At 37.9% G+C, this 72,089-nt stretch overlaps 3 protein-coding genes across 3 annotated transcripts; 2 read left to right on the top strand and 1 right to left on the bottom strand.

Moving 5' to 3' along the window:
* Window positions 1–11,409: 11,409 nt before the first annotated feature.
* LOC139740777 (uncharacterized) lies at window positions 11,410–13,272 on the bottom strand. Its single transcript, XM_071651350.1, has 2 exons — window positions 12,652–13,272; window positions 11,410–12,462 (listed from the first exon to the last, which is right to left on the bottom strand). Exons 1-2 carry the CDS (start codon window positions 13,264–13,266, stop codon window positions 11,410–11,412), a joined length of 1,668 nt encoding a protein of 555 aa, XP_071507451.1. The 5' UTR covers window positions 13,267–13,272.
* Window positions 13,273–22,226: 8,954 nt separating this feature from the next.
* Window positions 22,227–30,796, top strand: LOC139740785 (membrane protein BRI3-like). The gene is made up of 3 exons (XM_071651359.1): window positions 22,227–22,387; window positions 29,093–29,286; window positions 30,104–30,796. The coding sequence occupies exons 1-3, from the start codon at window positions 22,236–22,238 to the stop codon at window positions 30,397–30,399; spliced, it is 642 nt and encodes a 213-aa protein (XP_071507460.1). The 5' UTR covers window positions 22,227–22,235; the 3' UTR covers window positions 30,400–30,796.
* Window positions 30,797–41,002: 10,206 nt separating this feature from the next.
* LOC139740784 (exocyst complex component 7-like) lies at window positions 41,003–70,643 on the top strand. The gene is made up of 22 exons (XM_071651358.1): window positions 41,003–41,211; window positions 42,814–42,879; window positions 44,130–44,229; window positions 44,602–44,686; window positions 46,322–46,427; window positions 47,850–47,967; window positions 49,811–49,849; window positions 50,691–50,878; window positions 52,268–52,332; window positions 53,039–53,073; window positions 53,549–53,661; window positions 55,519–55,623; window positions 57,525–57,644; window positions 58,484–58,582; window positions 58,953–59,012; window positions 59,841–59,910; window positions 61,184–61,249; window positions 61,804–61,924; window positions 62,749–62,844; window positions 65,958–66,078; window positions 69,184–69,317; window positions 70,322–70,643. Exons 1-22 carry the CDS (start codon window positions 41,161–41,163, stop codon window positions 70,416–70,418), a joined length of 2,055 nt encoding a protein of 684 aa, XP_071507459.1. The 5' UTR covers window positions 41,003–41,160; the 3' UTR covers window positions 70,419–70,643.
* Window positions 70,644–72,089: the final 1,446 nt, after the last annotated feature.

Here is a 72,089-nt window from a genome sequence, read left to right as displayed (position 1 = left end):
TATATTGCTACACTTATTTAATAACTAACTGTGAAAAATAATAAGAGTGATCTTCATTGTCATAATCATACGAGTGATCTCACATCCACGACAATGGTCACTTTTACATTTGCAAAAAGAGTTGAAAATAACCATTTTCCTCTAAAATTATGCTCTACCAAACATACAAAAAAAAGACATTGAAAAGTGTCAAAATAGATGTAATGGGGTCAAACGATGGTTGATAAAACAACAACTCTTAATTACTATGTACAATACACAAACAGCAGGATACTGCACCCCCCAAAAAAGAAAAACTCTGTAATATACTTTTAAAGATTAACCATTTGCCTTTGATATGTACCCATTCAAGCACGATTCATTAAATAATTCTCATCTTTGTACTGACGTTAGTCAATACGTGCAGACATACAATTGCCATTTTATTTTCGCTCATTTTTTTTGTTTTCGTTACAAAAGTTATCCCATATCCTGTTTTGTGTGTCTGTATAATGGTAATAGCAACTCATTAATGAAAACATCTTTAACACAATGTATGAAAACATCTAAAAATCTGTAATACAACTTCCATTTTATGAAATCATTTAAAAAATGATTTTTAAATGTACCTTAAAGATTACGACAATTAAACTCCACACCGTCATACAATTTACCGTTTGGAAATAATGATCTAAAGATGCAGGCTACCACCTATCAGAATACAAAATAAATCAATTTATGAGTAAAATAAGGGCAAATGGGCAAGTAATAATAATAATAATAAGCAGAAGTGAAGTGAAAAAGTCGATCCCGATCAACACGATTAAGAAGCACGATTAGAAGAGATTCGCTGCGTTTGGATACGATCCTAGACGATCTGATGCGATGATCACGATCAAAAAATAATCGTGTTAATCGTAGAAAATTTTTGAAACGTCCAAAATTTTCCTACGATTAACGCGATTGTCACGATTGACCTTAAGATCTGATACAATCTGATAAGACCGTCACGCTTGCTGCACGATTAAGACCACGATTTCAACCGTGGCGCCAATCGTGATAGTGGGAACCCCGCTTTACTGAAGGTACGGATGACTGGTTACTCACTATCGACAGGGGTCGGAGCAATCTTCATTGATTCAAAACGGGCTTTTGATACGGTGGACCCGTTCATTATGTTAGAAAAGCTGAAGCAAATGGGTTAAACTGACGCCCGTCTTACTTGGTTCCACAGCTACTTAACAAATCGTGAAGTGGCAACATTATTTAATTCTATCATGTCTGCATTTTCAGATATACACCACAGCGTTCCCAGGGCTCCACCCTGGGCATGGGGCCTTTATTGTTCGTGATATATATCAATGATATATAAGTTAGACAAGTAGAGAATTGTTCAGATGTGAGTTTCTTCACTTTGTCTCCCTCTACAAATTAAATTTGTTAAGATCACAACTGCTGATCTGTAAATTAACAAACATGTCGGGAAAAAAAGGAACCAGTGGGACTCGAACCTGTCATCTACTGCTTTCCGGGCAGCGACTACCACCAGGCTGTCCCTGGTTGCCGCCAGTGGCACGATGAACATGGAACAAAATTACCCAAGCTCCGAAATTCCGACATTGTTATATGTTAAGTATAGTCCAAGGTGGACAGGGCATATTAGATGAAAAAAAGATATTATTCAGAGGAGTAAAGGTTCAGATGCAAGTTTCTTCACTTTGACTCCCTCTACAAATCAAATATGTTAAGATCGCAACTGCTGATCTGTAGATTAAACAAACATGTCGGGAAAAAAAGGAACCAGTGGGACAAAGGAATCTTCATCCCCTCTGGACAATATCTATCTTTCATTTAGAGAATATATTGTTGTATACAGTTATACCCGGACGACACGGTTTTGTATTTTTCACGTAGTGATCCATCCGAAATTGAGAAAATGATAAACCGTGATCTCAAACATGTGTATGATTGGATGTGTTTAAACAAACTGAATTTAAACCGCCAAAAGACAAAAGAGTTTTCTCATTGGCTCCAGTAGTATACTAGCAAGGCGTTCTACTCTCCGAATACATTGTGCGGACAGGTGATTAAGCATTAAGAGACTGTTAAATATTTTGGTGTCACCCTTGATCAACGACTGAAATGGTATGTTCATATGAATGAACTATGTGCAGCAAGATTAGTAAATTGGTCAGTTATGTCGGCTTCGTCATTTTCGTAATGAAACCTGCCTTATAGTGTACAACTTTTTAATTCTTCCAAGTTTAGTTTACGCAGATTTGATTTAAGATTCGTCAAATACGAAATACTCTATGAAATTACAAAAGTCACAAAATAGGGCAGGCAGGATTATTCTTGGAATCAGTCTTTACAAACATCTATCGAATCATGAAATTCGTCAAAGGTTGGAGTGGATGTCTTTGAAGACAAGACGTAAAAGGCATATGTATTCCATGGTTTTTAAGTGTCTATATGATTTAAGTGCTCCTTACCTTAAAGATTCGTTTATATTTGTTCAGCATAATTACGCCCTTCGTTCGAATGGAAATCTTTCATTGCCAAAGCCCAAGACCGAATACTGTAGAAGAATGTTTATGTACAAAGGAACTTACAGCTACAACGATTTACCGCTGGAATATATGTCCTCTTTAACAAGGTGATAAATTATTTTATTCCCATGTTCTTATGATTCAACGATGTATACACCTATATTATTTTCATCAATGATTGAACAATCCTAAGACCTTTTTTTAAAATCATTTTACGTCAGTTTTGGTAGATCGGTGTGGGGGCGGGGGAGGGGGACGGGAAAGGGCGTAGTGTTTTTTTTTTTTTTATTCATTTCATTGCATGTACATGTACTTTTCTTTTCAATGATTACAGTTGTATATTGTTTCCTGAAATTGAGTTATTTTTATGTATACTATTGCTGTTTATATGGTTTTCCTGGACTCCTCGGTAGAACAGCAGTGTCTTGTAGGCACAGCTGAGCAGGGCAATCCAGCCGTGCAGTTAACACGTATGATTATCATTTGTGTATTTTTATGTTGATTTTATGCAGAAAATAAAATACAATTATCCTTATTATTCAATTACCACCACCACCACCACCACCATCACTATGCCCACCCATGCATCCTTTCGAAAAACACACGGATATATATAACTTGCCATTCGCCATCGCAAATTCCACGGCGTGTTGATGAGGGCGTAGAACCATGGAGGTTTAAGAGATGGAGTTCCAACTGGTTGTAATTATTCAAACAGTTGTCACTTTTCTATCGATGTACAAAAGAATTCCACAGGTGCATTTGTGCCTTTGGTGACGGGGTTTGATGCCGCCGTCTTGCTGAGCAATCTGAAGATTCATTTTGAACGTTAACTTAATGTTGGCTATATTTTGCTTGTTTATCTATTAAATGAAACGAAATATCACTTAATGATAAAGCACATTAAACATATTAATGTCAATCCCTTCCAGAAATATGTGCAAAAGTGCAAATCAGAGCTATATCATGTGAAAGTGTTTAAAACTGTACCCTCCTGGAAAGCCGGTTTTATCACTTTTCCACTTAATTCCGCCCAATAAAACTGATATGGAATAATCTTCAAGTATAATTCTTTATTAATAGATATATCAGATTAGTGGCCGGGCACAGCCAGTCGAGTAATTTGCATTTTCATTTCATCATTTTTTGCGCAATTTCTATTCGCGCATCCCCGTGTCTTTACCTTTTATTGTATCACCTATCTTTTATAAGTAGGGATGGCGAAAAGTAATTACCATCACAAAGACATATCTTCCTTAGAAAGTGGCTGATGATTATGCAATGAGACATGAGTCAACTGTCTTCCTATCTGCGCGGCAGATCCAGCTCGCCGCATATGCTTCAAATACTTTCGAGTATCGAGCATCGAACGTGACTTCAAAGGAAATATGACAGTTGTGACTCCATTTTCTTGAACCTCCTTGTATTGGTAGAACGTGCACCTCCTCGTATGTACCGCTGCATGAATTTTGGACAAATCCCGTATTTTGACCAAATCCCTAATGACCTCTCGACCTAAACCATATGCGATGAGATTAAATCTGACATGAATCTCCCTCACAGTCACAAGGGGTAAAGGATCAACAATGTGAGAGCTTTGCTTGAAAAGAAATCCGTTTTTATTCATTTTGAACGTGTATCGAAATAAGGTACAATCAAACATGAAATCACTGCTCATATTCAACATTAAACACACTAAGTTGTGAATTACCTGTTCACTATAGCGCAGCCACATTTCACGTCATGCTACACGGAACAAGATCCTTAATCTCTCATGATTCATCATTAAATTGTTTGAGAAACTGAAAGCGAACCATGAGAAGAAAGAGACATAACTACTACAAGAATAACGTTTAATCTCCGATATCATTCCAAGCCAGGCATTCAAAGGTTATCATTGTAATGATACATAAATTTTCACTCTGAGTGAGTAAGCCTTGTGAATATGCTTTACTGCAGAATGAAGTACGCTGCATAAAAGAAAATTGAACAGCTGGGAATTTTGACTAGAAATGGAAGCGTCTACATGACGGGAAATGAGCATACAGTAAATTGCAGTGATCACGACTGATTTATAGTGCTCACACCTGTAAGTATTATTGAATGTCCCTGACCGCGTCACAAAATTGTACCAAAGATACTGAAATAAATGAAGAACAAAATGATTAAATGTCAGAAATGCAGTTTGGAAAAAAAAAAACCACAACTGAATAGCTGCAGATGTTGAGTACGAATTCCTCTACAAACTGCATTTTGGTTGGAAGCTTTTCTCATGGAATTTGAAGGGACTATAATTAAGTTGATTGGGTGCATGTACAGAAAATATGTGATTTTTTGAGTAAAAAGAACTCGTAGTCTGGCTTTGCGAACCCTTGGACAGAGTTTGAGCTGAAGAACCCCCCCCCCCCCCTAGGAAATTTGATGGATGAAAGGGTATATCTCACTTTTTCAGGTAACGGAAGATGAAATACCTCATTTCTCCCAACTATTTTACAGAATTTTTTGAATTTTGAATTTTAACACACGCCTCTTGTATGGGGACCCGTGTGAGCCCTGTACAGAAGTTCCATTGGCTTTAGGGCTCACACCCGTAAATACTAGGGAATGCCCCAGGCCCCTTCACAAATTCGTACCAAAGATACCAAAATAAATGAAGAAAAAAATTGATTAAAAATCAATGATGTAGTTTGGCAAAAAACTGAATAGCTGTAGATATTGAGTATGAATTCCTCTACAAATTGCATTTTGGTTGGAAGATGAAAGCTTTTCTGGTGGAATTTGAGGGGACTATATTTCATTGGGTACGTGTATGGAAAATGGGTGATTTTTTGAGTGATAAGAACTCGTAGTCTGGCTTTGCGGACCCCTGGACAGAATTTGAACTGAATTATCCACCCTGGGAATTTGATGGATGAAAGGGTATATCTAACTTATCCAGGTTAGTGAAGCTGAAACACCTCATTTCTCCCAGCTGTTTTACAGAATTGTTTGAAATTTGATTTTTAACACACATCCCTATGGGGAAATATTTATGGGTGTGAGCCCTATAGAGGATGCATGCAATGCACACAAGTCTATGGGAAGTATTCATCCCATACAAACTCTGCTGGTTTATGTTGATCTATTGTGTCATATCTCCTCCTCCCTCCCCCCTTCCCCTTCCTACCCCCCCCCCCCTCTCTCCTCTACCCCCCCCCCCCAACTCTGTTTGGCTACAATTTGTTTTCTTATTATGTTGTTGTGGTATAGATAGATCTTTGTACATAGCAGGCATCAGTATCACACAACTTTGTATGACTGTGTTATTTTAATGTATTTCTTTGTTTGGCTACCACTGAAACAGGTCAAACTTCATAAAGTTAATCTGTTTGACAAAACAGAGTCTTTTCAAGTATTTTGTAGGCAAATGTGATGATGACACCCCCATAATCAAAGATTACTGCCTGCCTCTAGGTATTCATCTTATGAAGAACTGATCCACACTACATTTTTATTTTTTTTAAAAAAACCTCAAAGGGCATGAGTTTCAAAAATGTCCCTTTGAGAAGCTTTATGACCCTTGAATGTGTAATTTCCCATATGATGTAGGTGCAAATCTCATCAAAAACACATTTATGATGTTTAAAAGTCAAATGAGAAATATGACCTCCACTATAGAGGATGCATGCAATGCACACAAGTCTATGGGAAGTATTCATCCCATACAAACTCTGCTGGTTGATGTTGATCTATTGTGTCATATCTCCTCCTCCCTCCCCCCTTCCCCTTCCTACCCCCCCCCCCCACCTCTCTCCTCTACCCCCCCCCCCCAACTCTGTTTGGCTACAATTTGTTTTCTTATTATGTTGTTGTGGTATAGATAGATCTTTGTACATAGCAGGCATCAGTATCACACAACTTTGTATGACTGTGTTATTTTAATGTATTTCTTTGTTTGGCTACCACTGAAACAGGTCAAACTTCATAAAGTTAATCTGTTTGACAAAACAGAGTCTTTTCAAGTATTTTGTAGGCAAATGTGATGATGACACCCCCATAATCAAAGATTACTGCCTGCCTCTAGGTATTCATCTTATGAAGAACTGATCCACACTACATTTTTATTTTTTTTTAAAAACCTCAAAGGGCATGAGTTTCAAAAATGTCCCTTTGAGAAGCTTTATGACCCTTGAATGTGTAATTTCCCATATGATGTAGGTGCAAATCTCATCAAAAACACATTTATGATGTTTAAAAGTCAAGTGAGAAATATGACCTCCACTATAGGGCTCACACCCGTAAATACTAGGGAATGCCCCAGGCCCCTTCACAAATTCGTACCAAAGATACCAAAATAAATGAAGAAAAAAATTGATTAAAAATCAATGATGTAGTTTGGCAAAAAACTGAATAGCTGTAGATATTGAGTATGAATTCCTCTACAAATTGCATTTTGGTTGGAAGATGAAAGCTTTTCTGGTGGAATTTGAGGGGACTATATTTCATTGGGTACGTGTATGGAAAATGGGTGATTTTTTGAGTGATAAGAACTCGTAGTCTGGCTTTGCGGACCCCTGGACAGAATTTGAACTGAATTATCCACCCTGGGAATTTGATGGATGAAAGGGTATATCTAACTTATCCAGGTTAGTGAAGCTGAAACACCTCATTTCTCCCAGCTGTTTTACAGAATTGTTTGAAATTTGATTTTTAACACACATCCCTATGGGGAAATATTTATGGGTGTGAGCCCTATAATCCTTTTAAAAAATCACTCGTCCGATTGATGGCGCTCTTCAGCTAAACTCGCGCTATGTAGGCTGGGGAGATTTTGCATTTTTAGCACTGAAATTCAATGATCTTGGGGAAATATTTTGGAAAATTTTCAGCAGGTAGAAAAAGGTAGAAAAAGCTAATATTCAAAGACATGACTTAAATGTGTGTAAGTTTAAGTTTGAAACCACTTACACTCCGATAACCCTCATACTAAGGAGGTTTTTTTTTACTTGCACCATTAAGTTTATCTTCTTGCACCCAGTGGCGTATCTAGGGGGGGGGGGCAAGGGGGGCACGTGCCCCGGGCGCCACTTTTTGGGGGCGCCGAAAACGAAAAAAAGAAAAAAAAAAGAAAAAAAAAACGAAGAAGAAAAAGAAAAAAGAAGGGAAAAAAAAGAAGAAGAAGAAGAAGAAAAAAAAACTCGCCTGGACCGGGAAGGAGGGAGAACGGGGGTGGGGGGGGGGGGGGGGGGGGGGGGGGGAGAAAACCAAATCAAACAAGATGAAAACAAAAAATGACAATGTTTATTGTGTTCGCACAGGAATTCCATGTTTTGTAAGCTGAAATTTTGGCTCGCTCGTTGCGCTCGCTCGCCAAAATTCATATAAAGAGAAAAAAGAAGATAAGAACAAAACGTAATGATGACGCGGACAAAATGACAATGTATATTGTGTTCACACATGCCATCGTTAGAAGGCAAAATGTTACACGGAGCAGCGGCTGCAATTTTATTTCTTTCGTTCTTAAGCGATCGCCTATTGGATCAAACGAGGGCGCCAAAGGTGTCGAACATAAGGGGGGGGGGCGCAAAAAACCAAATCAAACAAGATAAGAACAAAACGCGGAAATATACAAATTTCGGCTCACTCGTGCGTACTAATTTAGAGTATTTTTTTTTCAAGTCCTCAGTTTGTTGGTATAAATCGTTATCTATAAGGCCGTCACCATTAATTTTCTTGATTAGAATTGTAAGATTTAACAAGCAAAAAAATGACAAGAATTCCATGTTTTGTAAGCTGAAATACAAAAATTTTCGGCTCGCTCGCTGCGCTCGCTCGTCAAAATTTATCACAAAAAAAACTAAGAACAAAACGTGATGATGACGCGGAAATATACAAAAATTTTCGGCTCGCTCGCTGCGCTCGCTTCGCCAAAATCTATCTACATTTATTACATTCAAATCACCCTCATCTATAAGGCCGTCACTATATCTTTATTAGAATTGTAAGATTTAATAAGCAAAAAATGACAACAATTCCATGTTTTGTAAGCTGATATACAGAAATTTTCGGCTCGCTCGCTAAAATTTCTCCAAAAAAAAAAAGAGATAAGAACAAAACGTGATGATGGCGCGGAAATATACAAATTTCAGCTCACACGCGCGTACTAATTTGGAGTATTTTTTTCAAGTCCTCAGTTTGTTGGTATAAATCGTTATCTATAAGGCCGTTACCATTAATTTTCTTGATTAGAATTGTAAGATTTAATAAGCAAAAAATGACAAGAATTCCATGTTTTGTAACCTGAAATACAAAAATTTTCGGCTCGCTCGCTGCGCTCGCTCGCCAAAATTTATCACACAAAAAAAGATAAGAACAAAACGTGATGATGACGCGGAAATATACAAAAGTTTTCGGCTCGCTCGCTGCGCTCGCTCGCCAAAATTTATCTAAATTTATTACATTTAAATCACCCTCAAAAGACCCCTTTTAAGTGCTTGAAAAAGCATATCATGTAGACTTTTTTAAAGTCCCTACCGGGATGGGCTTGGGGTTGAACACTTTTTCAGAAATTAGGGGCGCAATTTTCGCGCTTGCCCCGGGCGCCGTTTTCCCTAGATACGCCACTGCTTGCACCAGATGTTATGTTTGTTCCTGTAGTCACACCTATAGCACCCAGTACGACAATACTCTTTGAGAGTGATGTACTTATTGGAAGAAGAAGAAGAAGAAGAAGAAGAAGAAATGTGGTATCTGCGATCCGCGTGTGTGCCTTCATTTTGTTCTGTAAGTCCATGGGAAGTGGACAAAGGTGAGGGTGGGGAGCTTTTGCACTTTTTAAACTGAAATGCAATGATTTAGTGATAGTGCACACTTTTTTTTTGGGGGGGGGGGGAGAAGCTTCGAATATTGTCACTCGAAAAGTAAGAAAAAATGAACATTCAAGACAACGTGAATGGCTAATGTAATATTTTTTGTCACATCGTTTTCCGCGCTTGCGTCTTCCATAATTACAGTGCATGTGAATAACTAAATCTACCAAAATGAAAAGATGAGGGAGGGTGTGGGAGGGTTCCCCTCAAACACGATTGAGTTTGCATTTTTTGAACTGAAAATCAACGATCTGGTGCACACTTTGGGAAAATATTCGGAAAATGTTAAATCAAAAAGAAGAAAACATGAATGTTCAAGGACATTGCGAGTGGTTACATTGTGGTCTCTATCTCTCCTTTTCGACGGAGTATATCTTATTAAAAATTTTTAGGATAGAAAATAACGATCTGGCGCACTCTTTTGGTGAAAATTTTGAGAAAGTTTTCGATCAAAAAGAAAAATAGATATTTATTGATATTGTAACCGAACGGTTCAGTGTTGTACAACGCTGACGCTCCCTTAAATGACAAAGGTACTCGTTTACTATATGGTATTTTAAAGAAGTACAATGCAAGTAATAATACAGATAGCAATGATAACAATAACAGTAAGATTTTTTTATTATAATCCATCCGCGTTGTTTACGCTTCTTGATAAATATTTAAAGACACCGTCCCATTAGAGGCAGAAGAAAATTGTTTAGGTGGATCAGAAATATGGAATTAAAGACGAAATGACGATGATGAAGATGACTATGAGGATAATAATAACTACCATAATAATGGTAATGATAATAACAACAATAACAAAATCAATTATAGTAGTAGTAGTAGTAGTAATAATGATAATAATAATGATAATAATCCCGAAACGTAGGGGGGGGGGGATGATTATACATGTCACCCCCACCTTGTGAGATGGGGCATGCATCCCCCCGTCTACGCCCCTGTGTAGGGGGAACCCGTAAAAAAAAAATCAAATTTTTGTGGGGTATATAAAGGTCCGAAACTGTCGGCACACAACAGAGAAATAAAAGGGAATGAAAGGGAGAAATACAGGAAAGAGAAAAACTTAAACTCAAGACAGCTTATCAACTCTCCTTAAAAACGTTTCTCCCATGATTACTGAAAAAAATTGCATTGTTCGCATTTCCGTCGCGTGTGCTTCGTCTACGTAAATGGCTGTACTTTACCAATAGTACACATACACGACATTCGCACATAACATCGTGAGAACTTTGCACAAACTGCGCAGAATGGTTTTCGGCTTCATTGTCTGAACACATTCGGAGAAAACCTATCCAAATTTTGGACTTTGCTATTTTTCGACATTCGCGTCCTTTGCATATCGTGGCTCCGTGAAATTCCGTATCAAATATTTCAAAATTTGGAGGTTGTATACCTTCGCGTATGCATGTATACAGTATATGCATATGAAGTCCAAGACCATACATGCATAAACTTCATTGATATAGTATGCAATTCAGTTATATAGCCCATTATGCTGCGTTCACATAGAAGTAATGGTATTCGGTATTCGCTATTCGCTATTCGCTATTCGCTATTCGGGCACCCAGTACACCATCACCCGCACCGTCAACTCACCATCCCATGCAGTGAGGATTTCTTCCTCCTACATCCCAGCAAATCTTATTAACAATTTCTAAACTGCATCAGAATGTCAGTCTACATGCTTATTTTTGCTAAAGGGCAAATCCAGACCAACATTGTCATTATTTCATAAACGAGAGACGTATACGCTGCAAGAAAATCGAACAAGTTCGATTCCCACTTTGCTATGCTATTCTATGCTATTCGGTACTTTCGAATAGTGCCCTCTTATGTGAACCGGTGTGAGGAAATCCTATCGTTCGATTCAAGCTATTCGCGTGCCTTCGAAAATGAGCCCCGAATACCCGAATAGTATACTTCTATGTGAACGCAGCCTAAGATAATCTATCTTCCCCAGCTTGCAATATGCAGCACTTGTCGATCTCGATTACATGTCACATCATATGTAATGTTAAAAATGATTATACATGTAATATCGCATCAAATAAGTAGAGTCGATCTGTAGTGCAGAAAGCTATCTCACCACTATCAAACTCTTGGAGATAGTACCAATTTCTTCCCTCTGATTTTTGTATTTTGAAATCAGAGACGATATTGTGCACATGCTCCAAATCTGTCGTATATTGATCGATACTGACGAGACCCTCCTCATATTTCACCCAGGCTACAATGACCGAATCATCTCGACAAATAGCTGGGTAGGCAAGCATTCTCTTTTTCACATGCAAAACATTCTTCTTCCCTTTACAATAAAGGCACACGACAGCTGATGAGTGTCGCAGTAGTAGTTTCCCCATGGTGCGAAAGGAAAATATTTGCACAGGTGTAAGTCCATCACACATTACATCCCTGACTGCCTTACCACCATTTGGTGCAAACACCTGGATCTTTTTTAGATTCCTGTAACTCACATAGATATTATCATCTTCATCCACAGTGAGATCACCGTACCCTCCTTGATCAAAACTCGCCGTCTCGAACGTGACGTCGAGCTTCTCCCACTGGGGAGTGTAGAGTGACATGATATAATTTGCATCACGTACAACACTTCGGCCATCAGACAGGAATCCGAAATGACGGATGCCGACATCCTTCAGCACTGTCTGTTGTAACTTGCCATCAGCGGAATAAAAATGCATTCCATCTTTAGACGATCCCACCGCCATCTTACCGTCTGGTGCACGAGTGACACAGTTCATGCTATCTTTGCAAGGGAGCTCTACGTCAGCTATCACATCCCACTTCATGCCTTTCAACTCTCCAAGAAAAAGTTCATTGACCTTCACGTGTTTACTGAATGAAATCTTCTGAGCTCGTTCTGTCACAGCTCTTGGTGATTTGTGGTCAGGATCATCTCGTCCTAGAAAGCTCTTCAATTTCTCAGACAGCGTGTCGTGCACAAACAAAGCGTCTTTCTCTAACGGTACCTTCATACCGTTAGTTACCAGATCTTCCATCGCGTTCATTTGACGAATTGTTCGCCGACTCTCCTCCTCCATGGCTTCTAACTCGTTCTCGAATTGTGTAGACCACCGTTTCACTTGACATTTCAGTGCCTCTTTCCTGGCTAACAATAGTCGCACGTATTCCTCGTATGTCTTTTCGATTTCATCGTTGAGCTTTCTCAGTATATCTGTTATTTCGTTATGTTGTGTCTCTATGAACTCGATATAGTTTTCAATGGTTGTTTTCTTTGTCTTTGCTCTTTCTTTCAACTCCTTGATATTTTTCATCAACTTCTCCTCATGGATGGCTGCTTCTTCCAGCTTGTGTCCCTCTTGCAAATGCTCCAGCATCCCGCACTTACAGCAGATGTACTCCCGACATCCGGTACAGAAACACTCCTCGTCATCATTAGGGTGTTTCTTACACTTTCGTCGCCTCTTGAGCGGAACCTTTCCCGAGAGCACCTCGCTCATGGCTTCTATTGAGTGGGTGGAGAACGGATTCCAGGTAGAGTGACTTTTCTCACACGAGTCACACATGTATTTCCCACAATCCTGACAGTAGGACACAGCTGGTGGTTTTTCGTCCATCTCACAGACTGTGCATGTTGGATTCTTGGTTTGCACCTCGTCCACGAGAGAACTCAGGGGTACGTTTGTTTGTAACTTGCTCGCATCTCCACTGGGTAGAGGAGTTCCGTTTCTGCATACAGGGCATGTTAGAGTTTGTTGGTCGGGCTGAGTTTGAAAGATACGTTGCAGACAGTCTTTGCAGAAGGTGTGTGAGCATGCCAGCAATTTAGGTTGGTTGAAGAGTGTCAGACAAATAGGACACTCCAGATTCTGGCTGCTGATTTGATGAAACGTTGCCATGGTTGTTGTCTGCCTAACAGCAAAAAGAACACATAGAGGTAAACACATCAGCAAGCGCTAACCAAAATATAACATCAGTATTGATAGACAAGGGAAAGTTAATGGGAGGCATGTCGAAAGAATTCTGCATTTGTAAAATCGAACAAAATTATGTAAAATAAGTTTGTGAGAATACCGTTTATCATGTATACCAAGCATGCTTTATTTCTGGCTTCAATATGGCTGATTTATGCCGGCTCATTTCAAGTGGATCCCACAACGTATCAGGATACCACACCCAGTTATCTGTCATACGATGGTACAACTTTAGACTAAATGCAATACTAAGTATTACTTTTTGAAACCTGAAAGAAGCATTAGTCAAACAACACATGGAAGCATCGCAATACATTCACAAAAAAAGAAGTTATGAGGTATTCTGAGCAGCTAATTGAGTTATGACTAATTAAATCATGACCCTAGCTGTGTATATAGCGAGAATTTCCTCCAGCGGTCAGTTGTGATCTAAGCAGTTACTGTGGACTTAATCTCATAACTATAGGTTTATGCACATGCCATATGAATTTGGCATTGAGAGAAACGAGACTACGAATATGCGTTTCTAACGTATTATTTCTTTCATTTCGCTCAGATTCTCGTTGATATATCTTTTTACATGTGGCAACCCGCAGACACTATGATCGAGTTACAAACATTCTACAAGCATGAATAGACACCTCTCTCTCTCTCTCTCTCTCTCTCTCTCTCTCGCGTTTCAGTCTAAGTTGTGAAAAGAAAGTGATTTAGCGGGCCGCACTATTAACACGATAAAAAGAAAAGGAAAAGGAAGTCCTAAAGAGGTCTGACTTGTGCCAAGTTCTACTCATGTCTCCTAAATCGCTAATCTCCTATCTTTTTGCGTAGATTTGTGTAAATAAGATCGTTAGACATTGATTAATTTCCAACGGAGACAATGACTAATATCTATCAAATACCATATTCATGAAAAGGTCTACGCCAGCTTTTCTGTTTGGCGAACTATTGAATATATTACAAATTTTAAAATAGGTTGTGGAATTGAACATGTTAAACAGAACAGAAAATGACAACAGAAATGTTACGCAAACAAACAAGGAAGAATCCATTCTAAGCATATTTAGTTATCATGAATGTAAAACTATACACGTCACGCACAAGCAACATGGGTGTGTGATTATCGTTTCGCATGCTTACCAAGTATGCTGTAGGGCCTACTTCCGGGTTCAGTATTGCTGATTTGCGTCTGGCTCCGAAGTTCATCTAAGTACGAGATCACAACCTGTAATCTTTTCAGACAGTAGGACGGTGCGAACACGACTTCAACTGAATGTGGTCTTACTTTTTAAAGACATGGACAAAGTGTTATAAGGAGTCAGCGAAACGAAAGGCAGATTATTTATACAAAGCACTTCCAAAACGGTCTGGAGATTCGAGCAGCTATCAAAGGAGTGTCGCTGCTCATCATGACCTTTTCACTGTGACCCTGTACACTAATTATAGCAGCGGGTTTTCCCCCACTGTGTGTCTATCTGAAAATCACGTTTTCGTTACGTTTGTAACGGTCATTATATGTACAAGGAGTACAACAACGATCAGGACATGCATAACAGGAGGAAACTGAGACAAACGCATTAAGAAAACTATTTTCGTTTAACTGTTGTCAGAGTGTTAGTGTAATATGGCGTCCTAGTCCTATACACCGTTCATGACATCAGTGTTGGACTTTACCTTTCATTGAGTAATTATAGCAACCTGAGTTACACAAGTTATGTGCTTTCTCTCAGCTTGCGTGAAAATTATGTCTTGGAAGATCTGCGCAAATTACAAGTCTCTGACAGAAAATAAGCAAGAATCGAAGAGAAAGTGATTCTGTGAGAAGGAAAACATTTGAAACTTCACTGACCAAGCGATGAGTTACATCATGAAATAGCGTTTAGAATACCCAACGAGTTTTCCATCTAATAAGAATAAATGTATGAAGTGATTAATCCCAAATAAATTCTTTCCTGTGATTGTGACAGGAGGCTCCTTTGACACCTGTAAGTCTGAAGGGTGCTACCTCTGTCAAATAATCAAATTGTCTATTGAATTTTATCCACTTTTATCAACACACAATGAACTGAAAAACTGCAAATCATTGCAGCAGTTCAGAAACAACTGTAGACGCACACTGCTCCGTACATAGCAACACAGTTTTGTATATTCTGCCAGTGCTTTACTCTTTACTCTTTTCCTTCTTCATGGCAGCCCGTTTTGATTGTATATACCATTTGTGTTCTATATATTTTGCACCCGTATCTTTAAAGTTGTGAAAGTCTTGTATTTACTTTGGGACCTTTTCCCATCAAGCCTGATAGGCTTTAATAGGTCTCCTACAATGAATAATGAGTACTTTGTTACTGTAGGTCCGAGTCAAGCTTCAAAAATTGATCATACACAAACAGATTTCTCGCAGAATTTAGGCACGTCAAACGATAATTCATTATTTTTCAAACCAACAGATTTTAGTGAGATCCTTGATATTGTGCATTCTTTAAAATCAAGTTATACAAGTGGTCATGATGAAATGAGCACGTCTCTTTTAAAACAAATTGTTGGGAGTATATTGACACCTTTAGTACACATTTGTAATTTGTCGCTCTCAACTGGTATATTTCCGAACGCATGTAAAATTGCAAAAGTTATTCCAATATACAAAAAAGATGACTCCTCTCTTGTCTCGAATTATAAATACCGTCCCATCTCTATTTTGCCTAGTCTTTCTAAAGTCATGGAAAGGCTTGTTTATAACAGACTGTATGAATTTTTTATACAGATACTGGTCCAAGACCAATATGGTTTCAGGAAATTTCATTCTACAGATATGGCACTAGCCCAATTGTACGACAGAGTGTCGACTGCCTTAGCTGGACAAAAACATGTCATCGGTGTGTTCATGGACCTAAGCAAGGCATTAGACACTCTTGACCACACTATCCTTTTACGCAAATTACATTGTTATGGAGTTCGTGGCATTCCACTGGAATGGTTGAAGATTACTTATCAAAAAGAAAGCAGCACGTAAACTATGAATCGGTAAACTCTGAAGTTTTACCTATATACATTGCGGCGTCCCACAAGGATCCATATTGGGACCGCTACTATTTCTAGTGTATATAAGTGATATTACAAATTCATCTAAGTTACTGCAAAATAATCTGTTTGCCGATGACACCAATGTATTTTGTTCCGGCAATTCTGATTTTCAGTCGCTTCTAAGAACTCTTAATATACTGAATTGCCGAAATCATCTACATGGTTTAAGAACAATAGATTATCACTCAACTTAAAAAAGACAAATTTCATTCATTTTCATAATAAGAAGCATAAAAATGAAATTCCCATTTAAATATTATGGTGGATGATATATTATTGGAACAAAAAGAAAGTGTCAAATTTCTTGGAATATACATAAATGAAAATATGAAATGGAACGCTCATGTGCAATACATATCTGATAAAGTGTCTCGTAACGTTGGTATACTCAATAAGCTTAAAGAAAATAATTTGTTGCCATGGCAACAGCTGAAGACGTCATTTCGAAAAATGGACACAGGTGGATTCCTGTTCAGCATCCCCAAAATAGAGGAAAGAGCACACACAAAAAATTGAACTCTACAGAAATTGATCATTTGCCTTTTTCATTCTTTCTTTCCTTGTTAATGAAATACTTCTTCTTTCTATAAAAGAAGGTTTTAATCATGTTGTTGCCATAGCAACGATAATAATGTGGGATGAGCATTGTGAAAAAAGGCTGATGATCATTATAGTAGGACCCTAACTGGTAATTAATATGCTACTCAATCTTTTCATGTTTTCATGCTTTTTAATGAAAAAATTTCGTTATTTTCTTTTTAAAATAGCTGTTACCGTGGCAACAGTCATTGCTATGAGGTAGCTGTGACATTCGGAAATTGTGATTTTTAATCTAATCGAAGAAATGTGTTTATATTGACATCTGTTAGAAATTACAGGATGTGTTTTGTTTAATGAAGAATACATGATCTTTTAAAGAAAATAACTTGTTGCCATGGCAACGGCTAAAGATGTCATTTGGAAATATGGCAACAGGTGGATTCGTGTTCGGCACTCCCAAAACAGGGGAAATAGCACAAAAAATCTAACTCTATACAGAAAGTTACTATCTACCGATTTATTTCATTCTTGCTTTCCTTTTAATTGAAATGCTTATTTTTCTTTGAAAGGCAGCTTTTGCCATGTTGCTATAGCAACGAAAATGAAGTAAAATGAACATAGTGGGGAAAAAAAGCTGACGATCATACTAATTTGTAATTAATATTTTACTCGATCTTGTCATATTTTCTTGCTTTTTCATGGAAATATCATATTTTCTTTAAAATAGTTGTTGCCATGGCAACCGTCATTGCTATGAGGTAACCATGACATAAGAATTGTGATTTTTAATTTGATTAAAGAGATATGTTTATATTGACTTATCTTGGTGTTTAAAGCAAGTTTTTATGATGTCTAATGAAGAATAGATGTTCTTTTATAGAGAATAATTCGTTGCCAACGGCTGAAGACGCCATTTAGAAAAATGGCAACAGGTGGATTCGTGTTCAGCACCCCCAAAATAGGGGAAAATAGGGGAAAAACATCAAAATCTGCAGAAATTTTAAGAACACCCCAATATTATGACAACTCGCCGTCTACTATAACGCATTATGACGTAAAAGTATATACGCGCAAGACATGTGTGCGCGTAGCAACTGGTACCCCTCTCTGATCCCTTGAGTACAGCGTAGTGTTTGTTGTCAGTGCTTGACTATTGTTGTCCGATATGCGCATCAGTGAGCATTTTCAGGATAATTTTGCACCAAATATGGCCGAATTCGACCACTCATTGGAGAGAGCTGTCAAGATTATCCTCAGAAGGAAGTCTGGGCAAGCTCTTGACCAAGAATTGCTTGTGGACGAGATCAGGTGATGAAAACTTAGCCCTAGAAAATGTCTATGAAGCTAAATATAAATTTGTGTTAATATGAGATTTGCAGCTACAGGTGCAACAATTACGAGCATTCATCTTGAAGAAAAACGTGGTAGATAGTTCTCGGTGTGCAATCCTGTGTCCATCATTCCATATTTGGGTGGTCATATTTCTATCTAATATTTGAAGACGCCCGGGAGTAATGATCAAGGCAAGATTGATCACACAATGCTGTGCTGACGTGAGGTACTTGTATACAAAACAGCAGGTCGAACAATTGCATGATTTTATGGCGCTATAGATTTTTCAGTTGCAACGGGAAGGTGATGGGAAGGTTCTTTTCTTCATATCCCTGGTTGTAGTCCAACTGTAGCCCAATTGTAGCCCAATTATTTGACTGATCATTAACCCAACATTATTCTCTTCTTTAAAGTTACCTATGATATTAGATATTAATGGGTTCTTCTCAGCGATATTACAAACACAGTGGAATCATTGTTCACTAATTTTTAAGAATGAGTTCAAGAATGAAACATGACATTTTTATCTTTATTTTTTTTAACGCAGACGACACTTTCCGTCTCTGATCCGTCTGATTCCCACCCTGGAATCCAGCGGCCGTCTGTCCAAAGCAGAAAAGAAGCGATTCCTGACCCAAGTAAGTATATTGGGCTTTCGGGAAAATACTTGCATGAAAGTTAAGTGGAAACAAAATTTGTGATATTCAGCTCTTCGCTGAAAATTTTTTATACTTGCATCTTTGCTGCACAACACGTCCGCCACTTCCGACTTAAAAAGAAGTCTCTAATACATACATCACGTATAATAATCTGAACGGCGGCACATAATAATCATTGTTATGTTCCATTCCGTTTAATTTTTTGGATCTTTTTGGAAGTCATCTATTGGTGTGAGCATCAAATAAAATTGACAAAGTAGTCTCAATGATTAACACTTTGTGTGCTTGAGTGCTTATTGGCACAGAAAACCCCATAGCATTGTACACACTGTCCAATGTCCCTGGAACCGAATGGGTTACTATAGGGGTGACTCTCTCAGATATAATTGGCATATCTATTATCTTTTTGAAAATATGCTTTGATATATATTTTAATGATTTTATTAAACACCTTCTTTTTTCTCACTATTTCAATTAATATAACTACATTATTAAACTGTATGAAATCATATACTGATACTGACATGTGACACCAATGTGTACCTCACACATTAGTGAATTAGACTAAGTACCTGTGTTAATATATTATGACAATCATGTATATTCATGTTTGCTGGCAGAAATTGACCAACTTGGATGTCCAGTCATCCGATGACTTCTCCCGCTCCAAATCTGCTAATGGCCGTTTCTTGTGGACATTACAAATGCCGAAGGAACGGCCATCTAGCCACAATGACAACGGGTTCGCTGCGTCCCTGGATGCTTTCCTCTTCGAAGCCCGACTGGAGTCTAGCGTCGCGTCGAAGAGAAAGCAAAAACGTCGGCTGGAAGATGATCTCGCTGAGATCGAGAGCAAACTTCAGAAATGTGCGGTCGACGAGGGCGCTGTAGATCTACAGGAAAATCCTCCATGCCTACCGGAGAATGCCAGACGTCACGCCTCGCCAAGAAAACGAAAGACGCTGCAGAATAAGCGCTCGTCGTCCGACAGAGGACATCAGCGAGGCGAATCTTCAGTCGATTATCAAGTAGTTCGGCTGCCGAACGTTTCGGAGGAAATCGTTTCGGCAGTTGCGGTCGAGGTTGGACCAAGGACCATTGCCTCGTCATTTTCGACACAATCGTCATCCCGTAGATATGGGAAGAGAGGATCAATTTATTCTCTGCAAGGAGAGGGTGAGGATGAATCTCAACGATCGTCTGATGTCGAATCCACAAACCACCCTGATTCAAACTCTGAAGATGACGACTTTTCATGTAGGCCAAGGTTTGTCCATCGCAGCCGAGATATTCGTCTCAACAAACGTCGTCATCAGCGAGAGATGGAGAATGGCGACATTCACGACGGACACAGGATTGCTGCATCGAGAAAACTCTTCAAGTGCCGTCGATCCTTCATCCGAAGACCCAAGCGAAGTCTTTGGTATGATCAACAAAGAGCAGTTCGACAACAAAAGCCAAAGGAGCCTGAAGTAGTGTTCTTCACAGGATGGCGCGATGTGTTGGGATGTGATGATGACGTCAAGGAAGAATCGTCCAATCACATATCCCCCTCTGACGAAGAACTCCTCTCATCACAAGGCTCTTCTGGTGATGATGGGGACTGCAACGTTGGCTACCAGCACAGTTTATCACCCGAAGAGGAGAACGCCCTCTGTGGTGATTTGCTGGTCATGTCTATTCACGACCGACAATGGGCTACCAGTAATCCAAATCAGGCATAGACCCTGAAACTAAGCCTCTTTGGTAGACTTTACAGATATAACGGTGGAATGTTAGATTATATAGGTGCATGTCACAGAGCAAAAGAAGGATATGACCAAAGAGGTTTATTCTATTGCTGTTCAATGGTGAAGAAAGACACAGCTTAGTTCGAAAAGAATTCAAGGAGTCCCCGATGCCTTCACACAGTCTTACCTTCTGGCCTATATGGCGAGGGCAAGCTAATCAACTTTTTCCCCTATTGTCTCTGTGAGACTCTCACTTCGGTGTTGATTTACAATCGGCAAATGACAAAGTCCACTTCAGCTCATGTAATAATGACAAACTGTAGATTTAGTCTTCTCTCTCTCTCTGAGGTATCAATAAAACGTTATAAATACAATTTGAGCAGGAGACTTATTTGACAACATTTTAGAACGTGTGATGATTAATGTTTTTCTGTGAAATATATCCGTGATCTCTGTTGTTTTGTAAAAAAAGGGTTCATAGAACGAATCGTCATTTTCCCCCAAATCTTGCTAGCAATTGCTTTAACTTTCAGGTATAACCACATTATCATTGTTTCAAAATGTTTCAATAAATTCTACCTTTGGAAAAAGTCCGAGCGGGGAGGATGTGGGAGGGGTGTTATTCCCTCTTCACGCGAGGATAGGTGAAATATTTGGACAATATGATCATCTATCAAAAGAGCAAGAAAATTCCTCACATCTTGGGAATTATGGGCAAGGCGGGGCATAAAGATATAGCTCATGCCCCCCCCCCCCAAAAAAAAAAAAACAACAACAACACAACAACAATACTCAAACACAACAACAACAACAACACAAACAAACAAACAAAACAAAAACAAAAACATAGGGATGAGAGAACTTTTTGCATTCATAGAATTGAAATGACGTGGGAATTGGATCCATACTTTTGATGAATATTCGGAAATTAATATTTCGTCGATATCTTAATTAAGGTTTATCATATCATTATCATTACCTCTATTGCTAAGGCAAGTTTCGAACAGATACCTTCTCTTTGTATACGAACAGACAATGCACCACTGTGCTCCAAAAAGTTACATATAAGGTTACTATCATTGCCCGGGTGGTTGGAATCAGCAGCAGAACTGGCATGCAGCAACAATACTACAACTTTTGTACTTTGATTGCTCCACTATGCTTAGTATCTCGTCAATGATGTCATGGTTCGGGATTTGGGATTGCCTAGTCTGATTTCCATATCGTCTGTTACTAGTAATTTCCTTCCCAGAATATTAATACTGTCCAACGACAAAAGAAGGAGCAGGTTTAGCTGGATGGTCCACTGACCTAAGTGGTCCAGGCAGCGACTTCATCGTGGGTGGACGGCGATTTCGTCACCGCGGAGGGCGCATTTCGTAAAAGGAATACAGTTGGCAAGGGTCTGGAAAGCAGAATAGGATCGGCATAGTGCTAGTGCGCTCCGGTTACTAAACTGTATGTACGATCCGTACGAATTTATCTCGTGACCGACCGTGTCGTGCCAACTGCAAAGCCAGGCCAAGGACCAAGGTGACCGGATGCGATAAAGCGTATGATACACATTCAAATGCGCGAATGTCAGCTTTTCATGGTTGTTCCAGTGACATTATGTTCCGATTCACAGACTGCTGACTTTTCTTCTGCACTTCTCAGCTACTATATTAAATTAATTTTGTCTGTCACATCCGTATCGGAGATTTACAGGTGAGTCTTTGCTCGATGCAGTGCTGGACTGCAGCGTGAAGCTTCAGCCTGCGCCTCAGTCTTCGGGTGGGTGTTCCGCTGGCAAGCCGCTGAGCATAGGCGAGGTCGGTCGTGCTAGCGCTACTCCGCTAGTGAGACTTGATTTAAAGTTACAGTTACTTAGAGGAATATCCGCAAAAGAAACAAGCGAAACATTTTAATCGGCTTGTAGAATCACGGTTAACTGTAATGATACACCAGCAAAAGTGCCAGAAATCAAGTAAATTTATTCTAACAAGTATTGTCATTTACCTCAGCCAGCCAGGTGTCAATTCTCAGACAATAAGTTAACATGTTAAAAGTTAGAACTTAGAAGTGAACATGATTCATGAAGCCCCACCCATAATCTTGATCTTGATCTTGATATCGTTGATGTACAAACGCCTGGTGTGGCTATCCCATACATGTAGGTAGCAATATATGCTTGAGTCGGAGGCATATCTTATTCAAACTTGATATTTTCAAGAAGGTCTTTAAATTTTTGGATTGTAGAAGCCAGTTCTCTTACATTATCTGGGAGGTTGTTCCACTGGGGGATTGTCCTTGGTTTGGGTATAGAGAGTGCCGGTAGCAGCTCTTATTTGCTCTTATATGGTCGTACACAAATTTCTTGGAGGAGTGCCTTGTGGTTGGTTTTCTCTTAGTCGAATTGGAGCTTTGTAAATGTTTAATATTGCTGGGGATTAATCCTTTGGTCTCTTTATAGATGACGAGAAGGCGAGATTTGATTCTACGTCTCTCGAGGCTTTCCCATTCCAGTCGCTTCATCATATTTGTTACACTAGCTGATCTGTCATAATTGTTGCATGCAAATCTTGCAGCTCTTTTTTGGATCTTTTCAATGGCTTGTTTGTTGTTTTGTTGACTTGGGTCCCAAACTGCGTGACAGTATTCCAAGAGTGGACGTACCAGGGTGATGTAAGCTATGGCTTTTGTTTGTATGTCGCAGCTAAACAAATTCCTTCTCAGCAGACCAAGCTGACGGTTGGCTTTGTTGATTACTTGGTTGATATGCATGGTCCAAGACAGATCCGATGGCGATGTCAACTCAACTCCAAGGTATGGGTGATGATCGACACTACTTAGTGTGTTGTTTCCCATGGAGTAACTAAAGTGAGGGGGTCTTGAATAAATGATGGGTCCTACTTTAAGTCTATTTAGGGCTAACCTCTCTCTCGGGGTGCTCGTTCACACAGTTATGCTGTGTTATACCGGGGCGCTCCTTTGCACAGTTATATTGTGCTTTGTGCTGGGGCTGGTCGCAGTTAATCTATTGAGGGCTTGACCAAAAGATCAGTCTGTATCTGGTCGTCGGGGATATGTTCCATGGAGACTACGTCTAGCTTCACGGATCCAGAGGAGAGCGATAACGTCAAAAAAATAAAAGACTCCTCCAGACAGACGGATCTTTCCGTCCAATCTAGGACCTACTCTAAAGACGGTACAGCTGTAGCTTCGGGTAGTTGGACCACTTTGAGACACATGACTATTCACAGCCCTGTTGCTGTACTACCAGGGCTAATTTTTAGGCACAGACTATACATTGAGATGACCATGTGATGATTTACTGATGTGGTGGTCGTGAAGTAGCCTACATTGTTTTTTACTGCCTAGTTGGGGCCAAATTTTGTCTGGTTAATCAGGTGCACTGTTGTAGAGCAGGGATAACATCCTAATAGGAAACAGAATGACAAGGCCTGCTTAAATAGTTTTACCCTTTTTTACTACTCAGACTGGGCCTAATGAAGTGCCATCTACAGTGCACTCTGTACAGGGTTATTGGCTATCAAGCGCTTATAATTATACTCGGAGAGTCTTATGCTATACGGTATACTTGGGTGTGAACAGACCCACTACAATAAGTGGAGTGTAATCAACATTTGGTGAGGGCTTTGACTATACGGTAAGTACCTCACCAGTGGCAGATCTACATGTAGGCAGGGGCACACCAGGCCCACGCCCCCTTTATTGTTAAAATAGAAAAAAAAAAAAGGGAGTGAGGGTGTGTGAGCCCCCCTTTAATTTTGTAAAGGTGCCCTCCCCTCTTCATGGAATTCCTGGATATGCCCCTGCTCACAAGGTGTTCTTAGAGTATAATCCCAATATTGCAATTTGTCTGGCTTTTTGGACTGACAGTTGAAAGGTCTTACCATGATCTTTCACCTTTGAATTGTCGGCCAGAACAGTGCTTTGCCTGAAAATAATTGATATAGTCAAAATAATCAAACAGTTATCTGTAATGATATGTAATCACATAGAGCTATGATATGTTTAGCAGAGCCTTCTTTATTAACCAATGCCATGCCACAACCATTTGCTGAAATGGAAATTACGTCAACATGAAATCATGTAGCCTCACCATAAAATGTATGCCATGTGAAACTCTTGGTGACACTTTTGTACAGTGACAGGGCTGTGTTTTTGAAGGTTTGACAAATATCATGGCTCTAATGCATTAAAAAAAAAAAAACTTTTTGTGTGTGTTGTATCGAATAGCGCCCTCATAGGAAAAGTCCGAGGAAGAGATCATTTGGAGTTTGAGTTGTTTTATCTTGATATACGTATAGGAAAATATGACAGTGGTCGATGTGAAATGATATGAAATTGCAGAGGGAAATTATGATTTTAATGTATTTTATATACATTTTTTGTGTGTTGGGGTTGGTGGTGCCATCTATGGATGACCTTGAGAGGATTAAAGTGTAGGGTTATTTAGATTTTGAGTTGTTTTTAATATGTATAATTTATAGAGATGATTGCATTAATAATAATGTTTAAATAGTGAGGTTTGGAAGGGTTGAAATAGTTGGATGTTTTTAAGGTCAACATGGTCAAGGGAAGACATTTGTAAGAGTGATATGATATAATGTGAAGTTTTTTGTTTACTTTTTTTTTTAGTTTTATGATACGATTCTGTATTCGCTTGTCTGGTCATCTGTCATATTTTGTGCCATCTCAATCGGCTTTTTTCCTCTTTCATTAACCGTGGGAAACACATTGCTTTCCCTTATCTTTTGTTTATTTATTTAGTTTTTTAAATTTTTTTTTACGTTTTGAATGTTATTGAAATTTGTATAAGTCAACCGGCAATAATTTTTAGGTTCCCCCCCTCAATTTTATATCAAAATTCCGTCTCCCTTTTTCCACTATTTGAATGTCTTTCCCTTTCCTATCCTCCTTTGTTTTTTTTTAATGATTTACGGACTTGGTATGATAACTTGTTTCCGCTTGATGTTGTGTCGATATCATATTCTTTACTTCTAGTTCTCATGCTTTTGGGCATTGAAATTATTTACCTACCTCTACATTTTTACTGACTTGCCCGCTCTTCTCCATCTTGCCATATTTGTTTCTCTATACACGTACATATCTCCTTACCTGTTGTGCAATACTCTCAGCTATCCCATTTTTTGATGCTCAGGTCTGATGTGTATAATATCTTCTTGTTTTTTTTGACGTGTGCTCATACTATCGGTGTCATTTTAATTTCATTTTTATGTGTCTGATATAAAGCAACATTATCAGCTTTCGAGCTGCTGGATTATTATTATTATTATTTTTTTAATTTTGCACAATAAACCACATTGAATTGAAAAAAAAAAGTGTTACTAATCACCGTGTTTCAAATGTGTAGCACATGACAGATACCTACAGGCAATAGTTAGGGAGAAAGTTAGATCCTGAAGTAAGGCAATCTTCCAGCATTCCAGTTTAGCTTTCTAGTATATTGTTCAGTTTCTGTTGTGGTCATGTGACATTACTTCCACCGACTGTACAATGGCCTGAATACTTACTCTTTATGTAGTTGTGAGTGTTTGTGGTGTACTGATACAAAATGGGGAGTGTAGTAAAGAGCTATTCTCATAATTCAATTCAATTCAATTCAATTCAATTCACTTTATTGATAACCATACAGATAGAAATATATACAGTGTAAAGTGTGTCAGGGAGTTCACAAAGAAAGCCAAAGGCTTGAGACAAGGTGATTTCCATGCCAGAATTCTTACAGTGACCCTTGTCTTAATCCACACATCTCCATGACATGCCTTCATACCAAATTCAGTTTCTTAGGTACAGTAGTAGTTTGTTAGCAACCATGCTGAGCACCTCAGTAGGTAGACAAATCTAACGGTAGAATATTGAGGTGTATTCAATGCAATCAGCCTTCTCCATACTGATGATGATTTTGCTAAAGGTTGCCTAAAATCTGGTGAGCACAGTGTGACGCAACTAATTCTTAGACAATCTTCTTGTGTGCCACTGATGTTGTGATGAAATATTATATGATAATGATACTGGCTGGTGCAGAGATGCCAAGTTCCAAAAATTTTTATGCGCGAGATTTTCATTACTTGACGTCCTCAGCGTGAGCGCATGCGCGCGAACGAGGGAGCGAAGCAACAGAGCAGGGGACCAGGAGCACAGTATGGAGCCTTTTCAATTTTTAGCTCTTAATGGTGCGATCTGGTGCATACTTAAGTGACTATTTTTTACTTATTTTGAAAGACAAAAGGGATATACCTTCAATTGCAACTATCACATTAATCCTTGGCTTTGACCTATGCTCCCGGTGCATGAGAAATATGAGTGCCATGCGTGAGATCGTGAGACGGACCCTAAATGTGTGGGTCTCATGCAGAATGCATGAGACTTGGTAGCTCTTGGCTGGTGGTTTAGTGAGGATGTCTCTTTCCTGTATTGGAGAAGAAGATAAGCTAAACAGCAGTGATATAAAGTGAAAACAAATCTTTCGGTAGAGGGCTAGATTTGTATTTTTGGAAGACCTATAATTCACAGTGTAGATGCTATGTTCTAATTGCCAGACAGTGTCTGTCTGCACAATCAGGGTATGAAATAATTTTCATGTTGAATTTATATACACATGTATTCTTCTTCTGTATTCAAGGGCCAACGTCCACTAGCGTTGCTATTTGTTGGACCCTTTTACCAAATTTGTAAATATGTTTGTACTTTCATATTCATATTTTTGATAAGTTTGATTCTATACTGTCATGTCTTGTATTCCTATTAATTGTATTATTATTGTATGCTCAATGATTGTATTTATCTGTGATTGTAAACTTGAACTTAAATTTGGTAATAAATCATTCATTCATTCATTCATTCAAATTTAAACCAGTGCTAAAAGCTTTCATCAAATACAGCTGTACTTGTACTTAGTCTATGTACAGTCTGTACAGTGAATTATAATAATAATAATAATTCACAACATTTATATGGCGCGTTATTAAATAAAATGTCTCTAAGCGCTAAATAAATGTCATGTGTGATAATCATAATGTTTATCATGTAGGCCTACCGATTTAGCACTACATTAAATCACCGTACTTATTCTCCACTTTCCTGTGCTGTTACTTTATTCTAATCTTCCTCAATATTTGAATATGATATGAAAGTTCTGGCTCCAGTGTTTGTTGTTGTGTGTTTTTTTTTTTGCATGCTTGTTTTTTATTAAGAAATCATATACATTGCATATATGTAAATTTGTTAGTAAACAAGAGCCCAATGACTAGAAATGTCATAATCTACGTTGGTAGATCCCACAAATTGAAATGATGCAGATATTTACAATGTCACACATATACGTATACAGTTGAACCTCTATTATCCGGCCTCCCTTTATCCGGATCTCTCTATTATCCGGACGCAATCTCGCCGTGATTTTTTTTAAATAATTACGTGAAGAAAGGGGGATTCCCAACTCCTTGAGAACTCCAACCCAAACACACATGAATTACATATTACTTCCAATACGATTAACATACATTGCATCAAATTTCCTTCCAAATTGCTTACCTTAACCCTCAGACATTTCAACATCCCGAACCATCCCCAAATGTAACAATGAAAAGGTTGCAGTATACACATTACTACATGTGGTACTACAATGGGCTACATCAGTACATGTGTATGTATATGTACATGTATAAAGCATTGAGTCTCCCGTATCCGGCCAAATCCCTTATCCGGATGAGCCCTGGTCCCGACTTGTCCGGATACGAGAGGTTCAACTGTACATATAATTGTAATTGGCCATTCTTCTGGCATTTAAAGGTCATATGATCTAAGAGAGGAACTGTATACTGTATTTATAAAAATGCTATGTTGCTTCCAATGGATATTGCAGGAACACTTGCTTTACAATGGTGATTCAATATCACTAATGTACATGTATGTACATGCACATATACAAAGCACTGTGCATCATACTAGATGCAATGTACACATTTGTAAATCAAAATGCTACACATGTACTGTAGAGGACAATCACAGTTTTCAAGACCAGTGGAATTTTTCATGGACAAAGGAAGCAAAGTCAACATTCTCTTTGTAATGAATTGCTGTGATGTATTATGCTGGGAAGAGATTATTCATGCAGAAAGGGAGGAGATGAGCTGCAACAGAGTTTATCAATGTTGCTCTCTATATCTATTAGATCCCAACTGCTGATTTACAGGTTTGTTTTTTTTTTTTTCAAAAGACATGTTTGGAAAAATGTAGATCAGCAGTTGTGATCTTGAAAAGAGAGGATGACATTTGATAAAATCTGTTACAGCACACATATACTGTGAGAAAACGACATGGGTGCTAAATCAATGTACGATCACGCTCACATACAATGTACATGTGTCATTCCTCCAACAGGTTTACAGGACTGTTCAAAGTGCTGAATGGGGGTTTCGCATTAAACCTGAGTAGACAGTTACCAGGTAATCAGACAACCAAGATGTCTTCTTCATCAGTACCAACTTTGAACGCAGGAACAGTGGGGAAACCACCACCCTACGCCCCGTTAAAGGATGAGCCTCCTCCGTCGTATGGCTCAATAGCTGTGGATTGTGAGTAGTCTGTCATGCTCATTATGAGTTCAATATATGAAAAAAAAAAAATCATTTTATTGATCAATGTGTCTGTGCAGATCTTCCCACCAGCAGAGCTGGCTAGAAATTTAGTCATAGGGAAACCTTGTTATAACAACACTGCTCGGGACCACTGAAATTTCTCCCTTACATCGGGGCCCCATTTCATAAAAGTTGATATGATAGCAACTCTTGCTAGAATGGCAACTTCCCATAGCAACATCCAATCAGGAAGCTGGGTTCTTGTCATTACCATGACAATTGTCATTCCAGCAAGAGTTGCTATCATATCAACTTTGTATGAAATGGGGCCCAGATATCTCTTTATATCAGGGATAAAAAGAAAAGGAATACTACAGAAATGGAACTCACAAAATTGCTCTTTTATGTTAGGTATCTCTTTACATCTGACCTTATTATGAGGTTCCATTTTTTCATGGCTTTTACTATTTACTATTTTACTATTTACCTATGTCATAAAAAAGCATTGTTGTATTTTAATGTTAAAGTATAATCTTCAAAGCGCACCTGTGTAGTAGAATACACCAGATACCGCTAATTCAGTGAATATGAAGGGAATGGTTATATCTTTCAGCCACAATGACACATTTCTCCTGTACTGTTCCTTAATTTTTTAGATTTTCTCCCTTGCATCCTGCTAGGGTGTGGCTCAATTTAGTGAACTAAGAATTAGGATTGTGTTCTAGTTCAAGATCCACTAACTTATAAATCGTACCCTTGAATGTTGTCTACACTAGTTTCATCAGTCACATATATCTCTCATCCACCCTTTCAGCTCGAGGTTACCCCATAGTAGGTCAGCCTCAGCGCGGCTACCCGCAGCCCCCGAATGGACCCCAGTACTACCCGGTCCCGCCGCAACCGGTGGCGGCCCAGCAGGTGACGACGACGACGTACTCCACCCAGGTCGTGGTGGTGGGCGGGTGCCCCGCCTGCCGCGTGGGCATTCTGGAGGACGACTTCACACTGCTGGGCGTCTGCTGCGCGATCCTGTTCTTCCCCTTTGGCATTCTCTGCTGCCTGGCAATGAGGCAGAGGAGATGTCCGAATTGCGGTGCCGTCTTTGGATAAACTTCATTTTTAATTTTGATTTAGTTTTTATTCTCTACTGGATTGAGAAGTGCATGAAAACTCACTCTCACACTGACGTAATGTTATTTGTATACTGCCTAAGTCAGCAGTGAGCTGTGTGGTAGCAAGGCCATCCATCTATTTCATGCAGTTCTCAATCACTGAAAGAGAGGACAATCATGAAAGTTATATCTTTGTCTTATATTTTGCTTTTATATAGTCTGCATTCACTTTAAAGAAGAGGAAAATGACCAGACTCTTCATTTTTTCATTTTCGTACAGTTTTAATTGATACACATGGCAGCGCTGTAGCACTGAAGGATTTAAAGGACAAGTTCACCTTCGTAGACATGGGGGTTTTGTGAATGCAGCAATATTAGTAGAACACATCAGTGAGAGTTTGAGGAAAATCGGACAATCCGTTCAAAAGTTATGAATTTTTGAAGTTTCTGCTCTGTCAAGGCTGGATGAGAAGACTACTATAGCTTGTGATGTCACATGTGTACAACGATATAAAGAAAGAATATAGAAAATTCAACACATTTTCACTTTTCTCGCATAACAAAAGAACACTCGACTTCTCTCTTTCAGAAGGCAGGGGAATAATATTACCCTTAACATACGTCAGTAACAAGTCAAAGAAATGTGCACTTTATTCAAAAAGTAAAGTTTTGTGAAATTCTCTTTTTATTTTCCTTATATCGTTGTATGCATGTGACATCATACACTGTAGTAGTCTTCTCATCTAGCAGTGACTGCGCAGATACTTCAAAGATTCATAACTTTTGAATGAATTGTCCGATTTTCCCCAAGCTTTCACTGATGTGTTCTACTAATATTGTTGCCTTCGCTCAATCCCCATGTTCATGTATATGAAGGTGGACTTGTCCTTTAAAGTGGGTCTGCACTGGAAAGAAACATGTCTAGCGCCATCATAAGGCTCATTTTTCTCTGTGGTGCCCAGCATTTCTCCCATAATGCCGAGCGGCGTGGAGCAATTAACCCGTTCCGTACGGAATTCTGATATCCCCATAGACTTAACACACAGATCACCAGGTTCCCGTAAACGTAGGGGATGGCCTAGCAGCGCAGCGGCTCGCTTCGATCCCGCATTATCTTGCGCAGTCCAGTGCATAGGTACGTATATGTATACCACGTACCATAGTACCATGGTACGGTACGTACCATTATACGTTGTTACTTATCACTTCGCGATCTGTTCGGTGCTTTCAAACACTGTCTTCAACACTCAGATTGTTTATTCTGATCGTTGTGTCGAACTTCAATCTGCGATTATGTCGCGGATACGACTTGGTAAATGCTGGATCCAGTGGGAGGAGATGCGAGCTGCGCTGGTGTATAGCGAGTAGGTCATTGGGCTGAGTGAGTGGATTGTCGTGGATCTCTCTCGCAACATCGGCCGAAAGATCGAGGCCGCGTCGGGCGGGCCGGGCTGGGCTCTCGGTACCCCACCATATTATGCACTGCTTGTGTGTGTTATCTCGGCTCTGCGCACAGCTGCTGTGAGATCGTGCGCTGACCGGCAGGCGGCAATCAGCCACAGTATAAAATAACGATGTAACCAGCTCTGTGGATGTAACCCGGCCACCGGAAGTTTTGATAGATGGCGCTCTTTACAAAAAAAGTTCTGGCATCAAAATAATGGCTAGTGCAGACCGGCTTTAAACTTTCATCTTCTGATACAAAGGTACTCTGAGACAAAGGTACAGAACCTGTTACCATACATATAGATGCGTTTGTATTCTGTGTGACTGGTGGCATTTGTTTAGAGTCAGGAGAATGATTTACCCAGTATAGGCCTAAACATACTAATTTTGGGTCAAATATTCAATTTTGTAATCGCAAGCAGCTCAAGTAATGCAGAGATATCTAAACGATATCACAGATACCCGTTTGTACCACCTTCATGTAATTATATGCATGAGTTTTCATCTCCACCTTTGGTTACATCATCTTTTCTTTTTTTACTTTTCGCCATGTCGGGTAGGCGTGAAAATATTTACTAAGTGTGACCAACAACAAAATATTTTATAGAAGAAATTTGTTTGTCTTGTGACAGTCATGCCAGAGGCTTTCACTTTCTTTCTATAAAGAGTAAAAAGAAATACTGTACATGGTAGCAGGCTAGGTAACCATGCTCTAGTCTATAGTGCATACTTTCACTTCTACATTTTAAAATAATGTCAAAGTATCTGCGTAACTCAATTTTCCCCTTGTATATATAACACAGTTTATCTTTGTGTAAAACTGCATGTCTTTTGTGCCCGATTTTATTTTATAAAAATGTATAACAGCTTACATTCCAATCTTTTTCTTCTTTATGTTTTTTATGATTGTTTGTTTGTAATGACAAAAGTCTATAGTCAATTTTCACTGTGTCTGAATGTTATTTTGAAATTATTATGGAAATGATGTGAGTAGCCACAAAATTAAGTGACTTGATTTGTATAGAAATGTGGGACATTCTTTGGCCTTCAACTTACTTTGGATATTTTGCTGCTATTACACTGGAGTCTTGGCAGAAATTGTGCCTTCAGAAAATGTAAGAAAGGGAATGTACACAAGGTTGAAACATCCTCAGTTCTAGGTAGAGACAAGTGGCTATTTTCATGAATTTCACTCGTGGATACTGTATCACACAAGTAAGCAAATAGTTTTATGGGATGTGATTAAGTTGGAATTGTACTAGTGATGTATGTGTTTGGGTGTGTGAGTGTTTGAGTGTGTGTGTGTGTATGTGTGTATAGGCATATACCGTACAAGTTTGAATTTGCTTATTGTATCAGCGAGATCAGAATTCAATAGAACTTCAAATGAATCGCTCAAATTCATCACGCTGGTCAATCTTGTTCGGTCAGTTATTCCAGGACAGGGAAACTAGAGGGTCAAGTTAGTGGTCAAGGGGAGAAAGGCAATGTGAGATGTGTAGCGAGTTGTACCTTCGTTTTTTCATCTGTGAGCTCAAGTGACTGAAATTGCTTAACAGAGTTTGAATTGTCTGGTTTGAGCTATCATGAAGGGAACAATATATCTTTTGAGTGCGCAGTCTTTTACAGAACTGCATAAATCAGACCGCATATTTGAATGTTTCAGATGTTATAAGTGAATCAGTAAATATGAATGATTCAGATATACTAAGCATATTATGTTTGATAAGCAAGTTTATGTAATATGTATGCTAGTAGGTGGTGGAATTGAAATAATGAGTAATATATGTACATTTATAGTAATATATCAAACTATCATAATTATTGCTGTTAAATTGAAAAGATATATGACGTTAGAGTAATCTGTCTTCTTCAGAGGTACAGATGTTTTCCCCAAACATTTTTTTTCTTTTTGATGCATCAAACATTGAGCAGAGAAATACTAGATGAATGCAAGTTTTGCATCTCTGATGCATATGTTTGCTCAGATTGATGACTTACTGCCATTATTGACTGTTCTTTTGGTATTCTGACATTCTTGTGTCATTTTGCTCAGTTGTCTTCACTGCACCATATTTATAGCTCCAGAATTTGGATGCATGTCTAAAGACACTTACACTGTATGACACCTTACCTGAATACTTTGTTGAACTGTACATAGGTAGTAAGATATGAGAAAGTTGCACTTCACCACCATGATGGTTCTAGTTTTCTCCAACTTTGCTGGAAATGATGGGAATGGTCTGCGGCTTCAGTTCTTCTTGCAAGTGCAATAGGTGGGGAACAACTCATTCTTCTACTTTTAACCCGTTAAAGACTACTCCAAAGTATTCTCTTGTTGGTTTGTATAGAAAATGGGTATCATAGCAAAATCAGCATGTCCATAACAGGTTAAGGAAACACTGATATATTTTTTATGCAATGGATGAGGTTTGTGGAATTTTGCCCCTGTGGGGCAGCCACATGGATCATGCTCTTTCCTCCGATTAAGGTTTATTTTGTATCATACAAACTCTTGTTGACTGTAATATTGTGGGTAATGACAAAGAAATAAAAAGATCAAACACAACAGGGCCATATGCATTTGTCACATTATCAGAACTCTATGCACTTTATAGTGGCTCCATTTTTTGTTGCCATATAGGAGTCTTTTATGTGTTTGCACTGTATGTAATTTCAGGTCATTGCAGTGGACTGCCACTCTTTACCCATTTGAAGACTTGTCCCTAGTCAGTGGCGGATCCAGAGGGGGGCACACCGGGTGCACGCCCTTTCTTGATTTGTAGTTAAAACAAAAGAAATAAAAAGAAAAAATGGGGGGCATGCACCCCCCTTTAATTTTGCACAGGTGCCTCCCCTTTACGGAATTTCTGGATCCGCCCCTGCTAGTGTGCTGGTACTTGGGCAGCTTGTCCTCAACAGGTTAATCTGTGGGATAAGTGTAATAAGGACATTTCATGATAATGATGATAAAAGTAATGACAAAAGTACTGTTAATTTTAGTATTGATAATTGTAAAAGTAAAAGTAGTAATAATGAGATGATGAGGATGAAAAGTATAATGATAATGTAAATGATATATCCTAAAATAGCATAAAATTAGGGTGATTACAGAAGTCTTCAATTCAGCATTGTTTGTTTATTTTTGTTTTTTGGCATTTACTCCTCTGCCCTTACATGTGATTCTACCTAGTTTCCTGTATGTGTTTGTGCATGCAGCAGTGTTATGTTGTGACACCAATTTCGGTAAAGCTTGGAGAAATGCTATTGCTTCATTGCATGTGCCATGAAATAAGACACAGCACATATGCAATTTATCGTATTCACATCGAGTACTGGTATGAATAATTTAATTGCCACGTCTAGGTAAAACAATGGAAAAATGCCTGAAAAATGAGCATTTTCTCCTCCCGTTTGCTTGGATTGTATTAAAAAAAAAGTGATACAAGTCGACACTTTTATTTTGGTAATGTTTTGCATTTACCAAACATGTAAAGACTCTAATAGTTGATGTTTGTGATACCTTGCTGGACAATAGTCTGTGATCATTGATGTACTATACAATGTAGTTACTGATGAATTCGCGGTACTAACTTTTATAAGCAAAATGCAAGAAAACATGATTTTTTTTGTGTGTGTTTGTTTGATTTAGAGTATGTCTGAAGACAACCTAACTGGTTATTTCTGAATACAACATTGGGTATTGTGTCGATTGACGAGTATACTGAACATCTTTTCCGCTAGGAAAATCTCTTAAGAGTTTGTGAAGCACTTTCTGCAAGTACTGTATGTTAAAATTGCACGCCCTTTTTGAATGTTTTTTCATATGATTACATGAAATATTTATTTGTATGTATGCACATAACAGCTCTGAATGATTTTAATAATTTCTTTTCAAATGTTTCCTATTGTTTATGCTTCACAGTGATGCCTTTGTAAGATTTATCACCAGATTATATTGACCTCCTTCTTAAGAAAAGCCATACATTGTACCATAGTATTTCAGAGTATTTGTTGGTTTTATGGTTGTAATGGAGGAAAAAAAAACTGAGGTGAGATTTTCCATTTATTTTTTTTCTCAACACATGACACAGAATTACATGTTGTGTATACTGTATGCAGTGTTATCAGAGTTGACCGACATGACATCTTGGTCCCGTTTTATCAAAAGATATAATCGATTTTAAATTTCCTTACCACACAGGCTGCCATAGACTTACAATTGAAATTAACTATAACATCAATGTAATTATAACTTTATAAAACAGGGCACTGGGTACACAGATGCATTGTACGCTGTACATCATCTCCAGGGGGGTGGGGAGGGTAAATTGTTAATTTTTCTTTTGAAAAGTAACAACACTGTAATTTCTTTTCATTCCATCACTATACGATGCAGTCATTGTTACCACATTCAACCATGATATTATCTCACAAGTCCCAGTTTGTGAAATATTATACTGTAAAAGCTTCTGGTCACAAATTACATGAATACAAGTGTGCATGAACGTAATGTGTGTGTATGTATATATGTATATATCTATCTATATATATATATATATATATATATATATATATATACATATATGATATATATATATATATATCTTTGAATTTTCCACGTGTTGGACTTCAAATGTTATTACAAGAGGAAGAAGGAGTCAGGAGTACAGCGTTTGTAGTTCCAACAAGGTTTTTATTCACAAAATTTTTGGCCCGCCTCGGGCCTTTGTCAGTGTATACAGTGATTATATATTGTGACAAAGGGCCAAAAATTTTGTGAATAAAAACCTTGTTGAAACTACAAATGGCATACTTGAGACTCCTTCTTTTATATATACTCATATATATATATATATATATATATACAGTATATGTATCTCTCTCTCTCTCTCTCTCTCTCTATATATATATATATATATATATACACACATTGTGAAAAAAAATATATATATACATTGTGAAAAATTATGAGAACATGTAGATGCTACTATTAGGTATGTTGGCTCAAGCTGTGGTATTGGGCTATGTTGTGTGGATGAGAAGAAAGTTTGCTTCTACCTACACATTTTCGTGAATTTTGCGAATCACTCTTCGACCGCGAATTTAAGAACACACAAAAATGTTGCTATGTGCTAGGATAATGGTACACTTACGATAGCCAAGGTTTCAATTCGCGAAAACAACATCTTGCGAAAATGTCCAAGACCTCAGTCGCGAAAATATCTGTACGCGAAATTAACAGCTTATACAGTATCAAGATGGCCAGACAAAATCCGGATGTCCCATTCAGCAGACTTTTTGTGAACTTTATGAAATGCTTGTCGTTAGATTTTGAGTACAGAACTCAGTGATGATTTTTTTTTTTCAAATTTATTAAAATGCATAAATATAACTTCTCACATTTACAACATTTTCAGAAAACTGAAGTGCAATACATTAGAAAGCAAAACATACTGCAAGGAGTCTGGCACACCACACGTACAAGTGCTTGCATCATACTATCTCGAACAACTGTGTGTGACATTGAGAAACCATTGGATACCAGAATGCAGCAACCAAAATATGATTGACATTTGTCTCCTGACTAAATATACACACATTGAACTTTTTGAATGTCAAGCCCCCATGAACATAAAGTTATCTAAATCTAAGTCACAGATACACAAAATTTATAATCATGGGGACACAAAGTCGTGTGTACATTGTACACAAATGCTTCGTGTTGATTGGTAGAAATGCAAGTATGTTGGGGAGGGCTGGGAAAATAAAAATCTTTGCTAGCAAAGGACTGTTGTGATGTTAGAATTCATGGAGTTACACAAAATTAATATGCAAGACACAGGGAATATGCTCAGTAATATCATCCCCATATCAAACAGAATGCAAAGAAATGTTCAATCTTGAAAGAAAACAATCATAGATAATTTTACAAATTTAGAAATTATGTATCATAGTCCTGTCTACAGTGAATACCCGTTCACACATTGTATGTATTAATAGATCACTTCAAAAGTTCCTTGAGTGTTAACTTGGCGTTTAAACGACATTTTTGTGAAGAACTCGCTCACACCTTATGAATAATCTCAATTGCAAGGGCTAACTCCCACAAGAATTTCAAGAATTTCATTCTACTTCTGTAAAGATCTGTTATATGTTGTAAAAACATGAAGACCAGACATTGCACTCAGGATATTAAAACATCTGTGACCTCCTCAAACCTCCTTTGCAAAAATATCTGTATGCAAAAATAACAGCTTTTACAGCACACTTGCTGAAACCAGTAAGCAACATATCAGTGTTACAAATTATCCTATTGGCAAAGTTTACAAAAGGATATGAACACTGAAAATTAAAATCACTGTTTGCAATCTCTCTCAGATCATTTCTAAATTTATACTAGAAATAAAAAATTGCTTTCACAGAAGTCAAATTATACAGAACAAGCTACACAGTTGTGTATTACTGAACTTATTTGACATGTTTTGTAGAAACTTACTGATTTTAGAATCAAGACTGACTCGTCACAAGGGGAAATATCAACAAACTTATGAAAGGCAATGAGGCACTCACTTTTAACAATTACAGAACATTTCTCTGCAATATGTTTTTTTTTCTTTGCTTTGAAGTTGTAGGTGCATGACAGATAACATTTTAGAACCAGTCAATAGAGGAAAATGGGAAAAAATAAAAATCTGAATTCAAAAAGTAACGAGAAAAAATACCCCGAAAGAATCTGCAATATATATGTGGGGGTTGCCTCGAAGTTGTAGTTGCATGACAAAGGATTTTAGAACCGATCAACAAAGGAAAAATGAAGAAAAATGATAATCTAAATACAAACAGGAAGAAAATTTACAAACAAAATCTGTAACATTTGGGTTTATTTTGTCTTGAAGTTGTAGTTTAATGACACATAAGATTTTAGAGCCAATCGATAGGGGAAATGGGAAAAAATAAAAATTTAATTACAAACAGTAAGGAAGAAAATCTGACATGACAAGGCAATACATAGTTTTCCTTTTGACAATGTTAAACAATCATTTTGAAAAAAAAATGTTAATATGCAAAATCTCTCTATTTTTTGCACAAATGTTAGACAATATCATAGAGAACAACAAATATTGATGACGATTAGCACTAATGAATGCATAGTTTTTGTTAAATCTAAAGACAACCGGACAGGATAAACCTACAAGAATTAAATTAAACAATGTTAAACAACCATTTGGGGGGAAATATTAACATGCAAAATATCTTTATTTTTTAGGAAAAATGTTAGAGAGTATCATATAGAGAACGATATTGAACTAATGAATGTATAGTCTTTGTTAAAATAAAGAAAAGGCAGCTTCATTTTTGTTACTTGTCCGGACACCCTAACGCCATCCTTACGTCTAGATCTAGAAATCTGTATACATCTAATGTGAATGATGAAACACAATTCTTACTTTCCTGGATCTTTTGGAAATCAGAATAATGAAAAAAAAAACTATTAGTGGTTTGATGTAGCTACTGGTGCAGTTTAATGCACTACACCAATTCTTAGATCTACTCATGATTCTTTGCAGAAAATTCCTTCTCTCTCTTTCGGGAATGGACAGCTCACCTGGAATATGTACCCGCTCAACGCTAGTTGGCGCACCCCTCTGCAGCATTTCACTTTTCGACCCATCCGAGAGGATCTTTGCTGTGTGTGTGGTGATGACAAATGGAAGGAGGGGCGACCAAGCCAAGTAAACGCTGCGCTGTTGAGTGGGAAGAGAAAGAGCACTGAGGTTTTAATGTCTTCCAGCCTCCATATGAGGCAAGTATTCTTATGCTTAACGTATTGCTGGCCAGATCGTTCGTGAAGAAATTAGAGTCTATACTGTCCTGATCTGATCTGATATCTGTACTAGACCTAGACATAGTTGTGAGCTGTGCACTGTGCTGTGTGGTCCTTGTTGTCATCATTGTGCCCCACGTATTGATATCTGCGTAAGGTAATGCCTAACTAGGTTCTATCTAAGCTAGATCCTGACTGACTCCCAATTCCATGGCACTGGCCCCTGCACACAGCCCTGTCTCTATAGTATAGTCAGATATCCTATTACCGAACAGAATCCTACTTTCGAACGCGTACATTGTTAATGGAAGCCCTTAAAACGACTCGTATACGCATTCATTGCACTACTACGCGCTGCACTGTCGTCTCACGACACAAGGGAAGCAGCCAGTGCAGACAATTGCTAAACAGGTTCTTAAACTCTGTGTGCGGTGTGCACTCTGGACTGGTCCGGTTATGTAGATAGGGCTTTAACATGAGTCACCTGACTGGAACACTTGCAGTGTTAATTTCTCACAATTTGTGTTGTGAGTCATCAGAGTTCAGCTCTGCATGATATATCTGTCACAACCCCATCATTTCAGTGTTTACCGCATAAATGAATTGAATTTCCATGTCAAAGTTTACTCATGTCATGTACTCAAACTCTACAGAATGTTCTTCAAATTGTGTGTATGTGTGTGTGTGGGGGGGGGGGGGGGGGGCATTTATGAATGGGCCCAGTAACATTGTTCTGTTGTCAAGATGGGGAGGGGGGTAAAGCTTTGAGGAGATACATTGTAAGTGAGGGAGCGAGGAAACTGGAGGGTGTATTCCCTCCCCACACAAAGGAGCTTTTGCATTTTTTGGAAAATTTTGAAATTCAACAATCTGGTGCACATTGTTTTTTTTTTGTTTTTTTTGTTTTTGTTTTTTTAGATATTTGGGACATTGTGTAAATGGATAACAAAAAAAAAGAGAAAAATATTCAACAAAATTTGAAAGTCTAAATCATGGTAATTGTTAGTTATTATTCTGCACATGTGTCTTCACTTAGTACAAAGTCTATGGAGGTGAAACCCTGGTTCCTCTGGGCTTGTGAAATTCCGACATTGTTTATGTTTAGTATAACAGTGTCGAAATTTCAGAACTTGGGCGCTTGTGTCAAGTTTCTTGTGTCACTGCCCGCAACCAGGGATAGCCTGATGGTAGTGTCGCTGCCCAGAGAGCAGTAGATGAGTAGCGTGATTCCCGCTTGTTCCTTTTTTCTGACACGTTTGTTAAAGATGTAGATTCGATCGACAGTTGCAATCTTACAAATTTCGTTTGTACTGTCTAGGGAGACAAATTGAAAAAAATTATACCCTGTATCTTCACCCCTGTGATTAATACTCTTATTTCCATAATCATATTTCCAGGTACTAAATTGGAGCAAGAGAGAATTGGATACAGGACTGCAACAACATTAATATCCAGAGTCCTGCATGCCTGCAAAACCATCCGAAGATGGAGGACACAGCAACCAAGATCAGAATGATTGAGGAGAAACTGGCAGTGGTAATGATTGATCATATTAGTTTCAAGTTTATTTCCACGCATTCACTTAAAAACATACAGAGAGACAATCAATTAAAATAAATGTACCGGTATACAAACCGAAATTATTTCAAGTAAGTACATAGTCACAATTGAAAGTGTGTGATGGAGATTGACATAACAGTTTGAGTATTAAATAGTGGTGGAAATCAGCAGTAGGCCATTGGCCTTTCGAGGCTGATCCCATTGATAAGGTTACAATGTTTGAAGCTGCTTATTCATCATTATATCATAAGTCGTGAATCACATTGAAAATCAGATTTACAATGAATAAGGACAAGGAAAGTATTATTGTGGTCGTGTTATGTATGATTTTAGAGTTCATGAGATTCAAGTTATTAGAATAAATTATTACCAGATGTTTCACGGAGAATATTAAACACAAGTGATTTGAGAACCAATGTAACCTATGAGTCATAGTCATGCAGGAATCCAACTGCTTTTATACCGGGCACCATCCTTCATAGGCCATGAATAAAAACAGAAAATTGAAACTACACCTCCTACAAGGAAACTTGAGTCTACTGTATATTTCTACAGAAGTGATCACATGGGATGGACTTATAGAATAATTTTCTTTCCTCTCAAAGCATTCATTGCAAGTTCAATCTACTTAGGATGGTCGTTGGGTCACATGATGCACACAAAGTTTGTTTGTTTGTTTGTTTTTAATCTGTAGCTGCTAATTATTCTGATTCTGATACAAGGGACAGTCATGGAATAATTTAGTACAGTGCTCTCCCAATATTGTGAACACAGTTACAACAAAATTTTGTTAATATGGAGTAAAACTTGAAGTCTTAAAATTATCATCAATTATATATTTGTAATATCCATATACTGAAGTTGTTCGGCTACAATATTAAGTTTCAATATATTGAAAGGAAACTACTGGCCCAGAGGATTTCGTTGTAACGGGAGTCGCCTGTATTAAAGGGACTGTACAGTACTGGTTGAGGTAGGGATTCATGTTTTGAACATTCTTAAGTGAGATAATCAAAAGCCTCTTATGAAATATGAAAGAGCATGTAATTTAAAGAAGGATTCAACGTTTATTTGTTGAAAATTGGTTTTCAGATGGCTGAGATATCCAAAAAAGTGCTAATAATAAAAGGCGACATGCCCCAACTTTATTAGTATCTCTTTGTTTCACCTTGTTTTTGGATATCTCAGCCATTTCAAAACCGATTTTCATCGAATAAACTTTTGATACCCCTTAGAACTGCATGCTCTTTGACATTTCATAGAGTAGTTTCTGAATATCTCACAAAACGTTAAAAGCTAAATCTTCACCTCGACCAGAACTGTACACACCCTTTAAGCTCTCTTGAAGACACTGATTCACCCAAAAGTGCTAAGCTGTTCATACCAGTGTGATGTGTTTTTCTTCCTTTGATCAACATTTTTATCTATTTATCCCTCTCTCTCCAAACATCTGACTTTGTACCTTTCTTTGTCTCCCTGTCTGCCATTCTCTTCTCTCTCTATCTCTTTCTGTCCCGTCTTTTCTGTCCATATCATGTCCTCTTCTTTCTCCTCTATTTGATACACACTGCTCATCAGGACGCGGAGGAGCTGACGTTTGTAAGAGATAATCTTAGCAAGAGCTGTCAACTCAGCGAAAATATGGTGAGTAGCCACCTGAGGATTGGGTGTATGTCAACAAGTTTCTGTTCGATTAAAGGCATTATTTACCATTTGCAGATGAAACAAAAACCCTGCTTCAGTGCATCAAAATAGTTCTAAAATGTGAGTTAGGCATAGAAACAAAAATATGGTGAGTAGCCACCTCAGGATTGGGCCAATGTCAACAAGTTTCTGGTAGATTAAAGGCATTATTTACCATTTGCAGATGAAACAAAAAAAAACAGCTGCAGTGCTTCAAAATAGTTCTAAAATGTGGGGTAGGCATAGAAACAACCACTGTAAAAATTTTAATCAGGATAATCAATGTTTAGTATTGTTAAATGTACAAAATGTGAACAATAGTTATAATGAAATTATTTCTAGAGTGAACCGTCTACAGTACTGTTATGGTTTGATAAGAAAAACAGTGATATCGCCCTATATTTTAGGTTTTATTGCAAAATGTTTAGATGATAGGATGTTTTATGATACAACTGATCTACACATACGCATCAAATTTGATAACTCGAAAACATTTAAAGTCACTGCTCCCAAAGGTAAACTGTATCTTTAAGTGGCATGAGGGATGATATGAATGATGTGGAAAAACTATTTAAAGCTGATATGAATAACTCCTGCTGAACACTAATCAATGCTAGAGTGCTTCTTATATTGTGTCTGTAATGTCTCAGTTCTAGATTCACAGAATTTTGCCAATGGTTGCAAACTATTTAAGGTATCGTTATTACATGTAACAAAGATAGGAAATGAAGCGTACTACTTTATGCTGGAGAGTTTAGTTTTGTAGCTGCATTTACTAACCTACTGTCCTAGCTGAGAAGCTATTGCTGTGTACTATGAGCCTGAAAATAGCCTCACGCTTATGCCTTTGTTAGTGTCGATTGCTCTCTAGTGTAAAATAAATGTCTCTTTTGTAGATCGGGGCCCTGTTTTATGAAGAGGTATAATTGATTATATAGTTGATTTCTATCATAAGTCTATGGCAGCCTGTGTAATAAGGAAATTTATAATCGATTATATCTTTTGATCCCAGGATACCTTTAAATGTGAATCAAGTAACAAGATTTCTTTGTTGTTGTTGTTGCAAAGGAGGGTATGATGAGAAGGGGAAATCCATATTGGTCAATGTATTTGAGGGAGAATGAACATTTATGAGTGATTGTTCCCCCATGGTGTCACCGTGGCAACCAACAATAGTAACTACTCCCTTGTCTCCACTCGCCATTCTCCAGGTGACGATTCTGACCTCCTTTGAGAACAGGCTCAGGCAACTTGAGGAGACCATTCTTCCTGTCCACCAGGAAACTGTTACGCTGCAGAAACTTCAAGAGAGTATCCTCTGATGCAAGCCGCTCACCTCCACTTTTCTTTGAAATCTTGCTTTTTTTTAGAGCACTAAGAACCTTCTTCAAGGGGGGGGGGGGGGGGGGGTTTTCCTCAAATTTACAAGGGATAATGTGTGACCAGAGTCAGCGGTTCTGAAGTGTGGGTGAAGATATTAAAGTAAGATCAAAGATTGAAATGGGCCAAACACTACTGATTTAACAGTGAAAGGTGTACAAAGGTATTTCTGTCGATGGTTGAGATATATGTATATCACTTCCTGAGCTATGTGTGAGGCTAAATGTCCGACAGAGGCAGAATAATTTCTGTCTGTTGCGCAACCCTGTCTGTGTGTGAAATTACCTTAACCCAAGCGAATAGATATTGAAAACACACTGTCCGCATTTGACCACGTGCTGAGCTACCATGACTCTGTACGGGAGCTTGAGAGTGCCATCAAGGAAGGGTAAGTTATTGCAAGATTTCCGTGGTTTGTACCCATGATCGTACTCACTCATATTGTGTGTGCCACATGCCTGCATATGTTTCTGACACAGTAAATTGAAGCAGAAGATCTGTAGTTGAAAAGATTCCCCATGTATTTATGTTATATCTAACTACTTTGGCAGGAGGAATGAAAATCACTGGATGCACTGAAGTAGAACAATTAATTTCGAGCACAGTTGACGTTAGTTTGAGAAAAACTGGTTCAAGTATGCTGGTATTGTACAAAATTCTCACACTCGTAACCAATGAGATTTCCGTAAAAGCCACAGTGTGTGTGTGTGAACACACAATGTGCCATTGAGCCGAGAGTGTCTTGATAGGTGGTTCATGGCAAGGGTAGACGGTGGCGGTTGATATGCGATAATTCAAATTATATTACTGAAAATCGGCAGAAATTGTGAATAAATCACTGGATGATCACACTCATATGCCTTTTTATGCAAGCCTACAATAAGAGACTGTTTTTAATCAGTTTCATGGCAATTATCATTTGACTACCACTACTGATCATTTCCTTTAATATGAATATAGAATTATGATTTGTAGTCTGTATTAATGGGATGCAAGAATCTATGGCTAGAGTTTCACAACTGCTCAGGTTGTAAAGTGATGTGAGAAAGTGTGTCTTCTTGTTCCGTTTCTGTGTACCATTTTCTTTAATTCTTGATTTGTCTTGTTCTTTGTCATTAATTATTCCTCGTGGCCTCATATGCTCCTTTTTCTGTTTTGTTAGGTGATGGTAACTCATTCATTTTTGCATCATACTGTGATCATATTGAAGAACGATTAAAGAGGAAATCTGTCCAAATATAAGTTATTCTGATAAAAAAAAGAGTATAATTTTATGAGTTCAACAGTAAAAATTTGACTGAAATTGGATGAGAAATAAGGAAGTTATAAGTTGATAATTTCTACAAATTTCTCCGAATATGCAAATGAGTGAGCTAACCATGTCATACCCTCCCAATTTTGCATTGATTGTGTACAAAAAAAATGACAAAAATTCAATGTTTCTACCATTGAATTCTGAAACATGACGTTATTCCTGGTTGAATAACTTCAGAATAGTGATCAGTTAGATATGTGAGGATTTGAGCCTCGGGCATAATTACGTTTGAATGAAAAACAACAAATTTCAAAATTTTATGTACAAACTATATGGTAAGTTTTTAGGGAATGACATGCTCACTTTGCCATTTGCATATTCATATTGACTGTTCAAGAACTGTTTCCCCCCCAAAAAAATGAAACTTGAAAATTTCATAACTTTCTTATTTTACATCTGATTTCGATCAAATTTATACCATTGAACTCGTAATATTTTACTCTTCCTTATCAGACTAACATATATTTGGACTGAATTTTCCCTTACACACAACAGTATGATTGTTTGCATGCAAAGAATTACATTGCCATCATAATGCGATATTATTTTATGAAATAAATGCTACTACCACCTCCAAAAAGACTGCCACTACTATTTAAAGTGTTGTAATTTCTTACACTTTCTCGTTTAAATACCACTACTTTTACAGTGCTAATAGACTTGTATTGCATCTAATTGTTTCATTGTTGTTGTTGTTTTATTCTTCAGACCATCAGGGAAGTATGAGACGTACCTGAGTCAGATGGCACAGATCCAAGAAGCTCAAGAATTTTTCTCAAATAACAATCCAGGGAGCCCAGAGTTAGCAAAAGCTGTGAGTTGATAGATATTTCCTGTGCTGATGTTCCATACTTTGCAGTGAAGACATTAATGTATGGAATGTATTAGAATAGTATGCTATCGTTGGAAGGTTCCAACGAGTTTTCATAAAGTACAGTCAACCTTGCCTAAGTCAAATCTCATTGGACTGAAAAAATAGCTGTGACTAAGAGAAAATTTGACTTATGAGGGATTAAAATCAATAGAATATAAAGAGGAGAGGACTAGAAAAAAAACCATTTACTTCGGCAATTATTCGACTTTTATATGCAAGGTAAACTGTATGTTGGTATCTTATGTAATGTGTATATATCATAGTGCATATTGAATTTACTTGAATTGATATGTTTTTTATGGCCATTAACCCTAAAAAGACTGGGCTATTTTGGTAGCTCGAAAGACTGGGGGGGGGGGGGGGGGGGGGGGCCTAAAGGGCCCCCCCTTAAGATCTCGGCCGTAGATCGCGCGATCGCCGCGGAAATTTGCACAATGGTAGTGTGCGATGTAATCTACAAGATCGTATATTTAAATTTTACAAAATAGTCTTCTTTTATTTTATTTTGATTAATTATGCTAATTTATGCAAGAAATCAGACTCTTTGGTCTAAATCAGTAAATAAAGCTCCAAAAGTGCTCATTTTTCGTCTGATTATTCTTTGTGGCATTCTTAGCAAATGTACTTGAAAAAAAATTCGGTATCAACATTAATTTCTTATTTATTTTATTGTTTTATGAATTTCTTATGTATTTCTTTGTTTTTTCGACCTTTTGATTTTGTTAGTTTTTTAACAAAATTTGTGGCAGACACTTTTTGAAGCATAATACTCCTAAAACAAATTAATTTTAGCCATTGAGAGTAAAAATAAGCATATTTATATGAATCATGTGAAAAAACTCAATTTGCATTGACTTTGTACACAAAATCACATTTTTGAGCCATTTTCGGCCCCACGTGCATGTACAAAAAGTTATGTAACTTCAGAACCGTACCCCCGGGCGTCAAAAATTTGGTGTCAAAATGTGCGGGGAAACTCGAAAGAAAAAAGTCATAGAGCATCGCGGCGAGAGCATTGCGTGTTGCAGAGTAATCGCGCGAAATGTCGAAGGGGAGCCTTTTAGGCCCCCCCCCCCCAGTCTTTTTAGGGTTAAGGAGACCATGAATGCTTGTAAACAAGCAGCCTTGGAAGACCAACAGCTTTGAATCCACTGCCAAGAACTCGGCAACAGGGACACAGTACCTTGCCTAGGGGTACAATTGCTGCAGCCAAAGGGCTCAAACCAGGGATCTTGTGATTGGCAGTTTGCGGTCTAATCCAGTGAGCCACAACAGCTGGTCTAAAATATTACTGTTGTTATTGTCATCGTCTTCATCCATCATCATCATTACCATAATGATTTTTATTCTGTTTGCTTCCAGACGTCTCTATTTACCACAGGGAGGGACCTGCTACAAATGGAGTTCAGAAATCTTCTGTCTAGACACAGCAGTCCCGTTACTCCCATCAAAATTCTAGATATTCTTGGCACTGATGAAGGTATATTTCTAGAATTTTTTTCTTTGATGTACCTTCTTACAAATGAATTCATGTCGTTTTCATCAAATTGCATTGCATAATTGGTTTTCAAGACACTGTTCAATGTTTTAGTTAGTCAGTAGATTAAAAAAAAAAAATTAAACTGTGCAGACTGAGCTTAATAGAGTGGGTAAAATATTCCACTCAAGAATAGATAATTTATGAAATAATAATGTTCCTGTCAATATATCTTTAAACAAATATTACCATTCTTGTAAAGTTTTCTCATATTAATTTGTCTAATGCTAGTACTTTGCAGGTACAAAATTGATCATTGTAAATCCAGTCGCTCACAGATTTTCACTTACTGTATACGCCGAATATTTCGCGAGGTTTTTATTTTCACAAATTTTGCGAGTCAGGTGCTATTCTCGAAATTAAAGATGAAAATGAAATAATTACTCTGATCCCGATATGAATGTGATGTACACGTACGCATTTCTCTGTTCAGTACAGTACTCCACGATCGCGAATTTAACCACTCGCAAAATCGTCAGGAAGTTCCGATTCGCGAAAATTTAGACTCAGTAAATATATGGCGTATATAGTATTTGAACAATGTAAACACCTGATAGTGTGGAGAGAGAAAGGTGGCATGACTGAATCTGCATGGGCTGCCAATCAGGGTACATTCAAAAACTGCAACTAATTCAGCCTGCTAGAATGGAATTGCCTGTCAACGACTTTGTGTGTTGAAGCATACGCTCATGATAATGTTTGGACCCAGTCGAGGTTTTTCAGCTGTGTGTGTACTTACATAGAAATCAGTCATAAAGCTGTATGCAATTAGTTATGGAGATTTTGAATGTGTATCTGCATCAGGCCTGCCTTCCCAATGCATGAATCTCCATGCTATCGTTTCAAAGAAGTTACATGGTATCACTTGTGTAATACGAAGATGTATGATGTGATGATATTCTCCTTCATATTCCACATTCTAAGAATCTTGCTATAGGATTGGTCAAGAGCTGATCACATGTTAAGTGTAGTTTTGCCCATCACATCACCTGAGAAGAACTAGGTCACTTGATAGTACACAGTGCAACGCACTTTCCCTTCAGTGTTGCGCGGTGCGCACAGCAAATTCATTGTTTTGTCATCTATAAAGACGGCTGTTTGTTTTGCTGATCTCTGGCAGTCCATACAGTTTTAGCGCGAGATGAGTACGCGCGAAATAAAAGTGCGTTACACTGTGGACTATCATTTAACTAGGTCACTTGATAGTACACAGTGCAACGCACTTTCCCTTCAGTGTTGTGCGGTGCGCACAGCAAATTCATTGTTTTGTCATCTATAAAGACAGCTGTTTGTTTTGCTGATCTCTGGCAGTCCATACAGTTTTAGCGCAAGATGAGTACGCGCCAAATAAAAGTGCATTACACTGTGGACTATCATTTAACTAGGTCACTTGATAGTACACAGTGCAATGCACTTTCACTTCAGTGCCGCGCGGTGCGTGCAGCAAATTCATTGTTTTGTCATCTACGCGCACACGTAGCCTAAAGCCCTAAGAATACCTAAAGACAGCTAAAACGGTTTCTGATGTGGACTAAAATGGGAATTTCTAGAACCCTAGATGTGGAATATAAAGCAAATAATCAACTTTTAGTTTCAGGCAATGAGACAAACTATCACTTCCTCGGCGATCTGAATGTGTACGCTATCTTTCCTCAGCTGCACTTCGGAAAGATAGCTACATCCAGATCGCCTCGGAAGTGATAGTTTGTCCCATCACCTTCACCAACATTGATTATTTGCTTAATGAATTTGCTGCATAACTTTGCTATCTTCATGTTTATTGCAGAATTAAGTCCTGAAGAGGCAGCACTGAAGCAGCTACCAGGTGGGACAGAGATCTTTATTACAGAAACAAGTTGTACATACACATCTGCCATGATATGAAGAGTTTAGAAACTCAAAATTGGGTGATGCAAAATAATGTGTGGTTATTCATAGAGCAAGAGATATGCCCAAGATGTTTGAAAGGGGCAAGTTATGTGCTACACCATGTACTTGGATCCTGTGTGCCATTTCCCTTTCAAGATGGTAATTTTAGAGCATTATGCATCAAAACAAATACAGGATGGGAGGGGGGGGTGTGGGAATGGCTAAAAGGACTTGAAGATTTTAAGATTTTGCATGCAATAGGGTAGGGATGGAGATTTGGGAAAGGATTGGGGAGGGGGTCTTTTTAGCTGTATTACTCCTGCTCCTATCACAAGCTGGGCTGGAATATGTGTGATGTCTTGTAGAACTCTTGAGAATTCCCAAATTTCAAGTTTAAAGCTTACAAGGAATCCTGCATCTTATCAATTATTTACCCAGTAATTATTATTCATTTGGCCTGTAAACAAGTGTACAGAAAGTGCATAACATAGTAAAAACAAAAAACACACACACAATATAAAGAGAGGGAAAAGATGTGGCCTTGGGTCGTAAAAGCTAGATTGAGAACTGTTGTGTAGAGGCATTTACTTAAATTGTTTTGATGCTAGTGTCTGATTTATGGTTTGCAGCTATGATTCATGTATTGTCATTTTGTATTTATTGAACGAGGAATTTAAATCAGATCAAACACTACATTCCAACCCAAAGTGTATACAATGCCAATCAACAAAAAAAAAAAAGTGTTGGAAGCAGGAAATTTCTCTTGATCGAGATGTATCCCTCTCTCTGTGTGACAGACGAGATCATTGAAGAACTGTCGGAGATCACCAAGTGGCTCCTTACCCACGGACACTCCACAGAGTTCATCGAAATCTACCACTCCATCCGCTCTGCCACCCTGCGCAAGTCCATGGAGGGCCTGAAGGACCACCTGAACAAGAAGTCCGGCGGGACGGGCCCTGGCGGGCCCTACTCCCCAATGGTAGTACGTGGTTTGTTCTGCATGACTTCTTGCACATCCCTTCCCCTTTAGAATATCACAGGCAGTCATGCGGCACCCAAGTAGTACTAATATTACCATTATTACCTCCGCTAAGGGAGGAGGTTATGTTTTCATTACTGTTGGTTTGTTTGTTAGTTTGTCCGTGTACAAAATAACTCAAAAAGTAGTGAACGGATTTTGATGAAACTTGCAGGAAAGAATTAGAATGATACAAGTAACAGATGATTAAATTTTGGTAGTGATCCGAGAATTTTTGATATTTTGGCAGGTAGGGTCAATGAACTTGGGAGTTCAGGCTGCGCGTATTTGAGGTTTGTATGCACGGACTAAAAGTGCATGCTCTAGTTTCTGCTGGGGCGAGGCGCGCCGCGCAGCTGAGGGTTTATGACGTAACAAAGGCTTCTATATTGGGAAATCGGGCGATTTTTTTCAGTGGGTGGAAATCACTCATCTCTTGTATGGAAGAGCAAGATCACGGTGGAAAGTACTATAGCTGCTTGGCGGAGGTCTGCGCTATCAGAGTGCTTTTCTAGTTGCTACTACTACTGCATCTGCTGCTGCTATTACAGCTGTTTATCACAGCTTTTACTACAGTGCACTCCTCTTACAACAAAGTCCTCATGACCGGCGCAGCTTTCTTTTGTTACAGCTGAACAGGTCTGAATTTACTGTGTTGTAAGGAGAATTTTGTTATTACTGTGTTTGTCATAATAGGAGTGCACTGTACTACTCCTACAATTGCTGCTATTGCTGTTACTACTACAGCTACTATGTTACCACTACTGCTTATAATGATAGTCATCATAGTGATGTTGATACAGCCATTAATAATAATTACCATTACTGATGAGGATTATAATGATTGTGTGCCTGCTATACGATTGGCCGAGCAATGGGATTATGAAATTTATATCAAAGTATGTGCGAGTTCTTGCAGGCTTAGCTTCATGCTGCATACAGCGAAGGATTTCTCTATCAATTTTTTAGTCTTCAAAGAAACCAAATTATAATGCTCACGGAAATTTTTGCAAATGTATAACAGAACACCATAAATTTTTCTTAATGAAGACATTTTGGGAAACATTGGCAGAATATTCAAAATTATATCTGCTAACACTTTGTTTAGCATGCAGATGATATAGGCAAGTGAATTAGATTCTATCCATATCATATAAATCACATGAATGCTGCTTTTGTTTTTGCTTCTTGTTTTTGCACGGTGCATAAGCATGAGTTTATTAGCTAGTGCAAGATTCATTGCTTGCCCATTTAGTTTCCCACTGCACTTACAAAACAGAATTTTCCATTATTGCCAGCGTAACTGTTGGTGATGGCAATTTTTTTTTTTTTTCTGTGATGTTTTCCGAACAGATCGGTGGAAAGCTGCACAAGGCAAAAGATTTCCCGCTGAAGAGATCATCGCACCTTCTCAGATCGTAAGTCTCTACAACACGAGGCATTTCCTCATAGTTTGCAAGGAGAACCTAGTGCATGTTTGATGGTTCAATTTATAGACATTTGATATGTTTTAGCATGCTCTTGAAAAAAAAAAGAAGAAGTTCTGATTCTAGGAGTAAAGGTTAAGGAACTGAATGAATATGATGACATTGTGACATCACATCACAAACGAGAATGACATTCTAGATTTTAAGACAACAGCAATGTCAACGTGGACACAGTCGTGGCTTTAATATGGATAGTGGACCAATGACATGATCAGATTAAGAAGGGTTAGTGTTTTGGGGGCAACATGTTTTTAAGTCTGTGGAATGCTAGTGTGAAAGAGGTTTAACACACAAATCAGTAGTGAGGTTATAATTTTGAGAAGGCAGTTTTCCAATTAATGCCAATACCTTCATTATACAACATGAAGGATGGAACCAAAACAGTAAACCAGAAACACCAACGCACACTCTTTGAGAAAGGCTGATTAATGGTATGGTCATTACTGGGATGAGGGAAATTTGGGTGCTAGTTAGTTTAGCTTGATCTTTGGTATTGTGTAGAATATTGAATAATATGACAGACATCTTTAATGGGTAAGTTCAAAACAATAATTTGAAAAGAGGTTTATTGTATATTTTTCATTGCTATTGATGTAACATAATTTTATTTGCAGTTCTTTCTCTTTATTTCTTTCAGAGGTGGGAAAGGAATGGTGTCCCCTAATTTTCTTGGTAAGTGATAATGCAGAGTTTATGATATATCTTTGTTTTGTGTACATTCTCAAAATATTGTGTAAAATTTTGAAGAATTAAAATAAATTTTGATATTTGGGAATGAATGACTAGGTAAAGTGTCAATCCATGCAATTTTCTTCTGTTTTTTTTTCTCTTAAATTCTAAATCATGCTGCTTTTTAAGATACCTGTTTTGATACTTGTATATTGAGTTAGTACAATGCATTTATGTCAAAGATGGACTTGATGTGAAATATTCAATGTCATTCCAGCTTAACAAATGTTAATCTTTGATGTAAAAAAAAACACAGTATATGCTTGGAAAAACAGGTGATAGAATCTGTTTTCTCTTTTGAATAAAACACATTGCTTGGATTGTGTTCCAACAATGCCTTTGAAATTGTAAAATTGAATTCTATGAGGTGCATGCATCGCAACACTGGTTGTCATATTATTTGTTCCTATTCCTGCAGGTCATCGACGGACAGGGTCAGGGGTCACCGAGAATGCTGGGAAGGAAGAGCAGCTGGACCCTGAGACAGCCTGCTACCTCTACTGTGTGAGCAGCCTCGTCAGGCTTATGCAGGTCAGACAACCATATTCCGATACTATCGACAAGATTTATGGTTAAAAAATTGGTTTACTTCACACTGTAGTCTTTAAAAACCTGGTAGCATGGGGATACCATGGAGTTGGAAGGTTGATCCAGCTAGGCTATATTTGAGAATGCCTGAAACGAATTGGGTACAGCTTTATCACTAATCTCAATGTCAGTGCACACACAGCTGAAGAATCTTGACTGGTCAGGGTTCCCACAGTCATGGAAAATCCTGGAAAATTCTGGAAAAATTTGTGGTCATGGAAAGTCAGGGAAAAGTCAGGGAATTTGGAAAATTTGTGAAAGGTCATGGAAAAGTCATGGAATTGCATTTACCTCTTGGCTATGGCAGTTTGTCCAGTTTGTCGTGTCTCGCAACTCTCATACTCTGTGATCATACTCTGCTATTATTATTGGTGTTCATGATTTCCATTTTTTCCAGTTTTGTGACATCCCAAATTCTACATAACTCCCGGGACATATACTGATGATAATAGATGTACATGTCATGAGTAAGATAGAGGGTGGAACGGATGGCTGTGAGGGGAGGTGGAGGCCATCATAACGTGTCTGATTTTGGAAACCGTGCCAGAAAGAAAGTCACGGAAAGCAGCAATTTAGTCATGGAAAAGTCATGGAATTCTGTTTTCAAATTTCTGTGAGAACCCTGCTGGTGTTCACCATTGCTGATAAGCGTACGCTTCATTGTACATATTCGCTGACTGGTGCTATTTGTGGTTTTTTTACTTCACCCCGGTGGGCAGTGAATGAAGGTGGATTCAATCAGACCACTCATGTCTCCCTGCACTACAGGGTTCTTTAAACGAGTGCAATCAAAAAGGGTGTGGGTAGTGTAATGAGGAGCATTCATAGCTGATAAAAGCTATAAACTTAATTCATTCTCATACTTAACAGTACATTGGGTGATGTAATGGTGTCATGATTTTTTTTCTCACAGCAAAAGAGAGACGTCTTGACATAATGTAGGAAATATTATAAGATCAAGGAATAGTGAATTTTTTCACTGCTTCTTGGTTTATTATGAGTAGGGCTGACACCTTTCACATAGTAGGATGATAATTGCCATCACCAGCAAGTTTGTTGTTATGAAGATTGGGATGACATTTGAGAGAGAACTGGTGTCAACCAGTGCCGTATATTAAGAGAGTCTGGCCAACTCGGTTTTTGGCTTATGTGTTTTGAAGCCTGTGATTGGTCAAAAGCTGGTCCCGTGATCTACAGGCGCCATGTCGTTACTGAAGTGCGCTCATACGCAATGCCCATTGTTAACTGCCCCTTATTTGGCTTGGTTATTTTGTTACGTCTGAGCGTACACGCTAACCCTGTGACGCGTAATACGCGCGGTAACGACATGGCGTCCAAATTAGCAGTTGGCCAGACTCTCTTAATATACGGCACTGGTTTCAACTAAAAGCAAAAGGAAGATGAAATGCTTCTGTATTTAAAGAGTTACTTGTGGTGCTGTATGTCGTCCAGATTCTGGACGATTTTTTTTCGTTATGCATTCAGCTCAATGTGCCTTTGCACTGTTTACTGCGCTATCCCCTGTAACCGCGCAATGCCCACAAACCTGCATGTCCCCCCAAAAAAGGCTAGGTACATGTATGTGTGTGTGTTGTGCCTGCACAGTGCACTGTTATGAACTGTACCTGTGCAGAGTATGCCCACCAGCCTGCACTCAAGTTCTTAGTGCAGTCCAGGGGCTGGACTATGCTGTATGGTGAAAATAACCAATTTCATACATGAGCATAAATGTGACAAGTGACCCCCATTTATGTAAAGTCAAGTTTATGTAAAAAAATTTGTGCCTTGATCTCGTGGCAGAGTGAAGCTCAGTTGATGACGACCATCATCCCAGAGGAGAGCCAGAAGAAGACATTTGACAAGATCATAGAAAAGCCCCTGGACACTATCCTCCATGATGGGGAGGTAAGACCACAGAGTTCGTTCAATATACAGTATGTGAACAATGATTATAATAAAATTGGCTCAAGAATAAACTGTCTACAGTTATGGTCTATTGAGAGAAATAGTAGTGTCTCCTTATATTTTAGGCTTTAGATGCGAGTTTCTTCACTTTGTCTCCCTCGACAAATTAAATTTGTTAAGATCGCAACTGCTGATCTGTAAATTAACAAACATGTCGGAAAAAAGGAACCAGTGGGACTCGAACCTGTCATCTACTGCTTTCTGGGCAGCGACACTACCACCAGGCTGTCCCTGTTTGCCGGCAGTGAAGCCCTGATGGGACAGCCTGGTGGTAGTGTCGCTGCCTGGAAAGCAGTAGATGACAGGTTCGAGTCCCACTGGTTCCTTTTTTCTGACATGTTTGTTAATTTACAGATCAGCAGTTGCGATCTTAATAAATTCACTTTGTAGAGGGAGACAAAGTGAAGAAACTCGCACCTGAACCTTCACTCCCCTGAATAATATCTTTCTTTCATTTTAGGCTTAATTGCAAAATTTTTATATGGTAAGATGTTTTGTGACACAACTCACCTACACATATGCATGAAGTGTGATAACTCAAACATTTTTTAAATCATTGCTTCCAATGGTAAACAGTACCTTTAATGATAAGCTTGGAGGGTGATCAGTGTTGTGAAAGTGTTGCTTGAAATGACAGCTAAAATGTGTCCTGACCTTTCTTTCACGGTCATGATGCATCGATTACAGAAGAAAGCCAATATTTTCAGCTACTGACTTCCTACTTTGTGCTTGCAGAGAGAGAGAGGAAAAAAAAAATGTTTTCAGTGTCTTCAAATATGAAGTCACTGTGATCAGAAAGTTAACAGTTGCCCCTCAAAGTGGAGAACAAAAGTTCATTCGAAGAGAGGATCATGGAGAAATCAGAAAAGCTTGAAAAAAACAGTGAGCTGTTTGCATTTTTGCACAGTCTGAGGAATACTTTGATGCTAACAGATCAAACTACTGCTCTCCCATGGGTCGTGGTTGGTGACTACTTTAAAACCAGAAACAGCAGCGGCATGAAACTTTCGCGAAATTGTCAACCATGCAAAAATCATGACCATGCAACATGTACAAGTATCATAGGGAATTGTTAAACACACTGCTGGTCAATTGTAAAACACAGTTAAAGGGATCGTACAGTTTTGGTTGAGACATAATTTCAGGTTTCTAACATTTTTTGGTGAGATAATGAGAAACCTCTTATGAAATATGAAAGAGCATGTAATTCTATGAGGAATTTAACGTTTATTTGATGAAAATTGGTTTTGAAATGGCTGAGATATCCAAAAAAGAGCGATTCTATAAAGTGTGGGACCCACACTTTATTACGATCGCTTTGTTTTTACTTTGTTTTTGGATGTTTCATTCACTCCAAACCCGATTTTCATCAAATAAACTTTGAATTCCTCTTAAAATGGTATGCTCTGTACTATATCATAAGTGTTTTCTTGGTATCTCGCAAAAAGTTAAAAGCCCAATTCTCATCTCCACCAATACTGTACTATCCCTTTAAACTGAATGGCCCGAATTCACGAAGGTGGTCTAAATTTAAAGCATGGTTTATGTATATTTCTTCTGCGTATTTATGATTGACAGATTGCGTACGCTAACGGGCATCCAGTAAAAAAACGTGCATTGATGCGCACATGTATTGGTACGCCTATTTAACGCTTATTTTAGACCATGGTCTAAATTTGTACCATGGTTTAAGTTTAAACCACCTTTGTGAATTCGGGCCTAATGTGCACAACTAGCACAACTAGTTTTGCAAATCTTGGCTCCACGAGAAAATTCACGAAAGTTTCGTATGCGTGAAAATTTCTGGTTTAACAGTACCTTCTTTCTGCTCCACCACACAGGCCATCATTAGTGCAGCCAAGCGTGCCATCGCTAAACACGACTACACCGCCGTCCTCAGCATCTTCCCAGTCCTCAAGCATCTCTTGGCTGTCAGGCCCGACTTTGATGAGACTCTGCAGGTGGGTTTCACCTCCACAAGAAGAAACAAGCAGGACTTTATCTGGGAAAAACTTCTTACTATCAATCCATGTGTCCACCAAATTGGTCATAATATGCACTTGAAATAATGAGCATTCCTGTGTAAGAGCTTTTGATTATTGCTTGCAATTTTACCTACCGATGCAAATTGATTGACAAGTGTGGTCATATCAGATTCACTCAGTTATGGCAATATCTTGCCTCAGTGTGGCCTTCTGTAGCTTTTAGGGGGGCGGGTTATTATTCAGAGAGTAAGATTGCATTGTATGGGGATGGCCATCTTCTGCTGTATGAAGGCAGAGTGAATGGAATGGAATTGAGTTGAGTTGAATTGAATTGAATGGAATGGAATGGAATGGAATGGAATGGAATGGAATGGAATTGAATTGAACTGAACTGACTTGAATTGAATTGAAATGATTATTCAGAGATTGAGATTGCATCATATGGTGATGGCCATCTTCTGCTGTATGAAGACGAATTGAATTGAATTGAATTGAATTGAATTGAATTGAATGGAGTTGAGTTGAGTTGAGTTGAATTGAATTGAATTCTGCTGTGTGTAGAGGGAAGCTCTGGCATTTTTCCACGGGCATTTAACCCGTTGAGGACGAATCTGGAGTATACTCGGGTATTTGTCTATGGGAAATGCGTGTTGTAGCAAAATCAAACCGTCCTCAATGGGTTAATACTAAAGCACACAATGCTGGCATTAGGGAAGATATCCTGATGTATTAAGTAACAAACTAGATATGTTGGGACTAGGTCATTTGCAAGGATGTAATTGCAATCTGTTTGTGATGTGGCTATGTCTCTGCAGGGTACGGCTCCCAGCACCAGAAGCAAGCTTCCCTCGCTAGTTTCCAGTCTGGAGAACACCGGCTCAAGAGCTCTGGAGGAATTCTTTGACATCATCAAGGTAAATGTACTCTATATCAGCCTGGTATTGGTAATAGAAGATACCAGTACATCTACTACACTTACTGTAGTATTGGTATTAGTTATAGTGGTAATTGCTAATGTAGTAATAGTTCTTTTTGGATTATTGAGAGTTTCAGAACTTTTTTTTTTTCAAATAGAAATACTAGGAAAAGTAGTGATGTTCACTTTAAAGAGAAAAACTGCTAAAAGTTTAGGTATATAGATAATAATCATTATTGTTATTGTCATTAGTATCGCTATCATTATGACTGAAATGAGTATTATCAGGAGATTGCCTTTTACAGAAGGAAAAAGTAGTTGGATGTCTATAAGGTTTGAATTTGTTTTTTTCCACCTCATTTCTGTAGAATGATCCTGACAAATCAAACATGCCCAAAGATGGAACAGTTCACGGATTAACCAGTAATGTGAGTATCCTAATTACATTCATTGCCAACCAAAAACAGTGTTAGGTCTACAAGCAGCTTAGTCTCCATAAGCTCATGAATAATCATAACAGGATGTGTACATGGATTAACCTAATATCATAAATCTTTTGCGTATTCACCATATAGACCTTGTGGCTCTTTGTGTGCTTCTGAATGTGAAAAACCAGGTTGAAATACATGTAAATAACTTCTTTTTCACCATATGGACAACCATATGCTTCTGTTTGAAAGGGACTTTGTTTGATCCATGTGGAATGCTAACTGAGCAGAACTTCATGTTGTATGGGTTTAGACAGTTGACATTGTATATATATCTCACTGAAATTTTATTTGATACCACATTTTTGCAGTATGTGACCTGTTGGTACAGAATAATCAGTCTGATAATTTTTTTAAAGACACCAATGAGAAAACAAAAATCTCTTTCATTGTGGTGTTGTGTTCACAGTGCAATGGTCATAGTGTAAGATTCATTCTGTCTGCCCCATTTCGTAAAAAAGTTGCTATGATAGCAACTCTTGCTGCAATGCTAAGTGTCATGGTAATGACAAGAATCCAGCTTCCTGATTGGCTGTTGCTTTGGGAAGTTGCTATTCCAGCAAGAGTTGCTATCCTACCATCTTTTTCTGAAATCAGACTCGGGGCAACCCAACAAATCTTTGCTACATGAGTCCAAGTGAAAACCACTGATATGGCATATTCAAAGTTTGCGGAAGGCATCAACGAATGGTAGTTCAGCATACTGTATCTGGAGAGATCATTGTATATCTGGAAATGACAAACGCAACTCTCAAACTTTTCTCTCAGGCCCTGATCTTCCTGGAGAATCTCTTGGACTATGTGGAGACTGCGGCAGCCATGTTGGCCACCCAGAAAGGTACTTTACACATCCTGGGCCAAATTTCTCCTCAGATGGAGACATAATTAGTATGATATTGCAAAAATGGAACGTATTTACTGAATACTGTATAAGCTGTTATTTACACGTACAAATATTATCGTGAATGACGAGGACACGGACATTTTTGCAGTTTTGACACCGACGCTATCATAAGTGCATGAATGTCTGTCAGTTCGAGATAACTTTACGTGTTGTTAAATTCTCCGTCCAACAGTGATTCACGAAATTTACGAAGATTAAACCCTCGCAAAATAACAGCTTAGACAGTACTTATTCCAAGACAACCTAAGCTTTGATAAAAGTACGCTCACACACAAACCTGTAAAAGAGATGACGGATCAGAAAAAAGAAAAAAAGATATGAAGAAAATATGACATATTGATAAGAGTCAAGTAAATGGCAAAATGATACCCTCTGAATTTTGAAGATTAAGTCTTAGTTTCTAATTCATAGAGGAAACACTTGATAAAAAGGATAAATGAGGCTGCTATGTATTATTCATTGCCTTATTTTGCTTTCAGCTGACTGAAATATGAAATGGAGTTGTTTGTTCATCTTCTGTTTCTCATGAATGTCCAGCACTTTTGAAAAACATCATGCTTCGATTCAAATAATCTTTTGATCTGTATAAAGTGGCTCTCCGTACCCCAGGATGTAGAGTAGAGCTACCCACTGCAGATGTCTGTCCTTTCCAGTGTTACAGTGTATACAATGTATTAAGTGAACTGTATGTTTGCTGTTCATCAGCAAGGCTTGGGCACTGATACTGATGCATTCAGTTTATAATCCAGATAAGTCAGTTATCTTATCTATTCAGGACATTGCCATGGCTGTTGGTAAACATCTCATATTTATTCTGCTGTGTTGCACATACTTGGATGCTCTGACTGGATGATTACACACTGTCAGATATCATAAAGACTGTGTTGTCCATAAAAACCCATTTAGGCTATTGAAACATGTGCCCCTCCCTGTCAAGACATAAAAAACATAAAAGATTGTCAGTCAAACTTTAGTGAATAATTTATTACATTGTCCATCTCATACTGTTACAGTTCATAATTTGCCTTGGAATGTTCCCCCTCCCCTCTCTCTACCCCCTCTCTCTTTCCATTGTTACTTTTTTGTTGTTGCAACAATGTAGTGTGAGAGCTTATTGTTCCTTTTTCTTTGTTTTTTAAGAATTTGTTGTGTCAAGATTATAGTGTGTGAAAAGAGGATTTCCGAGTTTCTTGCTGTTGTTTTGCAGATCCCACACTTCAGATGAGGAGTGCTGATCCAAAGGCCAAACAGCGAAGAGTGGCTACATATGTTGGTAAGCTTCTCACATTTAACAGCCATACCTTGAACGAAATATTCTTCAAAATTATGTGCCCTACTCCATTTGTTCTAGAACATTGATTTTATATATTAATAGATTGATTATAATTATAGCATTCATTTATTGATTTGATTTATATTTTGTATCTAGCTAAGCAGTCATTAGAAGTATAAAGTTATGAATGAATATATACTAGTATATTTTTTCATATATCTTGTCAATCAATCTATCCACCTGTTTATCTGTCCATTATTTATCTATCTATCTATCTATCTATCTATCTATCTATCTATCTATCTATCTATCTATCTATCTGTCTATATAGATTATCTGTCTTTAGATGTATTTTGTTTATTTAACTGTGTGTCATTCATACAAATAAAGTCAGATTTTTTTTTCTTATTGCAGAAAGCTGCAAGGCAATACTCCCAATTACAAGTAAACTCTCAATTTGATCACAACTTCCATTCATGACAGATCACAATATTCACATTTCGCAGTGAAATTCCTGAATCACGGTAAAAACACAATTACCATCCTTTCTGCAGGTAAAGTCCTTGGTGCTCTAAGTCTGAATTTGGACCAGAAAGCCAAGACCTATTCAGACCAGTACCTTGGGGCCATGTTCCTCCTCAACAACTACCACTACATCCTTAAGTCTCTTCAGCGGTGAGCATTTACCATTATCCTTGGTGCTGCCCTATTCCTCCCCCTCCCCCCTCCCCCCTCCGTCCCTTGAACCCAGAAGTGATAATCCCTTTCAGCAGTTTCTTGGAACTATCCCGGGATGATGGGAATGTCATGTGTCAGTGAGAGGTGGCATGGTGAACAAAACAAAGTGTAAATCTCACTAATGTACGTTATAAGTCAGCATGCACAGTGCTAGTAAATACCATGCCTCTTTGCCTATTAAAAAGCATGTGTGACCCAACAGGAGGCTGCATCACTTGGATAACTGGAAGAGCAGCCTCTCTGAATGTTGATTGGTTGGCGATTTCAACCCTCCCCCCCCCCCTTCATAAAAAAAAAAAAAAAAAATGTATATTATGTACTTGTATGTAGTTTAATCTATCGTGCATGCAGTTTGGAGATGTTGATGTGGGATGCCATGATTTCAAAATCATGGCATGTTGATAGATGTGTAGTTTAACCAAAGTACCCCTTATGACTTTCTTATGCCACCTATAAGTAGCCGATACCACCTGTTGATATTTGGGATGTGTTTATGTGTGTGTGTGTATGTTTTGTGTTTTGCATCAATGAATTTTAATGGTGTTAAGATTTTGTCTTCCTAGTAGCCCTTTCAAAACTGGTCCTCTTGTAGAAATTTATGTAAATTCGTTAAGCTAATTTTTATGATCAGCGTGCATTAACCTTTTTTTGAAATTATTTTATTTAATCTGCTATTTTACTATATCTTCAGTAACCATTTCCGAACTTCTCTGTGTGAGATGACTCTGGTTTTTTTTTAAATGCATCTTTTGTCACTTCAGGAGTGGCCTGATAAAGCTTGTGGTCCTGAGTAATCCTGACATCGAGTCCCACTACGAGGAGATCATCAAGGAACAGAAGAAGGAATACTCCAAGAGGTTGGTGTACCCCTTAAAAGTATCCAGGGCTTGATACCACCAGTCTTTCTCTCTTCCTTTCTTTCTTGTTGGACACGTATGCTTTGCAGTGATGGATTGGCAGGATTAAATCATCAGCTGAGAACTAGAAGGGCACTGTCGCATTATAAGATTTTAGCATAAATAAGAGCGAAACGTAACTTTTCATGAAATGAAAGTCCTAATATCGGGTAAAAGTTTTAATTTTTTAACATTTTACTGAAAATGAAAATAATTCAAAATTGACGCCATGATGTTGAGGAGATCAAGCTCCACAACGTGATACCAATGACTCACTACCCCCCAAAATTTCAATATCACCCTTCTGGTTGTCATCGGAGGAAATAATCTGTTTTCATGTTTTCCTTAAAGGTAGTGTTTACAATTGGGAGCAGTGATTTTAAAAATGTTCGAGTTATCGCATTTGATGCATATATGCAAATCAGCTGTATCACAAAACATCCTACCGTATAAAAGCTTTGCAATAAAGCCTAAAATATAAGAAAATATCACTCTCTTTCTCACTAAACCATAACTGTAGACAGTTTAGTCTATAAATATTATAGTTATTGTTCACATTTTGTATATTTTACAGTACTTGACATTGATTATACTGATTAACTTTTTTACACTGGCTGTTTCTATCCCTAACTCAGATTTTAGAACTATTTTGAAGCACTAAACCTGGGTTTTTGTTTCATCTGCAAATGGTAAACAATGCCTTTAAAAAGGCAGCACACACGCTGACACTTGAACATTATTCCTTTGAGTACTCTTAGTACCAAATTGGCACAGAAAAAAAAAAACCCTCTTTACTGATGTGCATGCTGTCCAAAGTCTCTGGCACTGAAAGGATTAATGCTTCACTTTCAGTTTCACTTTGTTTTCACAGACATTCACATAAAATCAACAATTTATAATGTACATGTACAAAGTAGGTACGTGTGCACATTTATGTCAGCTCATGTCACGTCATATCAGCGCATGCCCATTTGGGCACAGGTTTATGCAGTGAATGTTGTGAGGGATCTAAATAAAGCACAGCTTGTTGAACAAGGCCCCCAAAATATACAGAATATATAGAAGAGTGAAAGTGATATATATCAAAAAGGGAGAGCTGGAAGGAGAAAGAAAATGGAAAGTCGGGGAGGAAGAAAGCAAAAGGTTGGAGATGACCGTGAGAAGTGAAACTTAGCATTATATTTTATACAGCCGCAAGTTAGTCTTGGCTACAAATGATAATTGCATACAATGACCTGGGAATATTATTATTAGGAGGCATACAAGGCAGCAGTTTCATCAGTTGTCAATCTCATCCTAAATTGCAAAAGTGGCTTCTTAGTATCCAGTGAATGTAGCTGTGGAGGACCGACAAGATATTCCATAGACAGTACAAGTTTGGCACAATCGATTGGCAAGCAAGTATACCTGGTTGAAAGGTGCATAGATACAGACACTCAGGTACACTACTTTTAATTATTTCCTAGCATGAAGAGGGAGGGGTTGTCAAAAGAGACTACTTGAAGAGGGGATTTTTTTTTTTTTTTTTTTTAACATAACTTAATTTTGTGGAATGATGCCAAGCAAATAGATCCCAAACAATTTTTGTGTGTCATCCAGATGATTAATAATTGATGAAGATTTTTTATTTTGAAGCTAAAAGAGAAATGGATTGGTTGTGCGTTAATCATTGCACAAAACTAAAGGGCAAAGTGCGTTCAGACACTCACCAGATATTTTAGTGCAATGTGGTGATGAGTTTTTGTCTGTCTGCCTGCAGTGTTCATATAGTGCCGTCTTGTTTAAAAATTATGTGGAGAACTGTTTAATATCTAATCGCTCTTGCAGGTCTTTCCCCATTTTCAACCAATTTATGATGAAAATGGTGGGTAGTTTCCAGTTAGGTTCGGGGTTAAAGGTTACTTGAAGATTTAGTCATTTGAAATGAAAGAAGTAAGTGATAATGCATCATGTAAATTATAGACTATTGAGCAGACCTAACTTCTGAACTAGTGCAGTGAACTCCAGGGGCCCGTTGCATAAAACTTACCGTTGAATTTCAATGGTAACTACCGTCAAAATTAGGCCTCACAGCCAATCAGCATCAAGGATTCTAAAATTTACCGCTAATTTGAAGACTTACCGCTAGAAAGGAGCGGTAAGTCCAGCGGTAAGGGTTTTATGCAACAGGGCCCAGGGCCCTGTTTCGTAAAGCTGTTCGTAAAGTTACGCATGACTCTACGAACAACTCGAATATGAAGTGCCAATATGTGTGCCAATTTTTTTTTTCCTTACGTTTTAACAAAGTATGACTGTATATGTCAATATTTCATCTACAATGGGGCAAGAATACACTTTCAACTGAAAACTGAGTGTGTTAACATGTAAGAATAATCATCATCTGCAAATTACAATTTTAACTATTGAAATTAACAATGATTAGGAAATCCACTTGGCTTGCTATAATTAAGTCGTTCGTAAAGTCATGCATAACTTTACGAACAGCTTTATGAAACAGTTTTATGAAACAGGGCCCAGTTTTATCAAACTTCTAGGGACTTATGGAATCACTTCAATGAATACAAATTTTGTTAGATATGGGTTTGCAGTACAATGTACAATGAAACATAGGCCAGGGAAACTGTGAACTTTGGAGCAAAGAAAAAGAAAACTAATAATGAATGCCAAAAAAAAGAGACAATGATAAAAGAAAAAAAAAATGAACATTTGACAATGATCTATGTCTGCAGCAGAAAATAATACCCGATCTCATACAGGACGATACAGCACCTTGATAGGTTATTTATTGTTGCAATATAACCTGGGGCCATCTTCCTAGTGCTGTATATCTTTTTAGGTTTTTTCCCTATGATTGTTTTACACATAATATAGTGATTATGCATATAATTCATGCAATATGCTGACACTTTGTAGAATTTTGTTAGGATTTCGTGATGCTACTCAGTATATTGACAATGGAATGCAGAAGTAGAACTGTACTGAACTGAACTGAATGGTAATGATAGTAAGTGTAATAAGACTCTAAGAAGGAGCTCATTGTGTAATGAGCCTATGATGGGGTGTCTCTTCCACAGCTGGAACAAGGTACTGGCCCACATCTTGGAGGTGAACAAGCCTGTAGCCACCCAGCGTCTCGCCCCCGATGCGGCCAAGCTGAAGGACAAGGAACGCCAGCAGATCAAAGAGAAATTCAAGGTGGGCCACTTTGTCCTCCTTTCCCTCCACATCTTCTCATCTCCCACTCGATCTCTACTCTCCATGTCTCTTATGGTATTTTCGGATCTTCATATATCCTTCCATATACAGTCGACTGCCAGGATTATAACAAAGTCCTAGGGACTGCAGTTTTCTTTCGTTATATTGAAATTTTGTTATAACCGAACAAATAAACAACTAGAGAAGCACTCTGAGAGTGCAGACCTCCGCCAAGCAGCTAACCGTAGAGATCAGTGATTTCCACCCATACACGTATGCATGCTGAAAATTACCCCAATATACAGTACTGTAGAAGCCTTTTGTTATGTCATCAACCCTCAGCTCCGCGTGCCTCACCCTAGCAGAAACTAGAACGTGCACTTTAGTGTGCGTATGAAAACCTCAAAAATGTGCAGCTTGACCTCCCAAGTTCATTGACCCTACCTGCCAAAATATCGAAAATCCTTCATAAAATCCATAAAAATTTCTGTATCACTACCAAAATTTAATCATCTGGTCTGTGTGATATTCTCAACCTTTCCTGCAAGTTCCATCCAAATCAGTGTACAACTTTTTGAATTATTTTGCACAAAGACAAACAAACAAACAAACCAATGGTAATGAAAACATAACCTCCTCCCTTGGCAAAGGTAATAAAAATACATAGAGTGGATAATGTTGCGGCCTGAATTTTTACTTCGTTGTAACTGGAATTTCGTTGTAACCGTGTTTGATATTACAAGAGTGCACTGTATCTATTTGTCTGTGTGTATAAAGATATATCTTCATATCTATGTACTTTCCTACTGTTATGCATTAAAAGAAGTGGTGCTGTGGGGAGACATCCCGATTAAATTGATCTTACTCCACTGGGGGTGCATTCAAAAACCACGAATAGCGCCTGTCAGTGAATATGTGCATCAAAGCCTACACTCATCATTAATGGTCGACTCCAGTTGAGATTGTTCAGCTGTGTGTGTACGTACATAAAGATCAGTGATAAAGCTATGAACAGATTTGTTACAGGGCTTCTCGAATGTATCCGAGCAGGGCCTCCTATGCTACTGGGTCTTTAGTTGAGGAGAGAGAGAGTAGAGATTTTAAACTGGAAACTTTTCTTGCAAACTTCTACTTCCATTACCTATTTAAGTAGCCCAGACATTATGATGCCAGATTTACACCAACTTGAACATCCAGGCTTTGCAGGAACAAGTCATGCTATTATTTTGATTTTTTTAACCCGTTGGGGACAAGTCCCGAGTATACTCGGGAAAGCGTGTATGGGAAATGCGTGTTGTAGCAAAATCAAACCGTCCTCAATGGGTTAAGGCAGTCATTTATGCATGAATAGCCTCTCATCCAGTGTGAAAAGCATTCTCCTTCTTTTGTCTTATAATTTACAGTTCATTTATTATTATTATTATTATTATTTATTCGGCTTTCAATCACAAATACATTTTTCAAAATCAGAAAGTTGTACATTGGAGTGGTAAGGGGGCACCAGGTTGGGTAGCCCGGGTCTGGAAAGAGCCAACTAAATGACTTAGGCCCTCAGGCCATCCTCCCCAACCCACCTGGTGCACTCAAAACAGTCAGTTTACAATATAAAAAATACAAATTTCATTAACAGGCATACATAAAAAACAAAAACAAAACAACTGTTTCTTTGTAAGTGTCAATTTGAGATATGTGAACCTACCAATCTTTCTTATTCCATTCAGATATCAGAGGTCATTTTCTAAATAAAAAACTAAGAAAAAAAATATGATACATTGCATATATGTATGTCAGCTCTTAAATGACTACCGACATCAAAACCTATACTGCGTGTAAAAATGCATACAGTTAATGAACAATGTATGAATTTGAAATTTTCATGTAAACTATATTCCCTTACAACATTTCATTTTAACTTCATTATATTTGGACAGATGACAAAACAGAACTACCTGTATATGGAGTGTGAATATGACAGTGTTGTAAAGCATTCTGTGTTTTGTGTGATGTATGGATCGAGATTCAAGCCATTGAACTTTGTTCTATCTCTTCAATATTATCATCAAGAAGTATATCAACTGGTGTTTCAATGAAATTGCCGTATGCGCACACACACACAAACACTCACACAAAATTACTTTTTGAGAAATTGATGGGGTGTTATCTGTAGCTGTAGTTGACAATGACCCACAAGGTCAGGTAGATAAGCTAATCAGGTGAAGAATTTCTGTTTCCACTGAACCAAAAAGAAGTGTCAAGCTATGGACCTTGTACATTTTGTATTGAGATTCAAAACCACCATGCATGCAGACAAGAACTGCAAGCACTACGTCAGCAAGAAGCTGTTCCATGTTGAATCATTTGTCTTTAACTCGTAATTCATTTGTATAGATAGCAGTGATAAGCAAAGATAGAAATATTTACCTTCCAATGGCTTCCTATTATGCCTTAAGTAAACTGCTCACAAAAATTTCGACTTTGACAAATATTTAACGAACAATGGCTTCCTATTATGCCTTAAGCAAACAGTGCTCTAAAATTTTCTGTAAGGGGGGGGGGGGGAGTGATGGTGTAGATGAAATTCCTCTTGAGCCCGTGCTCTTGTGTTCCCAGTCAGTATGGGGGTAAAAAAATACTGTGGGAACAAAAGCGTGTTGGACTGAATGTTTACTTAGACTTGGTTATCAAAAGTGGTGGTGATGTTGGTGATAATGACAATGATGATGATTGATGATGATGATGCTTACCTATGATTATGATGATGATGATGATGAGGGTGATACTAATGATGAGTATGATGATATGGGTGATGGTGGGGTGGTGGTACGTGTACTTAGGTTGCTGGTTGTATTGTGCATTTATGTAAAGAAAAGAAAATGAGGGGTAAATCTCTTTGATGATGATTGAAATGGATTATGCTTGTAATATTGATGTCTTTAAGAAAATTAATGATGTTGCTGCTAAGAAAATTGATGATCATTATGAGGATGATAAACATGGTGGAACCACAATATTGAAGTTGCTATGTGTAATGCTCAATATCTTAAAAGAAAAGAAGGAAATGATTAAAAGACTGAAACAAACAATTTCTCTTGCTTATTATGTTAGGGTTTCAATACTGAACTTGAGGAGCTGCACCGGATCCAGAGTTGCTACGCCATCCCTGATTCCACCCTGAGAGAAGCTGTGAGGAGAGATAACAGGGACTTCATTGTACCTCGATATATTCAGTTTAGGGACAGGTGAGTCTCGTTTCCCCAATCTATCAGGGATATTAAGATGAAAGTTTGAAGGGTGGGGAATCCCAAGCACTTATTGACAATATGATTATAGTAACCATTAATATAAAAACTGTTGTCACATGTTTGATTTATCGTTGTGAGTACGGCTTAGGTGAAGGCCTATTCTCTGCAAGGTGAAGTAATCCTTGAATGTCTCATTTCATTGTGTAGTCTCTCAATATACAATACATGCTAGTTTACTGCATAGAAGTACACATATATTACATTTTGTTATTTGATTTGAACAAAAAGTATGAGGGAAGTAACATGATTAAAGTGAATAATATATAATTGTCCAAAGAATGATTATGGTATTACAACTTAAGTGTGGATGAGAGAAATAGATTTGCATGTATAGTTATTTCTTTCTTTCATTTCATTATGAAAACATCACATTCTGCCAGATATTCACACTAAACAAGTAATATTCAGATAGGGTGCTAAAAAATTGTGAGCTACTTGAGCTTTATGGTTTGAGGTGCATCTTATATTTGAACATTCTTTGTTGTAAAATCACACCTGAGATGTGAGGTGCAAAAAAAGAAAAAAAGAGCGGGAAATATTGATCAACTGTAGATTTGTTCTGATGACTCTACAGCTTCTTACGTATGGAGATGGCCTCTTAGGCTTAAATTGTTTAATGAATGTAGAATTTTACATACATTATTAGTATTGAGGCCACGTTGTTGCATCATTTAATATGCATACATTTTTTTTTTCAATAAAAAATGAGCCATTTAAACTTGCATAAATGTTTAAACTTCAGATATGTTAAAGGTGACACATGCATATCAGATATTCGTGATGCTAAAGAAAGAAAGAATTGAATTACGTTTTTCTTGCATTGAAACACAAGATGATTTGAATGGCTCTCAATTAATGAGATGTATATTTCCTCTTTTGTATAAATCATGATAATTGCCCAGATTATACGCTCAATTTTATTTGATATCCCCGTTTTGCAGATACTTCAACACCAACTTTACCAAGAATCCAGAGAAGTACATGAAGTATTCACCAGAGCAGGTTAAGGATTTGCTAGACAAATTCTTTGATTTATAAGACTTTTAATGACTTGTTTAAAGGACTTTTTTTTAATGCTTCTGTCATATGTAGAATGTGAAAGTGACAATATTGGACCATCTCATGTGTAAGCAAGAAATGTCTCTGTGAGAAAGGCTAAAGTTTCATGTGTCCCTTTAAACCACACTGCAGATTTGAGAGCAGTGGCTTTGGACTGTATAAAGTGAGAGGGAAAATGTCTTTACATAATATGTAAATGTAATATTAGGGGAAAAAAATGTGTGCTAAGACCTGCTCATTCATTAAAAAAAAAAAAAAAAAATTCTAAATCATTTTCCTTTGATCTCCCTGTGACCAACACAGATTAGTTTGAAATGATGACTTTAGACCAAGTTCATGAAAGATACATGTCTCTTTTGGTGTCATTGTGATATTTTGGAAGTGTGCAGAATTCCACATGTTAAAGTGGGTAATGGCCACATGTGGCAAGTTCTTTTAAATTCATACAAAGTTGCATCTGTCGATGGATACTGGCATCAGAACAACCCATGGTTCCGTTTCATGAAAATCCTGTGAGAGACTTTTCGCTCTTAAGACACACTTAATGAGAGACTTCATGAAATGGATTTTACATGTCTGCATAGCTTCATATGAGCAACTTTGGTCATTCTGAGATCTATGTAAAGACTTTTATGTGATGACTTCATGAAACAGATCCCAGAACACTCTCTGGTTCAAACTACTTTCACTTTTAACTGGAATATAATATACATAGATGACATACAGTATATAATTTTCTTATATAGATTACAAACTCATTGAATTACTTTCTATTTTCTTTGAGAGCATCAGGGCACCTTCTTTAGGAGAAGGTGCTCAGTGTGCATTGAAAGTTTGATACAATTACCCTAAGCTCCACAGTATGAAAAAGCTTACAAGGGTGAACTTACTTTAGGCCCCACTAATCTGACAAGTGTTGTAGGATCGCCATAATGCCATTCTTCTGAGGACTAACTGCTTTTAGAGGAAGCTGTGTGTGTATAAATATCAATTAGTCATGACAAGCACAGCAAATATTTATTCTGTGGGCACGTATTACAAAACATTAGGAATCATTAATGTACGATAATTCTTGGACTGTTGTCAAGTTACCACAGATGGTTAACTACCGCTAATGCTTTAATCATATGGGCTGCAATTTACGTATTAGGTAATCTAAAACTAGGCCATGGATTACTGGTATGCAGTTTTGACGATGGAAGTGTCTGTGATACATGACATATGGCAATATGCATCCAACACTGAACACACGCAATCAGGCATGCATGCAAGGTACATTGTATGCCTTTATCGCAACTGTTTTTGCCTATACATATAAGTTAAACTGCAAATTTGAATGAAATTGCCTTCAAGGATTTGGGCATTTGTGTTCAGTTTTTCATAGTAACAGTAAAAACTGAGTCACATGTTTGACTTTCAGCCAAGTATTTGGTCAAAATCGCAGAAAAAAACTTGTCTTTGTTCTTCCACAAGCACTAAGAGCTCTTTTTTAATGTTCTTTTTGAATGTTTTTACGAATAGCAACATCACTTTCCTGAAACAGTTGCAACTTTGATTGTGGGTGCTGTAGATAATTCAGCATAAATTAGATTCAACTGGAAGAGCCAATTTCATATAGCTTCAAACTCTTGAATTCGATCTAGGATAATG

Source organism: Diadema antillarum, unplaced genomic scaffold, assembly GCF_040938485.1.
Source record: "Diadema antillarum isolate AM-2024a unplaced genomic scaffold, OU_Dant_1.0 seq00000881_RagTag, whole genome shotgun sequence".
Classification (NCBI taxonomy): domain Eukaryota; kingdom Metazoa; phylum Echinodermata; class Echinoidea; order Diadematoida; family Diadematidae; genus Diadema; species Diadema antillarum.
The sequence above is the reverse complement of the archived record's forward strand: the minus strand, read 5'-3'. Positions and strand labels throughout refer to the sequence as shown.

What these genes read in the sequence shown, in the direction of transcription:
- LOC139740785 (XM_071651359.1), top strand. Translation starts at nt 22,236, where the DNA reads ATGATACACATTCAAATGCGCGAATGTCAGCTTTTCATGGTTGTTCCA. An exon ending in TCCGTATCGGAGATTTACAG is followed by an intron (nt 22,388 to 29,092) that starts GTGAGTCTTTGC and finishes TTCCTCCAACAG; the next exon opens with GTTTACAGGACTGTTCAAAG. An exon ending in TGGCTCAATAGCTGTGGATT is followed by an intron (nt 29,287 to 30,103) that starts GTGAGTAGTCTG and finishes CCACCCTTTCAG; the next exon opens with CTCGAGGTTACCCCATAGTA.
- LOC139740777 (XM_071651350.1), bottom strand. Translation starts at nt 13,266, where the DNA reads ATGGCAACGTTTCATCAAATCAGCAGCCAGAATCTGGAGTGTCCTATT. An exon ending in TCAAGGAGTTGAAAGAAAGA is followed by an intron (nt 12,463 to 12,651) that starts GCAAAGACAAAG and finishes ACACAATTCGAG; the next exon opens with AACGAGTTAGAAGCCATGGA.
- LOC139740784 (XM_071651358.1), top strand. Translation starts at nt 41,161, where the DNA reads ATGGAGGACACAGCAACCAAGATCAGAATGATTGAGGAGAAACTGGCA. An exon ending in TATTCTTGGCACTGATGAAG is followed by an intron (nt 47,968 to 49,810) that starts GTATATTTCTAG and finishes TGTTTATTGCAG; the next exon opens with AATTAAGTCCTGAAGAGGCA. An exon ending in AGCACTGAAGCAGCTACCAG is followed by an intron (nt 49,850 to 50,690) that starts GTGGGACAGAGA and finishes TCTGTGTGACAG; the next exon opens with ACGAGATCATTGAAGAACTG.